The 69818-nt window shown below is 54.3% G+C and overlaps 6 protein-coding genes across 6 annotated transcripts; 3 read left to right on the top strand and 3 right to left on the bottom strand.

The window, feature by feature from the left end:
* The first annotated feature begins 10440 nt into the window (after nt 1-10440).
* LOC309452251 (uncharacterized protein) lies at nt 10441-16421 on the top strand. Its single transcript, XM_082076919.1, has 3 exons — nt 10441-10501; nt 11842-11981; nt 13302-16421. The coding sequence occupies exon 3, from the start codon at nt 13310-13312 to the stop codon at nt 14765-14767; it is 1458 nt and encodes a 485-aa protein (XP_081933045.1). The 5' UTR covers nt 10441-10501; nt 11842-11981; nt 13302-13309; the 3' UTR covers nt 14768-16421.
* A 412-nt stretch (nt 16422-16833) lies between these two features.
* Nucleotides 16834-28429, bottom strand: LOC309452254 (scavenger receptor cysteine-rich domain-containing protein DMBT1-like; the record flags this gene model as incomplete). The annotated part of the gene is made up of 9 exons (XM_082076922.1): nt 16834-16979; nt 17105-17221; nt 19025-19354; nt 21622-21978; nt 23624-23944; nt 25142-25474; nt 25552-25884; nt 27483-27812; nt 28399-28429. The coding sequence occupies 9 exons, from the start codon at nt 28427-28429 to the stop codon at nt 16834-16836; spliced, it is 2298 nt and encodes a 765-aa protein (XP_081933048.1).
* A 68-nt stretch (nt 28430-28497) lies between these two features.
* LOC309452253 (soluble scavenger receptor cysteine-rich domain-containing protein SSC5D-like) lies at nt 28498-31386 on the bottom strand (the record flags this gene model as incomplete). The annotated part of the gene is made up of 2 exons (XM_082076921.1): nt 28498-29536; nt 31026-31386. Coding segments are annotated over 2 exons (726 nt in total), but the record flags the coding sequence as incomplete, so codon positions are not given.
* On the top strand, nt 29914-31169 carry LOC309452249 (uncharacterized protein; the record flags this gene model as incomplete). Its single annotated transcript, XM_082076917.1, has 1 exon — nt 29914-31169. A coding segment is annotated over one exon (951 nt), but the record flags the coding sequence as incomplete, so codon positions are not given.
* Nucleotides 31387-33951: 2565 nt separating the features above from the next.
* LOC309452252 (scavenger receptor cysteine-rich domain-containing protein DMBT1-like) lies at nt 33952-57212 on the bottom strand. The gene is made up of 12 exons (XM_082076920.1): nt 57107-57212; nt 54546-54959; nt 53275-53580; nt 51515-51844; nt 50138-50467; nt 48277-48367; nt 43166-43398; nt 41738-42067; nt 39274-39603; nt 36864-37193; nt 35649-35972; nt 33952-34816 (listed from the first exon to the last, which is right to left on the bottom strand). The coding sequence occupies exons 1-12, from the start codon at nt 57156-57158 to the stop codon at nt 34476-34478; spliced, it is 3411 nt and encodes a 1136-aa protein (XP_081933046.1). The 5' UTR covers nt 57159-57212; the 3' UTR covers nt 33952-34475.
* A 2144-nt stretch (nt 57213-59356) lies between these two features.
* Nucleotides 59357-67320, top strand: LOC309452250 (uncharacterized protein). The gene is made up of 2 exons (XM_082076918.1): nt 59357-59479; nt 60506-67320. The coding sequence occupies exon 2, from the start codon at nt 60516-60518 to the stop codon at nt 66339-66341; it is 5826 nt and encodes a 1941-aa protein (XP_081933044.1). The 5' UTR covers nt 59357-59479; nt 60506-60515; the 3' UTR covers nt 66342-67320.
* The last annotated feature ends 2498 nt before the right edge of the window (nt 67321-69818 follow it).

Below are 69818 nucleotides of genomic sequence, written 5' to 3'. Positions count from 1 at the left end.
CCCGTGTGTTCAACCCTCAATGGTTGGAGACCCTTCAATGTCCCTTCAACCCAATTTGTCCCATAATTGTTGAATTATAGAAATGTTTTGCTTGGAAAAGACCTTTAAGATCATCAAGTCCAACCACAACCCAACTGTGTCACTAAATGTCCATGAGAACCTCGTCTGCTCAACCATCAATGAATGGAGACCCTTCAATGTCCCTTCAACCCAATTTGTCCCATAATCATTGAATTATAGAATCATTTGGGTTGGAGAAGACCCACAAGGTCATCAAGTCCAACCACAACCCAACTGTGTAACTAAATGTCCCCAAGAACCTCGTCTGTTCAACCCTCAATGGATGGAGACCCTTCAATGTCCCTTCAACCCATTGAATTATAGAGTCATTTTGGTTGGAAAAGACGTTGAAGATCATGGAGTCCAACCACAACCCAACTGTGTCACTAAATGTCCCCAAGAGCCTCATCTGTCCAACCCAAGCTCCTCATACACCACCCACGGGTCTCTCCCCATTGCCTTCGCTTCAGCTGCTGCTCCGCGCCAACGTCGGGACGCAGGAGTTCACCGCCCTGTATGGAGCCCAGAGGTACTTGAGGCACCTGAAGGACCCAGCGATGCTGCGGTTGGTGCTCGGGGGACTCATCACGCTGTCGGAGACGCCGGAGACGGTGAGTGAGGCGCAGAATGTCCCAGAATGTCAGGGGGTGGAAGGGACCTGGAAGCTCATCCAGTCCAGTCCCCACATGGAGCAGGAAAACCCAGGTGAGGTGACACAGGAACCAGGGTTGAATGTCATAGAGGAGACTCCACAACCCCCCTGGACATGACATTCCAGGTGTGGTGGCACCAGGGCAGAGCAGAGGGGCAGGAGAACCGCTCTGGACCCAGCTGGTCTCCCATCCAAGCACTAAACGGGCCCGACCCTGCTTAGCTTCCCAGATCAGGCGTTCTCAGGGTGCTATGGCTGTATATATTATATATATATATGTTCCCCAAGTATATCCTGACAGTATCTGAACTAAACCCTTTATTCAAGGGCAGAGCAGAGGGGCAGGAGAACCTCTCTGACCCACTGACCACCCCCTGTAACCCACCCCAGGTCCCATTGGCCTTCCTGTGGTCTCCCATCCAAGCACTGAACGGGCCCGACCCTGCTTAGCTTCCCAGATCAGATGGGGCATTCACAGGGTGCTATGGCTGGATATATACTATACATCTATATTGGCCTCCTGGCCACACGGGCCCAGTGCTGGCTCATGGTCACCCTGTTGTCCCCAGGACCCTTTTCGCTGCTCTCTAATGGGTCATTCCCCAACTTACACCGGAACCTGGGGTTGTTCCTACCCTGATACCAGACTCTACGCTTTCCCAGCACTGCACTGGATCCAGGTGTCCAACTGGACTCTGCTCCATTGCCCACGACTCTCTGGCTTCTCCCCTTCACCCAGTTCACAGTCACCTCACCACCCGCTCATCCAACCCGCACGCACATTGACATTAAGGGAACGGTGTGTTCTATACAGGCGCAAAAAATGCCCGTCCTGCTGCCGGACATCATGGGGATCCTGCAGGAAACCAACGGTGACATCAAGATGAAGGTCCTGACGCTCTTCCAGAACGTGATGCCTCACGTGGACACCCAGCAGGACGCTCCCGTGGTTCTGCAGCTGGCGGAGACGCTCCGGCCCCTATTTGATGATGTAAGGATGCCGTGGGAGCATCAGACCTATAGGCGAGCGCTCGGCGAGGCGCGTTCCCCTCGTGGTCCAATGGCGTGGGCTGTGGGGCTGGGGTGGGTTGCAGGGGGTGGTCAGTGGGTCAGAGAGGTTCTCCTGCCCCTCTGCTCTGCCCTTGAATAGAGGGTTTAGTTCAGATACTAGCAGGATATAATATGTATATATATAATATATACAGCCATAGCACCCTGAGAATGGCTGATCTGGGAAGCTAAGCAGGGTCGGGCCCGTTCAGTGCTTGGATGGGAGACCTTATATATACACAGCCATAGCACCCTGAGAACGCCTCATCTGGGAAGCTAAGCAGGGTCGAGCCCGGTCAGTACTTGGATGGGAGACCACTGGAAGGCCAATGGGACCTGGGGTGGGTTACAGGGGGTGGTCAGTGGGTCAGAGAGGTTCTCCTGCCCCTCTGCTCTGCCCTTGAATAAAGGGTTTAGTTCAGATACTGCCAGGATATACTTGGGGAACATATATATATGTATATATATAATATATACAGCCATAGCACCCTGAGAATGCCTGGTCTGGGAAGCTAAGCAGGGTCGGGCCCGTTCAGTGCTTGGATGGGAGACCTTATACATACAGCCATAGCACCTTGAGAACACCTGATCTGGGAAGCTAAGCAGGGTCGTGCCCGTTCAGGACTTGGATGGGAGACCTTATATATATCTACATACACACAGCCATAGCAGCATCAGAACGCCTGACCTGGGAAGCTAAGCAGGGTCGGGCCCGTTCAGTGCTTGGATGGGAGACCACAGGAAGGCCAATGGGACCTGGGGTGGGTTAGAAGGTTCCAGAAGGCCAGGGAACTGGTGGGAGAGTCCAGGGCTGCCGCCCTCGCTCAACATGCACCGGTTGCTCAAGCTCCACCATCCTCCTCCCCACCAGGAGTCCGGGCGGGTGCGGGAAGTCTCCATGAAGCTTTTTGAAGCCGTGACGAAGACCGCGGTGGGGAGGAGGAGGAAGAAGGAGAAGATGAAGGAGAAGTTGCGGAGGGTCCTGCTCCCGCTTTCCATCCATCTGCATGAGCGGAATAAGAGCGTGGCCAAGGTGACGTGTCCGTTGGGCTCATGTCCTAGGCCTGGTTTTCCTCTCCTAGGCCCGGTTCTCCTGTCCTAGGTCTGGGTCTCCTGTCCTAAACCTGGTTCTCCTGTCCTAAACCTGGATCTCCCGTCCTAAACCTGGGTCTCCCATCCTAAACCTGGGTCTTCTGTCCTAGGCCCGGTTCTCCTGTCCTAAACCTGGGTCTCCTGTCCTAAACCTGGGTCTTCTGTCCTAGGCCTGTTTTTCCTGTCCTAAACCTGGGTCTCCCATCCTAAACCTGAGTCTCCCATCCTAAACCTGGGTCTCCCGTCCTAAACCTGGCTCTCCCATCCTAAACCTGGATCTCCTGTCCTAAACCTGGTTCCTGTCCTAAACCTGGGTCTCCCATCCTAAACCTGGCTGTCCCGTCCTAAACCTGGATCTCCCGTCCTAAACCTGGGTCTCCCATCCTAAACCTGGGTCTCCCATCCTAAACCTGGGTCTCCCGTCCTAAACCTGGTTCTCTCGTCCTAAACCTGGGTCTCCCGTCCTAAACCTGGCTCTCCCATCCTAAACCTGGCTCTCCCATCCTAAACCTGAGTCTCCCATCCTAAACCTGGCTCTCCCATCCTAAACCTGGGTCTCCCATCCTAAACCTGGGTCTCCCATCCTAAACCTGAGTCTCCCATCCTAAACCTGGGTCTCCCATCCTAAACCCGTATCTCCCATCCTAAACCCGTGTCTCCCATCCTAAACCTGGCTCCCCTGTCCTAAACCTGGCTCTCTCGTCCTAAACCCGTGTCTCTCATCCTAAACCTGGCTCTCCTATCCTAAACCTGGCTCTCTCGTCCTAAACCCGTGTCTCTCATCCTAAACCTGGCTCTCCTATCCTAAACCTGGATCTCCCGTCCTAAACCTGGGTCTCCCATCCTAAACCTGGGTCTCCCATCCTAAACCTGGGTCTCCCGTCCTAAACCTGGTTCTCTCGTCCTAAACCTGGGTCTCCCGTCCTAAACCTGGCTCTCCCATCCTAAACCTGAGTCTCCCATCCTAAACCTGGCTCTCCCATCCTAAACCTGGGTCTCCCATCCTAAACCTGGGTCTCCCATCCTAAACCTGAGTCTCCCATCTTAAACCTGGGTCTCCCATCCTAAACCCGTATCTCCCATCCTAAACCCGTGTCTCCCATCCTAAACCTGGCTCCCCTGTCCTAAACCTGGCTCTCTCGTCCTAAACCCGTGTCTCTCATCCTAAACCTGGCTCTCCTATCCTAAACCTGGCTCTCTCGTCCTAAACCCGTGTCTCTCATCCTAAACCTGGCTCTCCTATCCTAAACCTGGCTCTCCTGTCCTAAACCTGGCTCTCCCATCCTAAACCTGGCTCTCCCGTCCTAAACCTGGCTCTCCCGTCCTAAACCCGATCTCCTGTCCTAAACCCGTGTCTCCCACCCCATCCCTAAACCCCTCGGGATTGTGGCGCCACGTCCCCTCTCCCGCTCCTCCGCAGGCCGCCGGGGACGCCCTCGTCACCTGCGCGGAGTCGCTGGGATGGAGGCGGCTCAGCCGACTGGTCAAGACGGGGCAGGTCTATCGGATCGGAGACTGTTTGGTGAGGACAATGCCCGGGGTTGAGACGGACAAGGGCTTCAGATGAGATGATGTTCATTATCAAGTATAATATAACTTCTCCCCTTCCCCTCTTGTCCTAAACCTGGGTCTCCTGTCCTAGGCCTGGGTCTCCTGTCCTAGGCCTGGCTCTCCTGTCCTAAACCTGGGTCTCCCGTCCTAAAACTGAGTCTCCTGTCCTAGGCCTAGTTCTCCTGTCCTAGGCCTGGTTCTCCTGTCCTAGGCCTGGCTCTCCTGTCCTAAACCTGGGTCTCCCATCCTAAACCTGAGTCTCCCATCCTAAACTTGGGTCTCCCGTCCTAAACCTGGTTCTAGCATCCTAAACCTGCTTCTAGCATCCTAAACCTGGCTCTCCCATCCTAAACCTGGGTCTCCTGTCCTAAACCCGTGTCTCCCGTCGTAAACCTGGTTTTAGCATCCTAAACCTGGTTCTAGCATCCTAAACCTGGGTCTCCTGTCCTAAACCTGGTTCTAGCATCCTAAACCTGCTTCTAGCATCCTAAACCTGGGTCTCCTGTCCTAAACCTGAGTCTCCCATCCTAAACCTGGTTCTAGCATCCTAAACCTGGGTCTCCCGTCCTAAACCTGGTTCTAGCATCCTAAACCTGGGTCTCCTGTACTAAACCTGGTTTTAGCATCCTAAACTTGGGTCTCCCGTCCTAAACCTGGTTCTAGCATCCTAAACCTGCTTCTAGCATCCTAAACCTGAGTCTCCCATCCTAAACCTGGTTTTAGCATCCTAAACCCGGTTCTAGCATCCTAAACCTGGGTCTCCAGTCCTAAACCTGGTTCTAGCATCCTAAACCTGAGTCTCCCATCCTAAACCTGGGTCTCCTGTCCTAAACCTGAGTCTCCCATCCTAAACCTGGGTCTCCCATCCTAAACTTGGGTCTCCCATCCTAAACTTGGGTCTCCCATCCTAAACCTGGTTCTAGCATCCTAAACCTGGGTCTCCCATCCTAAACCTGGTTCTAGCATCCTAAACCTGGGTCTCCTGTCCTAAACCTGGTTCTAGCATCCTAAAGCTGGTTCTCTCATCCAAAACGTGGTTCTCCCGTCCTAAAGCTGGGTCTCCTGTCCTAAACCCGGGTCTCCCATCCTAAACCTGGGAGGATCCGCATCAGCCCCGCGTCCTGGTGTTCCCTCCAGCTGCAGCAGGACCGGCGCAGGCTGGAGGACTATCTGAACCAGAGCCTGCCCTACCTCAAGGATGCTCAGCCCAGCTTGCGAGAGGCGGCCGTGAGGTTCCTCGGTGAGTCACGAGACCCCCGGGGTCCCTCTTTGGGTTCGGGGACCCCGTCCCCACCGCCGCAATGACGGGAAGGAGTCCAACCACAACCCAACTGTGTCACTAAATGTCCCCAAGAACCTCGTGTGTTCAACCCTCAATGGTTGGAGACCCTTCAATGTCCCTTCAACCCAATTTGTCCCATGATCATTGAATTATAGACTCATTGTGGTTGGAGAAGACCCTCAAGGTCATTGAGTCCAACCACAACCCAACTGTGTCACTAAATGTCCCCAAGAACCTCGTGTGTTCAACCCTCAATGGTTGGAGACCCTTCAATGTCCCTTCAGCCCAATTTGTCCCATAATCACTGAATTATAGACTCATTGTGGTTGGAGAAGACCCTCAAGGTCATTGAGTCCAACCACAACCCAACTGTGTCACTAAATGTCCCCAAGAACCTCATCAATTCAACCCTCAATGGATGGAGACCCTTCAATGTCCCTTCAACCCAATTTGTCCCATAATCATTGAATTATAGAGTTATTTTGGTTGGAAAAGACCTTTGAGATCATTTGAGATCATGGAGTCCAACCACAACCCAACTGTGTCACCAAATGTCCCCAAGAACCTCATCAACTCAACCCTCAATGGTTGGAGACCCTTCAATGTCCCTTCAACCCAATTTGTCCCATAATCATTGAATTATTGGATCCTTGTGGTTGGGAAAGACCTTTAGGATCATTGAGTCCAACCACAACCCAACTGTGTCACTAAATGTCCCCAAGAGCCTCGTCTGCTCGACCCCCGAACCCCAGGGGTTCAGGAGCGATGTTGGGGTGCAGAGACGTGACAAGCGCTCTGTGCACAGGGTTGGTCGTTCAACACCTGCGCAACCACAGCAACAGTCGGAAGAACCTGTGGGACATTTTCTGTGGTGAGTGGGGGGATCTGGGGGTGTCTATGGGTGTCTATGGGGAATCTGGGGGTGTCTATGGGGAATCTGGGGTGTCTGTGGGAATCTGGGGGTGTCTATGGGGAATCTGGGGTGTCTATGGGGAATCTGGGGGTGTCTGTGGGTGTCTATGGGGAATCTGGGGGGTCTGTGGGGAATCTGGGGTGTCCATGGGAATCTGGGGTGTCTATGGGAATCTGGGGTATCTATAGGGAATCTGGGGTGTCTGTGGGAATCTGGGGTGTCTATGGGGAATCTGGGGTGTCTGTTGGTGTCTATGGGAATCTGGGGGTGTCTATGGGGAACCTGGGGTGTCTATGGGGAATCTGGGGTGTCTATGGGGACCCTGGGGTGTCTATGGGTGTCTATGGGGAATCTGGGGGGGTCTATGGGGACCTGTGGGTGTCTATGGGAATCTGGGGGTGTCTATGGGGACCTGGGGGTGTCTGTTGGTGTCTATGGGGAATCTGGGGGTGTCTGTGGGGAATCTGGGGGTGTCTGTGGGGAATCTGGGGTGTCTATGGGGAATCTGGGGGTGTCTGTGGGTGTCTATGGGGTATCTGGGGTGTCTGTTGGTGTCTATGGGAACCTGTGGGTGTCTATGGGAATCTGGGGTGTCTATGGGGAACCTGGGGGGGTCTATGGGGAATCTGGGGTGTCTATGGGTGTCTATGGGGAACCTGGGGGGGGTCTATGGGGAATCTGGGGGTGTCTAGGGGTGTCTATGGGGAATCTGGGGTGTCTATGGGTGTCTATGGGGAATCTGGGGTGTCTATGGGGAATCTGGGGTGTCTGTGGGTGTCTATGGGGAACCTGGGGGTGTCTATGGGGAATCTGGGGGTGTCTGTGGGTGTCTATGGGGACCTGTGGGTGTCTATGGGGAACCTGGGGGTGTCTATGGGGAACCTGGGGGGGTCTATGGGGAATCTGGGGTGTCTATGGGGAATCTGGGGTGTCTGTGGGTGTCTATGGGGAACCTGGGGGTGTCTATGGGGAATCTGGGGGTGTCTGTGGGTGTCTATGGGGACCTGTGGGTGTCTATGGGGAACCTGGGGGTGTCTATGGGGAACCTGGGGGGGTCTATGGGGAATCTGGGGTGTCTATGGGGAATCTGGGGTGTCTGTGGGTGTCTATGGGGAACCTGGGGGTGTCTATGGGGAATCTGGGGGTGTCTGTGGGTGTCTATGGGGACCTGTGGGTGTCTATGGGAATCTGGGGTGTCTATGGGGAACCTGGGGGGGTCTATGGGGAATCTGGGGTGTCTATGGGTGTCTATGGGGAACCTGGGGGGGGTCTATGGGGAATCTGGGGGTGTCTAGGGGTGTCTATGGGGAATCTGGGGTGTCTATGGGGAATCTGGGGTGTCTGTGGGGAATCTGGGGTGTCTGTGGGTGTCTATGGGGAACCTGGGGGTGTCTATGGGGAACCTGGGGGTGTCTAGGAGTGTCTATGGGGAATCTGGGGTGTCTATGGGTGTCTATGGGGAATCTGGGGTGTCTATGGGGAACTTGGGGGTGTCTGTGGGAATCTGGGGTGTCTATGGGTGTCTATGGGGAACCTGGGGGGGTCTATGGGGAACCTGGGGGGTCTGTGGGTGTCTATGGGGAACCTGGGGTGTCTGTGGGTGTCTATGGGGAATCTGGGGTGTCTATGGGGAATCTGGGGGGGTCTATGGGTGTCTATGGGGAACCTGGGGGTGTCTATGGGGAATCTGGGGGGGTCTATGGGGAACCTGGGGGTGTCTATGGGGAATCTGGGGGGTCTGTGGGGAATCTGGGGTGTCTATGGGAATCTGGGGGTGTCTATGGGGAACCTGGGGGTGTCTATGGGGAATCTGGGGTGTCTATGGGGGATATGGGGGTGTCTGTGGGAATCTGGGGGGTCTATGTGGAATCTGGGGTGTCTGTGGGGAATCTGGGGGTGTCTATGGGAATCTGGGGGGTCTATGGGGAATCTGGGGTGTCTGTGGGAATCTGGGGTGTCTATGGGGAATCTGGGGTGTCTATGGGTGTCTATGGGAACCTGTGGGTGTCTATGGGGACCTGGGGGTGTCTGTGGGGAATCTGGGGTGTCTATGGGGAATCTGGGGGTGTCTGTGGGGAATCTGGGGTGTCTATGGGGAACCTGGGGGGGTCTATGGGGAATCTGGGGGTGTCTATGGGGAACCTGGGGTGTCTATGGGGAATCTGGGGGGGTCTATGGGTGTCTATGGGGAATCTGGGGTGTCTATGGGGAATCTGGGGTATCTATAGGGAATCTGGGGTGTCTATGGGGAATCTGGGGGGGTCTATGGGTGTCTATGGGGAACCTGGGGTGTCTATGGGGAATCTGGGGTGTCTATGGGGAATCTGGGGTGTCTATGGGGAACCTGGGGGGGTCTATGGGGAATCGGGGGTGTCTGTGGGTGTCTATGGGAACCTGTGGGTGTCTATGGGAATCTGGGGGTGTCTATGGGGAACCTGGGGTGTCTATGGGGAATCTGGGGTGTCTATGGGAACCTGTGGGTGTCTATGGGGAATCTGGGGGTGTCTAGGGGTGTCTATGGGGAATCTGGGGTGTCTATGGGTGTCTATGGGGAACCTGGGGTGTCTATGGGGAATCTGGGGGGTCTGTGGGTGTCTATGGGGAACCTGGGGGGGTCTATGGGGAATCTGGGGGTGTCTATGGGAATCTGGGGTGTCTATGGGTGTCTATGGGGAATCTGGGGTGTCTATGGGGAACCTGTGGGTGTCTATGGGGAATCTGGGGTGTCTATGGGTGTCTATGGGGAATCTGGGGGTGTCTGTGGGAAATCTGGGGGTGTCTATGGGGAATCTGGGGTGTCTATGGGGAATCTGGGGTGTCTGTTGGTGTCTATGGGGAATCTGTTGGTGTCTATGGGGAACCTGGGGGTGTCTATGGGGAACCTGGGGTGTCTATGGGGAACCTGGGGTGTCTGTGGGTGTCTATGGGAACCTGTGGGTGTCTATGGGAATCTGGGGGTGTCTATGGGAATCTGGGGGGGGTCTATGGGAACCTGTGGGTGTCTATGGGAATCTGGGGTGTCTATGGGGAATCTGGGGGGGTCTATGGGTAATCTGGGGGTGTCTATGGGAATCTGGGGGGGGTCTATGGGTAATCTGGGGGTGTCTGGAGCCTTTTGGGGTCCGTGTCCCCCCCAGCGCTGCAGCCCCTCAAGGAGGACCCGGAGCCGCCCATCGGCTGCTTGGCCACCCAGACCCTGTTCATCCTCATGCGGGAATATCCCCGGGCGGGGGGGGGCGCGGGGCGGCTGTGCCGCCCCCCCTGGGGTCATTAAACACCCCCCTTCGTTAATGAGCTGATGGATTGACGGTTAATTAGCGCCCCGAGAAGGGCTGGGATGGGATACGGGAGTGTGGAAATGTGGAGCTGGAATATGCGGGGATGGGAGTTGGATTCAATGTCCCCATTGCACACGTGTCCCCAACCCCACACTCGTGTCCCCAACCCCACTCGTGTCCCCAACCCCACTCGTGTCCCCATTGCACACGTGTCCCCAATGCACACGTGTCCCCATTGCACTCGTGTCCCCAACCCCACTCATGTCCCCAATGCACACGTGTCCCCATTGCACACGTGTCCCCAACCCCACACTCGTGTCCCCAACCCCACTCATGTCCCCAATGCACACGTGTCCCCAATGCACACGTGTCCCCAACCCCACACTCCTGTCCCCCATTACACGCGTGTCCCCACCTCCTGTCCCCCACACATCCCCGCCTTCCCGCGCCCGCGCTCATTTCCCGCCACGCCCCCTCTTTCCCGCCACGCCCCGCCGCGCCTGCGCCTCCGCCCCCCCCCCCCCCGCCCCGTCCCTCCCCGGAAGTGGCGTTAACGCGCGGCCGGAAGCGTCGCCCGGGGGAGACGTTGAGGCGGCGGCACCGGCGGGACTGGGGGGGACACGGTGGGTCTGGGGGACACGGGGGGGCTGGGGGGGACGGGGGGACACGGGGGGACACGGTGGGTCTGGGGGACACGGGGGGGCTGGGGGGGACACGGTGGGTCTGGGGGGAACGGGGGGACACGGTGGGTCTGGGGGAACGGGGGGACACGGGGGGGCTGGGGGGACGGGGGGGCTGGGGGGGGTGGGGAAAGGGGGTGAGGGGGGGGGAACTGGGAGGGACTGGGATATACTGGGGGGGTCTGGTTGGTACTGGGAGGGACTGGGATATACTGGGGGGGTCTGGTTGTAATGATATGAGGGGATGTGGTTGGTACTGGGAAGGACTGGGATGTACTGGGAGGGTCTGGTTGTAATGATATGAGGGGATCTGGTTGATACTGGGGGGGTCTGGGTGATACTGGGAGGGACTGGGATGTACTGGGGGGGTCTGGTTGTAATGATATGAGGGGGTCTGGTTGGTACTGGGAGGGACTGGGATATACTGGGGGGGGCTGGTTGGAATGGTCAGTGATATGAGGGGGTCTGAGTGATACTGGGAGGGACTGGGATATACTGGGAGGTTCTGGTTGGTACTGGGAGGGACTGGGATGTACTGGGGGGGTCTGGTTGGTACTGGGAGGGACTGGGATATAATGGGAGAGGCTGGTTGTATAATATGAGGGGGTCTGGTTGGTACTGGGAGGGACTGGGATATAATGGGGGGGTCTGGTTGGTACTGGGAGGGACTGGGATATAATGAGGGGGTCTGAGTGATACTGGGAGGGACTGGGATATACTGGGAGCGTCTGGCTGTAATGATATGAGGGGATGTGGTTGGTACTGGGAGGGACTGGGATATACTGGGGGGGGCTGTATATCAGGGTCAGTATATCCCAGTCCCTCCCAGTACCAACCAGACCCCCCCAGTATATCCCAGTCCCTCCCAGTACCAACCAGATCCCTTCATATCATTACAACCAGACCCTCCCAGTATCAACCAGTCCCTCCCAGTACCAACTAGACCCCCCCAGTATATCCCAGTCCCTCCCAGTACCAACCAGATCCCCTCATATTATACAACCAGCCTCTCCCATTATATCCCAGTCCCTCCCAGTACCAACTAGACCCCCCCATTATATCCCAGTCCCTCCCAGTACCAACCAGACCCCCTCATATCATTACACCCACCCCCTCCCAGTATATCCCAGTCCCTCCCAGTACTCCCCCAGTACATCCCAGTCCCTCCCCCCGCTATTTTTGCCTCGGAGCCCCCACCGCTCCCATTTCCCGCCTTTTTTCCCCCAAAACCCCCCTTACCGTTCCCATTCTAACCCCCCCATATCTTTCCCCCCCCATTTCAGGCCCCGCGGCGCCGATCCCGACGTTCCAAGATGGCCGCTCGCCGGCGCCGCCGCTGCGCCGGAACCCCCGTGGCCGCGCTCCGGCGCCACCGCGGCGCCCCCGACCCCTCCGGCGCCCGCCCCGCCGCCCTTTAGGAGCGGTAGGTTGGGGTTCGGGGCCCTTTTTGGGGCTGAACCATTTTTACCGTGTAAACCTACCCACTCCACTTCTCTTTTACTGTGTAAACCAACCAACTTCACTTTTACCGTCTAAACCAACCGACTCCACTTCTCTTTTACCATCTAAACCAACCAACTCCACTTCTCTTTTACCATTTAAACCAACCGACTCCACTTCTCTCCCATTTTTACCATGTAAACCAAACGGCTCCACTTCTGTTTTACCATCGAAACCAACCATCCCCACTTTTACCGTCTAAACCAACAGACTCCACTTCTCTTTTACCATCTAAACTGACCAACTCCACTTCTCTCCCGTTTTACCATCTAAACCAACCAACTCCACTTCTCTTTTACCATCGAAACCAACCATCCCCACTTTTACCGTCTAAACCAACCGATTCCACTTCTCTTTTGCCATCTAAACCGACCGACTCCACTTCTCTTTTATCATCTAAACCAACCGGCTCCACTTCTCTCCCATTTTAACCATGTAAACCAACCCACTCCACTTTTACCATCTAAACCAACCATTCCCACTTTTACCGTCTAAACCAACCGATTCCACTTCTCTTTTGCCATCTAAACCAACCAACTCCACTTCTCTTTTACCATCGAAACAAACCATCCCTACTTTTACCATGTAAACCAACCGACTCCACTTCTCTTTTGCCATCTAAACCAACCGACTCCACTTCTCTTTTATCATCTAAACCAACCGGCTCCACTTCTCTCCCATTTTAACCATGTAAACCAACCGACTCCACTTCTCTTTTACCATCTAAACCAACCATCCCTACTTTTACTGTCTAAACTGACCGACTCCACTTCTCTTTTACCATCTAAACCAACCATCCCCACTTTTACCATCTAAACCGACCGACTCCACTTCTCTTTTACCATCTAAACCGACCGACTCCACTTCTCTTTTACCATCTAAACCAACCAGCTCCACTTCTCTCCTGTTTTTACCGTGTATACCGACCAACTCCACTTCTCTTTTACCATCTAAACCAACCGGCTCCACTTCTCTCACATTTTTACCATGTAAACCAAACAGCTCCACTTCTCTTTTACCATTTAAACCAACCGACTGCACTTCTCTTTTACCATCTAAACCAACTGACTCCACTTCTCTCCCATTTTTACCATCTAAACCAACCGGCTCCACTTCTCTTTTACCATCTAAACCGACCAGCTCCACTTCTCTCCCATTTTAACCATGTAAACCAACTGACTCCACTTCTCTCCTCTTTTACCGTGTAAACCAACCGGCTCTTCTCCCGTTCTTGCTCCCGCAGGGGCCGCCATGGCCGTGCGCCCCGCTCCCCCTTTTTCCCCCCCGTCCTCTTCCCTTTGCGACGAAGAGCAGGAGGAGGAAGAGGAGGAGGCGCAACCCCGAGAAGAACCGGTTGACGCTTCCCCGCGCCGTCCGCGCCGGGTTTTACCCCCGCGTGGCGCCAACCGGACCAACCACAAGGATGATGAGGAGCGGCCATGCCGGAGGAAGCACTGGTTGTACCTAAAACCCGAACCGAACCGCGGGGAAAGCGCCGAGGAGCCGGGACCGTCGCGCGGGAAGCGGCTCCGGTTCCTCTGGGGCGAATTCGGGCAACAAGAGCCGGAAAACGCCGCGGAGGAGCCGGCGCGGAGCGGCGAGGAGGATGAGGAGCCAGCATCCCGCTCGCCCGACGCCGCCCGCGCTAAGCCGGGCTTTGTGCAGCTCATCGACGAGCGCGGCATCTACTCCACGGCCAAATTGGTGCTGGGGAGCGCGGCGGCGGAGCCGGATGAGGCCGGCGACGCCAAGCTGGAGATCCGCGAGGTGATCGTGGACGAGAAGCCGTTTCAGTGCGGGGTGTGCGAGAAGGCGTTCAAGCGAGCGTGGGAGCTCTTCAGCCACGAGGTGGTGCACAACGAGGAGCGGCCGTTCCGCTGCGACCTGTGTCAAGCGTCCTTCAAGCGTCACTCGGACTTCAAGAGCCACCGGTTGGTGCACACGGAGGAGCGGCCGTTCCGGTGCGAGCTGTGCGGGAAGCGTTTCAAGCGTTCGTCCAACCTCCAGGAGCACCGGCGCATCCACAGCGGCGAGCGGCCGTTCCGCTGCCCGCGTTGCGCCAAGAGCTTCAAGACGCCGTACGAGCTCCAGCGCCACGCGCTCACCCATTGCGCCGAGAAGCCCTTCAAGTGCGCCGACTGCGGGAAGGACTTCCCGACGTCCAACGCCTTGCTCTTGCACCAACGCCAACACTGCGACGACAAACCCCACGTGTGCGGGGTGTGCGGGAAGAAGTTCACCTACGGGCACAGCTTGAAGGTGCACGAGCGCGTCCACACGGGCGACCGCCCCTTCGTCTGCCCGTTGTGCGGGAAGGGGTTCAAGCAATCCAACGCGCTGTCGTCGCACGAGCGCGTGCACACGGGCGAGCGGCCCTTCGTGTGCAAGACGTGCGGGAAGGCGTTCAAACAGTCGTCCTACCTGGTGATCCACGAGCGGGCGCACACCGGGGAGCGGCCCTACAAGTGCGAGGCGTGCGGGAAGGCGTTCGCGCGGCCATCTTTGCTGCTCCAGCACCACCGCGTGCACAGCCAGGAGAGGCCCTATAAGTGCAGCTTCTGCCATAAGTTCTTCAAGGACGTCGCCTACCTGGCCGTGCACGAGAAGGTGCACACGGGGGAGACGCCCTACAAGTGCAGCGTGTGCGACAAAGGCTTCGCGCACCCGTCCAACCTCCTCCAGCACCAGCGCGTTCACCGCGATGGTTGAGACGGCGACGGGGGAGACCCCCGGGGGGGTTTGGGGGGGACGGGTGAGGAGCCACGGAAAGATGGGGCTTTTGGTACCACCATTTTGAGCCCTGAGGTGATTCTGGCGCCATTTTGAGCCCTGAGGTGATTCTGGCGCCATTTTGAGCCCTGAGGTGATTCTGGCTCTATTTAGATCCCTGAGGTGATTCAGGTACTACCATTTAGATCCCTGAGGTGATTTTGGCGCCATTTTGAGCCCTGAGGTGATTTTGGTGCCACCATTTAGATCCCTGAGGTGATTTTGGCCCCATTTAAATCCCTGAGGTGATTCAGGTATCACCATTTCGATCCCTGAGGTGATTTTGGCGCCATTTAAATCCCTGAAGTGATTCAGGTATCAACATTTAGATCCCTGAGGTGATTCTGGCGCCATTTTGAGCCCTGAGGTGATTCAGGTGCCATTTTGAGCCCTGAGGTGATTTTGGTGCCACCATTTAGATCCCTGAGGTGATTCTTGCACCATTTAGATCCCTGAGGTGATTTTGGCACCATTTTAAGCCCTGAGGTGATTCAGGTATCACCATTTAGATCCCTGAGGTGATTCTGGCGCCATTTTGAGCCCTGAGGTGATTCTGACGCCATTTTGAGTCCTGAGGTGATTCTTCCACCATTCAGATCCCTGAGGTGATTCAGGTATCACGATTTAGATCCCTGAGGTGATTCTGGCGCCATTTTGAGCCCTGAGGTGATTCTGGCGCCATTTTGTGCCCTGAGGTGATTCTGGTACCACCATTTAGATCCCTGAGGTGATATTGGCGCCATTTTGAGCCCTGAGGTGATTCTGGCGCCATTTTGAGCCCTGAGGCGATTTTGGCGCCATTTTGAGCCCTGAGGTGATTTTGGCGCCATTTTGAGCCCAGAAGTGAAGCTGGTACCACCATATAGATCCCTGAGGTGATTCAGGAACCACCATTTTGAGCCCTGAGGTGATTCTGGCGCCATTTTGCGCCCTGAGGTGATTCTGGCGCCATTTTGAGCCCTGAGGTGATTCTGGCGCCATTTTGAGCCTGAGGTGATTCAGGTACCACCATTTTGAGCCCTGAGGTGATTCTGGTGCCATTTTGCGCCCTGAGGTGATCCAGATGCCGCCATTTTGAGCCCTGAGGTGATTCTGGGGCCATTTTGAGCCCTGAGGTGATTTTGGCGCCATTTTGCGCCCTGAGGTGATCCAGATGCCGCCATTTTGAGCCGGCGGCCGAAGCCACAGGGATCATGGGAACCATTGACAAGCGGCCACCTCCCCGTCCCTTTTTGCGCTCCGTCCATACCTCATGCTGCTAATTAACGTGGTTAATCACCCCCTTTCTTCTCCGTCCGCGGGGAGGGGACACACAAACACCGTCCGCTTCGGGATCCTCGGCGAGCGACGCCATAAAGACACAACCACCCCCCTTCATCATCCTCCTCTTCCTCCAGAACTGGGATTTGTCCCCTGATGGGCACAACATGGACCTTTGCTCAATGAGGGCGATGGGAGCCTCGGCGGCGCCATCTTGTCCCTCAGTTTTATCCCACCTCGTCCCCCCATTTTTCGTACGGTCCCTGGGCATGGAGGGTGGGATGGGTGGGATGTGGGCGCTCCACACACTAATTACAAGATGGTTATTTAACGATGTTTCGCCTCGTTACCTCCTCTGCCTTATTTCTATGGGGTTTTGGTGCTTGGGGGGGGTCTCACCCTTCCCACCCGGCACCATGTGTGAGCAGATCTCGCTCATCCCCTCCATATTGGGCCAGAAAAAGCCCATTTTGGGGCTGGCTAATCACACCCATCTCCCCCCTTGTGCCATAATTTCCCAGTTTCCACCATTTTAACCCCAAAACCAGCAACTTGGGGGGCAGTTCCAATCCCAGACGCTTGGGATTTGGCTTCGGGGTTGCGCGGCGCTCAAGAAATCGGAGGGATTGGCTTTAAATTGGATTTAAGTCATTGATATCAGATGGTTTTAAAGTGTCCTGCTTGGGGAAAGCAGATTAAGGAGAAGTTGTGGACGTGAGATGTTGGGGGTGATGGTGGCGCCGCCATCATGGGGCAGCGTCTTCTTCCTTCACCAGCTGCGTCATCTCGGTGTCACCGTCCTCGGCGGCTTCGCCCTTAACGGGGACGTAAATGGCGCCCGGCGGCTGGAACGGCGGCGCCGAAGCGTTTCGGTCCCCCGAGCACCAAGGGGCTGTGACATGGAGGGGACGCCATGTTGTCACGTCCCCCTGGGTGCCGGGGGACGCCATGTTGTGACGTCCCCCTTGTTTCGGGGTGTCTGTGGTTTGGGAAAGGGGGGTTTGGTGGGGTTGTCACCTCCATCCCGAGCTCTGTCCACGCAGGTTCTGGACAGGACAAGCCACAGCAAGACCCCGCTCAGCATGGTCAGCAGGGCCAGTAACGCGATCAGCGCCGCGCACGATGGCGAAGAACCTGCCGGGGGGGACAGAGGGCACGGGAGCCCGTTTTTAGCCAAAAAAGGTGAAAATCGGGCAAGAAAATCGAGCCATTTGGAGCCTTGAGGTGACCTCGGTGCCCCTGGTGTCGCCATTTTGAGCCCTGAGGTGATTCAGGTGCCATTTTGACCCTGAGGTGATTCTGGCGCCATTTTGATTCCTGAAGTGATTCTGGCGCCATTTTGAGCCTTGAGGTGATTCTGGGGCCATTTTGATCCCTGAGGTGATTCTGGCGCCATTTTGACCCTGAGGTGATTCTGGCGCCATTTTGATTCCTGAAGTGATTCTGGCGCCATTTTGAGCCTTGAGGTGATTCTGGGGCCATTTTGAACCCTGAGGTGATTTTGGCGCCATTTTGACCCAGAGGTGATTCTGGCGCCATTTTGAGCCCTGAGGTGATTCTGGTGCCATTTTGACCCTGAGGTGATTCTGGCACCATTTTGACCCTGAAGTAATTCTGGTGCCATTTTGAACCCTGAGGTGATTTTGGCGCCATTTTGAGCCCTGAGGTGATTCTGGCACCATTTTGACCCTGAAGTAATTCTGGCGCCATTTTGAACCCTGAGGTGATTTTGGCGCTATTTTGACCCTGAGGTGGTTCTGGCACCATTTTAACCCTGAGGTGCTTCAGGCGCCATTTTGAACCCTGAGGTGATTTTGGCGCCATTTTGAGCCTTGAGGTGATTCTGGGGCCATTTTGAGCCCTGAGGTGTTTCTGGCGCCATTCTGACCCTGAGGTGATTCAGGCGCCATTTTGAACCCTCAGCCTTTCCTCACACAGGAGATGCTCCACTCCCTCCATCATCTTCATGTTTCTGCACTGGAATCTCTCAACAGTTCTGAACTAAACCCTTTCTCAAGGGCAGAGCAGAGGGGCAGGAGAATCCAACTTGAGTCCAACTGGAATTGAATGGAGTCCAACTGGACTCCAGCTGGAATCCAATGGAATCCAACTTGAGTCCAACTGGAATTGAATGGAGTCCAACTGAACTCCAACTGGACTCCAATGGAATCCAACTGGACTCCATCTGGAATCCAACTGGACTCCAATGGAATCCAACTGGACTCCATCTGGAATCCAACTGGACTCCAATGGAATCCAACTGGACTCCATCTGGAATCCAACTGGACTCCAATGGAATCCAACTGGACTTCAACTGGACTCCAACTGGAATCCAATGGAATCCAACTGGAATCCAACTGGACTCCAATGGAATCCAACTGGACTTCAACTGGACTCCAACTGGAATCCAATGGAATCCAACTGGAATCCAACTGGACTCCAATGGAATCCAACTGGACTTCAACTGGACTCCAACTGGAATCCAATGGAATCCAACTGGAATCCAACTGGAATCCAATGGAATCCAACTGGACTCCAACTTGGATTCAGCTGGAATCGAATGGAGTCCAACTGGAATCCAATGGAATCCAACTGGACTCCAACTGGAATCAAATGGAATCCAACTGGAATCCATCTGGAATCCAACTGGAGTCCAACTGGACTCCAACTGGAATCCAATGGAATCCAACTGGAGTCCAACTGGAATCCAACTGGAGTCCAACTGGAATCCATCTGGAGTCCAACTGGAATCAGGCGTTCTCAGGGTGCTATGGCTGTATATATTTTATATATATATATGTATATATATATGTTCCCCAAGTATATCCTGATAATCTCTGAACTAAACCCTCTTCTCAAACGCAGCGTAGATGGCAAGAAGAACCCCTTGGGGACCATCTCCCCTCCAACACCCATCACGCCGCATCCACGGCTCACCCTTGGGTTCGGCGCACACCACGGCGGCCGGCGCCCCGAGCCGGCACGGCCCCGGCGCCGTCTCCATCTGCTGACACTCCAGCAGCAGCGACTCGCTCCCCCGGCAGCTCAGCCCCTCCAGTAAGTCCCGGTGGTCTCCAGCGCCAAAATGGGCTCCGGAGGGCACGGATTGGGCCGGTCCGCAGCCCAGCTGCCTGCACAGCACCCCGGCTTCCAGCAAGCTCCAGCCGCTGCTGCACACCCCGCGCCAGGTCGCGTTGTACAGCACCTCCACGCGCCCCGCGCAGGGACCGGCGCCGCCCGTCACTCGCGCCGCCATCAGGTCGGGACCTGGGGGACGGAGCAGAGAGACCCTCAGCGTCATGGAGTCCAAAGGGAACCCTGAGAACCTCGTCTGTGTGTTTGTTACGCGGCATTTTGAGCCCTGAGGTGATTTTGGGGCCGCCATTTTGAGCCCTGAGGTGATTTTGGGGCCGCCATTTTGAGTCCTGTGGTGATTTTGGGGCTGCCATTTTGAGCTCTGAGGTGATATTGGTGTCGCCATTTTGACCCTGAGGTGATTCTGGCGCCATTTTGAGTACTGAGGTGATCCTGCTGCTGCCATTTTGAGCCTGGAGTTGATATTGGTGCCCTTGGTGACACCATTTTGCCCCTGAGGTGATTTTGGCGCCATTTTGACCCTGAGGTGATTCTGGCGCCATTTTGACCCTGAGGTGATTTTGGTGCCATTTTACCCTGAGGTGATTCTGGCGCCATTTTGACCCTGAGGTGATTTTGGCGCCATTTTGACCCTGAGGTGATTTTGGTGCCATTTTGACCCTGAGGTGATTTTGGCGCCATTTTGACCCTGAGGTGATTTTGGCGCCATTTTGACCCTGAGGTGATTCTGGCGCCATTTTGAGCCCTGAGGTGATTTTGGTGCCATTTTGACCCTGAGGTGATTTTGGCGCCATTTTGACCCTGAGGTGATTTTGGTGCCATTTTGACCCTGAGGTGATTCTGGCGCCATTTTGACCCTGAGGTGATTTTGGCGCCATTTTGACCCTGAGGTGATTTTGGTGCCATTTTGACCCTGAGGTGATTTTGGCGCCATTTTGACCCTGAGGTGATTTTGGTGCCATTTTGACCCTGAGGTGATTCTGGCGCCATTTTGACCCTGAGGTGATTCTGGTGCCATTTTGAACCCTGAGGTGATTCTGGCGCCATTTTACCCTGAGGTGATTCAGGCGCCATTTTGACCCTGAGGTGATTTTGGCGCCATTTTGACCCTGAGGTGATTTTGGCGCCATTTTGACCCTGAGTTGATTTTGGCGCCATTTTGAGCCCTGAGGTGATTTTGGCGCCATTTTGACCCTGAGGTGATTTTGGTGCCATTTTGACCCTGAGGTGATTCTGGCGCCATTTTGAGTACTGAGGTGATCCTGCTGCTGCCATTTTGAGCCTGGAGTTGATATTGGTGCCCTTGGTGACACCATTTTGAGCCCTGAGGTGATTTTGGGGCCGCCATTTTGACCCTGAGGTGATTCTGGCGCCATTTTGACCCTGAGGTGATTCTGGCGCCATTTTGAGCCCTGAGGTGATTTTGGTGCCATTTTGACCCTGAGGTGATTTTGGCGCCATTTTGACCCTGAGGTGATTCTGGCGCCATTTTGAGCCCTGAGGTGATTCTGGCGCCATTTTGAGTCCTGAGTAGATATTGGGGGAGTAATTTTGAACCATGAGGTGATTCTGGCACCATTTTGAGTCCTTAGGTGATTCTGGCGCCATTTTGACCCTGAGGTGATTCTGGCACCATTTTGAGTCCTGAGGTGATATTGGGGGAGTCATTTTTTAACCATGAGGTGATTCTGGCGCCATTTTGACCCTGAGGTGATTCTGGCGCCATTTTGCGCCCTGAGGTGATTCTGGCGCCATTTTGACCCTGAGGTGATTCTGGCACCATTTTGCGCCCTGAGGTGATTCTGGCGCCATTTTGAGTCCTGAGGTGATTCTGGCGCCATTTTGACCCTGAAGTGATTCTGGCGCCATTTTGAACCCTGAGGTGATTCTGGCGCCATTTTACCCTGAGGTGATTCTGGCGCCATTTTGAACCCTGAGGTGATTCTGGCGCCATTTTACCCTGAGGTGATTCAGGCGCCATTTTGAGCCCTGAGGTGATTTTGGCGCCATTTTGACCCTGAGGTGATTCTGGCGCCATTTTGAGTCCTGAGGTGATTTTGGCGCCATTTTGACCCTGAGGTGATTCTGGCGCCATTTTGCGCCCTGAGGTGATTTTGGCGCCATTTTGCGCCCTGAGGTGATTTTGGCGCCATTTTACCCTGAGGTGATTCTGGCGCCATTTTGACCCTGAGGTGATTCTGGCGCCATTTTACCCTGAGGTGATTCTGGCGCCATTTTGACCCTGAGGTGATTCTGGCGCCATTTTGAGCCTGAGGTGATTCTGGCGCCATTTTGCGCCCTGAGGTGATTCTGGCGCCACCATGAGCTGCTTTTCTTGCCGCCATTTTGAACCCTGAGCTGACGGCCCCCAAACCCACCCCCAAGATTCACAGTTGGGCCTCCTTTCCCTAACCCGGTATCTCCGACGCTTTCCCCACCTGAGCACACGACTCCCGCGTCTTCCTCATGGTTGCAGTTGTGTTGTCCCCAAGCGCCCAAGCGGCACCGGGAGAACTCGCTCTCCGTCCCGGCGCACTCCACCTCGTCCAACCAAATGGGGTCGGAGCCTTGGCCGAAATGAGCCCGTCCCGGCGCCGCCACGGCCGTGCCGCAGCCCAGCTGCCGGCAAACCACCTTGGCGTCGCTCAGGTCCCAGCTGTCGTCGCACACCGTGCCCCATCGCTCCTGGTGGAGCACCTCGAGCCTCCCGGCGCAGCGGTGCGGGCCGGCGGTCAAGCGGATGCGCGGCTCCGCCGTCACGTTGGCGTCTGCGGGGAGAGGCCGGTTGGAGGCCAGTTGGATTCCAGTTGGACTCGAGTTGGACTCGAGTTGGAGTCCAGTTGGATTCCAGTTGGACTCGAGTTGGACTCGAGTTGGATTCCATTGGATTCCAGTTGGATTCCAGTTGGACTCAAGTTGGATTCCAGTTGGACTCAAGTTGGATTCCAGTTGGAGTCCAGCTGGATTCCATTGGAGTCCAGTTGGAGTCCAGTTGGATTAGAGTTGGATTCCATTGGAGTCCAGTTGGACTCAAGTTGGATTCCATTCAATTCCAGTTGAATCTAAGTTGGAGTCCAGTTGGACGCAAGTTGGATTCCATTCGATTCCAGTTGGATTCCAGTTGGATTCCATTCGATTCCAGTTGAATCCAAGTTGGAGTCCAGTTGGATTCCAGTTGGAGTCCAGTTGGACTCAAGTTGGATTCCATTCAATTCCAGTTGGACTCCAGTTGGATTCCACTTGGACTCCACTTGGATTCCAGTTGGATTCCAGTTGGATTCCATTGGATTCCAGTTGGATTCCAGTTGGATTCCAGTTGGATTCCATTGGAGTCCAGTTGGATTCCAGTTGGATTCCAGTTGGATTCCATTCAATTCCAGTTGGACTCCAGTTGGATTCCACTTGGACTCCAGTTGGATTCCACTTGGACTCCAGTTGGATTCCAGTTGGATTCCAGTTGGATTCCATTGGATTCCAGTTGGATTCCAGTTGGATTCCATTGGAGTCCAGTTGGACTCAAGTTGGATTCCATTCGATTCCAGTTGGACTCCAGTTGGATTCCAGTTGGACTCAAGTTGGATTCCATTGGATTCCAGTTGGATTCCAGTTGGAGTCCAGTTGGGGTCAAGTTGGATTCCATTGCATTCCAGTTGGAGTCCAGTTGGATTCCAGTTGGATTCCAGTTGGATTCCATTGGATTCCAGTTGGATTCCAGTTGGAGTCCAGTTGGAGTCCAGTTGGTTTCCAGTTGGATTCCAGTTGGATTCCAGTTGGAGTCCAGTTGGAGTCCAGTTGGATTCCAGTTGGATTCCATTGGAGTCCAGTTGGACTCAAGTTGGATTCCATTCAATTCCAGTTGCATTCCATTGGTTTCCAGTTGGAGTCCCGTTGGATTCCATTGGATTCCAGTTGGAGTCCCGTGGACTCCAGTTGGACTCAAGTTGGATTCCATTTGATTCCAGTTGGATTCCAGTTGGACTCCAGTTGGTTTCCAGTTGGATTCCAGTTGGATTCCAGTTGGACTCCAGTTGGACTCCAGTTGGATTCCATTGGATTCCAGTTGGACTCAAGTTGGATTCCATTGGATTCCAGTTGGACTCCAGTTGGATTCCATTGGATTCCAGTTGGAGTCCAGTTGGACTCCAGTTGTATTCAAGTTGGACTCCAGTTGGATTCCATTGGAGTCCAGTTGCAGTCCAGTTGGACTCCAGTTGGACTCCAGTTGGATTCTTGGAGTCTCGTTGGACTCCAGTTGGAGTCCAATTGGACTCAAGTTGGATTCCATTGGATTCCAGTTGGACTCCAGTTGGATTCCATTGGAAAGGCGGAGTGTCAGGATGATGGAGCCACCTGTGTGAGGTGTAACCTCATCAGGGCGGTCCCGCTCCGCAATAGACGATTTCTCGAGCTCAATCCACCCCCCGACATCATTTGCCGTACCTGAGCACACCACTCCGGCGTCCTCCCCGTGGTTGCAGTTGCTGAGTCCCCAGGGCCGAGCGCGGCATTGAGCCAGGTCGTCCTCGTTCCCGGCGCACGCCACGTCGTCCAACCAGATCCTCCCCGATCCCGGCCCGAAACGAGCCCGTCCCGGCGCCGCCGCGGCCGCGCCGCAGCCCAGCTGCCGGCAAACCACGGCGGCGGCGCTCAGGTCCCAGTTGTCGTCGCACACCGTCCCCCATTCGCCGTCGTGGAGAACCTCGAGCCGCCCGGCGCAGCGGTTGGGGCCGCCGGACAGACGGACGTCGGAGCGAATCTGGTCTGTGGGGAGAGGAGGGGGACGTGGGACGTTGGGGACAATGGGTTCAAGGGGCTGGGAGATGTGATGTTGGGGACAATGGGTTCAAGGTGATGGGAGATGTGACATTGGGGACAACGTGTCCAAGGGGGTGGGAGATGTGACATTGGGGACAATGCGTCCAAGGGTCTCTGGTCTGTGGGAGATGTGACATTGGGGACAATGTGTCCAATGGGCTCTGGTCTGTGGGAGATGTGACTTTGGGGACAATGTGTCCAAGGGTCTCTGGTCTGTGGGAGATGTGACTTTGGGGACAATGTCCAAGGTGCTGGGAGATGTGACATTGGGGACAACGTGTCCAAGGGACTTTGGTCTGTGGGGGATGTGACATTGGGGACAACGCGTCCAAGGGGCTGGGAGAGGTGACATTGGGGACAATGGATCCAAGGGGCTGGGAGATGTGACATTGGGGACAACGTGTCCAAGGGGCTGGGAGAGGTGACATTGGGGACAATGTGTCCAAGGGGCTGGGAGATGTGACATTGGGGACAATGTGTCCAAGGGGCTGGGAGATGTGACATTGGGGACAATGTGTCCAAGGGGCTGGGAGATGTGACATTGGGGACAATGGATCCAAGGGGCTGGGAGATGTGACATTGGGGACAATGTGTCCAAGGTGATGGGAGATGTGACATTGGGGACAATGCGTCCAAGGGTCTCTGGTCTGTGGGAGATGTGACATTGGGGACAATGTGGCCAAGGGGCTGGGAGATGTGACATTGGGGACAACGCGTCCAAGGGGCTGGGAGATGTGACATGGGGGACATTGTGTCCAAGGGTCTCTGGTCTGTGGGAGATGTGACATTGGGGACAATGTGTCCAAGGGGCTGGGAGATGTGACATTGGGGACAATGGGTTCAAGGGGCTGGGAGATGTGACATTGGGGACAATGTGTCCAAGGTGATGGGAGATGTGACATTGGGGACAATGTGTCCAAGGGGCTGGGAGATGTGACATTGGGGACAATGGGTCCAAGGTGATGGGAGATGTGACATTGGGGACAACGTGTCCAAGGGTCTCTGGTCTGTGGGAGATGTGACATTGGGGACAACGCGTCCAAGGGACTCTGGTCTGTGGGAGAGGTGACATTGGGGACATTGGGGACAATGGTGACGGCATCTCCAAGCTGAGCTTTTGCTCCTGGAAGGAACAACCCTCACCTGCACAAACGGCTCCGGCGTCCTCCTCATGGCTACACCCATTGACCCCCCAGGGCCGGCTCCGACACTCGGCGATGGCGTTTTCCCCTCCGGCGCACGCCACCCTGTCCAACCAGATGGGATCGCGGCCCCTCCCGAACGCCGCTCCCGCCGGCGCCGCCACGGCCGCGCCGCACCCCAGCTCCCGGCAAACCACCGCGGCGTCCTTGAGGTCCCATCCGTCGTCGCACACCGTCCCCCAGCGCCGCTCGTGCAGGACCTCCACCCTCCCGGCGCAACGGTGCGGCCCATCCGCCAAACGGACGCTCGACGCGTTGTTGGCGGCTCCGGCGCCTGAAAGAACCGCGCGTCGGGAGCGGGAGACGCGGCCAAGGGACCTCCCCTCCGTCACCGCGGCCACCGCGACGTACCTGAGCACACCACTCCGGCGTCCTCACCGTGGTTGCAGTTGCTGTGTCCCCAGGGCCGAGCGCGGCATTGAGCCAGGTTGTCCTCGTTCCCGGCGCACGCCACGTCGTCCAACCAGATCCTCCCCGATCCCGGCCCGAAACGAGCCCGTCCCGGCGCCGCCGCGGCCGCGCCGCAGCCCAGCTGCCGGCAAACCACGGCGGCGTCGGTGAGGTCCCAACCGTCGTCGCAAACCGTCCCCCATGTGCCGTCGTGGAGAACCTCGAGCCGCCCGGCGCAGCGGTTGGGGCCTCCGGACAGACGGAGGGAGGCGGAGCTGGTGTTACCTGCTTTTGGGGTGAGGGAAAGGTGGGGGGACGTGGGTGGAGGTCACCCCGATGTCGTTGGGTCATCGTGGTGTCGCTGGATCACCCCGAAATCCATGGACCAACCCAACAGCCATGGACCAACCCAACATCTTGGAACACCCCAACATCCCTGATAACCCCAAAATCCTTGGACACCCCAACATCCATGGACACCCCAACATCCCTGGATCATCCCAACATCTCTGGACACCCCAACATCCATGGATCACCCTGACATCCATGGACACCCCAACATCCATGGATCACCCCAACATCCCTGGATCATCTCAACATCCCTGGATCACCCCAAAATCATGGACACCCCGACATCCCTGGATCACCCTGAAATCCATGGACACCCCAACATCCCTGGATCACCCCGAAATCCTTGGACACCCCAACATCCATGGACACCCCAACATCCCTGGATCATCCCAACATCTCTGGATCATCTCAACATCCCTGGATCACCCCGAAATCCTTGGACACCCCAACATCCATGGACACCCCAACATCCCTGGATCATCCCAACATCTCTGGATCATCTCAACATCCCTGGATCATCCCAACATCCTTGGAAGAACAAGAAGAGGAAGAAGGAGAAGAAGAAGAAGAAAGAAGAAGGAGAAGAAGAAGAGGAACAAGAAGAAGAAGAACAACAAGAAGAACAAGAACAAGAACAAGAAGAGGAAGAAGAAGAACAAGAAGAGGAGGAAGGAGGAGAAGAAGAAGAGGAAGGAGGAGAAGAAGAAGAGGAAGGAGGAGAAGAAGAAGAGGAAGAAGAAGAACAAGAAGAAGGAGAAGAACAAGAAGAGGAAGAAGAAGAAGAGGAAGAAGAAGAAGAGGAAGGAGGAGAAGAAGAAGAGCAACAACAAGAACAAGAAGAGGAAGAAGTAGAAGAACAAGAAGAAGAGGAAGAAGGAGAAGAAGAGAAAGAAGAAGGAGGAGAAGAACAACAAGAACAAGAAGAGGAAGAAGAAGTAGAAGAACAAGAAGAAGAACAAGAAGAAGAGGAAGAAGGAGAAGAAGAGGAAGAAGAAGAACAAGAAGAGGAAGAAGGAGAAGAAGAAGAGGCAGAAGGAGAAGAAGAACAAGAAGAGGAAGAAGAAGAGGAAGAAGAAGAAGAGGAAGAAGGAGAAGAACAAGAAGAGGAAGAAGAAGAAGAGGAAGAAGAAGAAGAGGAAGAAGGAGAAGAACAAGAAGAGGAAGAAGAAGAGGAAGAAGAAGAAGAGGAAGAAGGAGAAGAAGAACAACAACAACAAGAACAAGAAGAGGAAGAAGGAGAAGAAGAACAACAAGAACAAGAAGAGGAAGAAGGAGAAGAAGAACAACAAGAACAAGAAGAGGAAGAAGTAGAAGAACAAGAAGAAGAACAAGAAGAAGAGGAAGAAGGAGAAGAAGAACAAGAAGAGGAAGAAGGAGAAGAAGAACAAGAAGAGGAAGAAGGAGAAGAACAACAAGAACAAGAGGAAGAAGGAGCAGACATGGAGACGGGGATTTTGGGACGTGGTTTAGCGCCAGCATTAACGCTTGGACTTGATGATCTTGAGGGTCTTTTCCTACTAAACTACACCGCGGTTCCTCACCCGCGCACACCACGCCGGCGTCCTCGCCGTGGTGACAGTTGTGGATGCCCAACGTCTTGGCTCGGCATTCCAAGAAGTCGCTTTCCGTCCCGGTGCAGCTCACGTCGTCCAACCAGATGGGACCGGCCCCCCATCCGAACCGAGCGGAACCCGGCGCCGCCACGGCCGCGCCGCAGCCCAATTGCCGGCAAACCACGGCGGCGTCGCTCAGGTCCCAGCTGTCGTCGCACACCGTCCCCCACTCGTTGTTGTAAAACACCTCCACCCTCCCGGCGCATTCGCTCAAAGCGCCAACCAGGCGAAGGCGGGGGACGCTGGTGGTGCCGGAGCCTTAAAAACACCCCAAAATCAGAAAGAATAGGTTCGTTTGGGTCAAAATGGACCTTCCGAGCTCGTACAACGAGCAGGGACATCTTCACCCAGCTCAGGGTGCTCGGAGCCCCGTCCAACGGGATGATCTTAAAGGTCTTTCCCAACCACAATGAGTCTATAATTCAATGATTATGGGACAAATTGGGTTGAAGGGACATTGAAGGGTCTCCATCCATTGATGGTTGAACACATGAGGTTCTCAGGGACATTTTAGAGTTGGGTTGTGGTTGGACTCAATGACCTTGAGGGTCTTCTCCAACCACAATGAGTCTATAATTCAATGATTATGGGACAAATTGGGTTGAAGGGACATTGAAGGGTCTCCATCCATTGAGGGTTGAGCCGATGAGGTTCTCAAGGATGTTTTAGAGTTGGGTTCTGGTTGGACTCAATGACCTTGAGGGTCTTTCCCAACCAAAATGATTCTATAATTCAATGATTATGGGACAAATTGGGTTGAAGGGACATTGAAGGGTCATTGAGCCCAACCCCAACGAGCAGGGACATCTTCACCCAGCTCAGGGTGCTCAGAGCCCCGTCCAACGGGACGTTGGGTGGTTCCATGGGTGCTTCATCCACCACCTCTCTGGGCAACCTGGGCCGGGCTCTCCCCACCCTCAGCATCACAAATGGAGGTTGGAAATGGGGAATTTGGGGTTGTTTCTGCCCAAAAAGGGCCAGAACGGGCTGCCCAGGGCGGTGGTGGAGTTGCCATCACTGGGGGGTTGAGTTGATGAGGTTCTTGGGGACATTTAGTGACACAGTTGGGTTGTGGTTGGACCTGATGATCTTAAAGGTCTTTCCCAACCGCAACGATTCTATAATTCAATGATTATGGGACAAATTGGGTTGAAGGGACATTGAAGGGTCTCCATCCATTGAGGGCTGAACACACAAGGTTCTCAGGGACGTCTTAGAGTTGGGTTGTGGTTGGACTCAATGACCTTGAGGGTTTTTTCCAACCACAATGATTCCATAATTCAATGATTATGGGACAAATTGGGTTGAAGGGACATTGAAGGGTCTCCATCCATTGATGGTTGAACACATGAGGTTCTTGGGGACATTTAGTGACACAGTTGGGTTGTGGTTGGATTCGATGATCTTAAAGGTCTTTCCCAACCCAAATGATTCTATAATTCAATGATTATGGGACAAATTGGGTTGAAGGGACATTGAAGGGTCTCCAACCATTGAGGGTTCATCCACCACCTCTTGGGCAACCTCGGCCGGGCTCTCCCCACCCTCAGCATCCCAAATTTCTCCATGTCCAGCCTAGATCTCCCCTCTTTGAGTTTCAAACCATCGCGGTTTGTCTTACAAGCGACCGCGGGCGTGAGCGTTACCTGAACACACGACTCCGGCGTCTTCCACGTGGTTACACGCGTGGTGTCCCCACGGTTTGACCGGGCACTCGGTCAGGGTGGCTTCTGTCCCCACGCAACTCACCCCGTCCAACCAAATGGGGCCGGATCCTTGTCCGAAATGGGACAAAACCGGCGCCGACACCGGCGTCCCGCAGCCCAACTGCCGGCAAACCACGGCCGCGTCCTTCAGGTCCCAGGTGTCGTCGCAGATGGTTCCCCATTGTTGGTTGTGGAAGACCTCGACCCTCCCGGCGCAGCGGTGGGGACCGTTGACCAACCGTAGGGTTTCCGAGCTCCCCGGCTCCGGATCTGCAACTGGAATCGGTTGGTTGGGTTGGGACGGACCGTCAAGGTGATGGAGTCCAACCGTAACCCAACGGCGTGGCCTTGAGAACCGCGTGTGTTTGAGCCTCCAGGGATGGCGGCTCCGGCGCTGCCCTGGGCAGCCTGTTCGGTGCCCCACAGGCCTTTGGGGGAGAAATTGGCCCACATTTCCAACCTCAACCCCAAGGGAAGGGAAGAGAAGAGGAAGAGAAGGGAAGAGGAAGAAGAACAACGAGAACAAGAAGACGAAAAATAAGTAGAAGATGATGAAGAAGAAGAGGAAGAAGGAGAAGAAAAAGAGGAAGAAGGAGGAGGAGGAGAAGAAGAGGAAGAAGGAGAACAACAAGAACAAGAAGAGGAAGAAGTAGAAGAAGAACAAGAAGAGGAAGAAGAATAGAAGAAGAACAAGAAGAAGAAGAAAAAGAAGGAGAAGAAGAGGAAGAAGGAGAAGAAGAACAACAAGAACAAGAAAAAGAACAAGAAAAAGAACAAGAACAAGAAAAAGAACAAGAACAAGAAGAGGAAGAAGAATAGAAGAAGAACAAGAAGAAGAGGAAGAAGAAGAAGAAAAGAAGAAGAGGAAGAAGGAGAAGAAGAAGGGGAAGAAGGAGGAGAACAACAAGAACAAGAAGAGGAAGAAGAATAGAAGAAGAACAAGAAGAAGAAGAGGAAGAAGAAGGGAGAAGAACAAGAACAAGAAGAGGAACAAGAAGAACAAGAAAAAGAACAAGAAGAAGAGGAAGAAGAAGAAAAGAAGAAGAGGAAGAAGGAGAAGAAAAGAAGAAGAGGAAGAAGGAGAAGAAGAAGAAGAAGAAAAGAAGAAGAGGAAGAAGGAGAAGAAGCAGAAGAAAAGAAGAGGAAGAAGGAGAAGAAGAAAAGAAGAGGAAGAAGGAGAAGAAGAAGAAGAAAAGAGGAAGAAGGAGAAGAAGAAGAAGAAGAAAGAAGAGGAAGAAGAAGAACAAGAAGAACAAGAGGAAGAAGAAGAAGAAGAAGAAGAAGAAGAAGAAGAAGAAGAAGAAGAAGAAGAAGAAGAAAAGAGGAAGAAGGAGAAGAAGAAGAAGAAGAAAGAAGAGGAAGAAGAAGAACAAGAAGAACAAGAGGAAGAAGAAGAAGAAGAAGAAAAGAGGAAGAAGGAGAAGAAGAAGAAGAAGAAAGAAGAGGAAGAAGAAGAACAAGAAGAACAAGAGGAAGAAGAAGAAGAAGAAGAAGAAGAAGAAGAACAAGAACAAGAACAAGAACAAGAGGAAGAAGAAGAAGAAGAAGAAGAAGAAGAGGAACAAGAACAAGCCCGGTGCGCCCGGCCACTTTGTGTGCAATGAAAAGCCCACATCCCCCAGCCCTGGGGTTGCTGGCAATCGCCACCTCGGCTCTTCCAAACCCTTTGCCCATGGGAATCCAACCAACCAGAAAACACCTCGCGCTCCCTAAACCGCAGGAACAAGCGCTGGTTGAACCCGGAGGAGCCACCCCAAGCACTGACCCGCGTCGGCGGAGCACGAGACGCCCACGTGTCCCTCGGGCGCGCAGCTCCGGGCGCCCCACACCTTGACCTTGCACTCGAAGATGGCGCCTTCCGTCCCGGCGCACTCCACGTCGTCCACCCACGCGGGGCCGTCGCCGGGGCCGAAGAGCGCGGGTGGCGCCGAACGCGCCGGCCCGCAGCCCAGCTGCCGACACGCCACGTGCGCTTCCGCCAGGTCCCAGCCCGCGCCGCAGATCCCGCCCCAGCGGCCGGCGTGGAAAACCTGGAGCCGCCCGGAGCAGGAGTCGCTGCCGTTCAGGAGGCGGAGCCTTCCCAGGTCGGCCAAGTCGGATCCTGAAAGGGTGGATACAGAAGCACAGGGTCAGGGGTGGGTTGGGGTTGGAGGCCAATTGGAGTCCAGTTGGACTCAAGGTGGATTCCATTGGATTCCATTGGAGTCCAGTTGGAGTCCAGTTGGATTCCAGTTGGACTCAAGTTGGATTCCTTTGGATTCCAGTTGGGTTGCAGTTGGATGCAGTTGAAGTCCAGTTGGATTCCAGTTAGAAGTTGGATTCCAGTTGGAGTCCAGTTGGACTCAAGTTGGATTCCATTGGATTCCAGTTGGACTCCAGTTGGATTCCAGTTGGAGTCCAGTTGGATTCCATTGGAGTCCAGTTGGATTCCAGTTGGATTCCATTGGATTCCAGTTGGATTCAAGTTGGATTCCATTGGATTCCATTGGATTCCAGTTGGACTCCAGTTGGAGTCCAGTTGGACTCAAGTTGGATTCCAGTTGGAGTCCAGTTGGATTCCAGTTGGAGTCCAGTTGGATTCCATTGGATTCCAGTTGGACTCAAGTTGGATTCCATTGGAGTCCAGTTGGATTCCAGTTGGATTCCATTGGATTCCAGTTGGACTCAAGTTGGATTCCATTGGATTCCACTTGGATTCCAGTTGGACTCAAGTTGGATTCCACTTGGAGTCCAGTTGGAGTCCAATTGGATTCCAGTTTAAGTCCAGTTGGATTCCAGTTAGAAGTTGGAGTCCAGTTGGAGTCCAGTTGGACTCAAGTTGGATTCCATTGGATTCCAGTTGGACTCCAGTTGGATTCCAGTTGGAGTCCAGTTGGATTCCATTGGAGTCCAGTTGGATTCCAGTTGGATTCCATTGGATTCCAGTTGGATTCAAGCTGGATTCCATTGGATTCCATTGGATTCCAGTTGGACTCCAGTTGGAGTCCAGTTGGACTCAAGTTGGATTCCATTGGATTCCATTTGGAGTCCAGTTGGATTCCAGTTGGACTCAAGTTGGATTCCAGTTGGACTCCAGTTGGATTCCATTGGATTCCAGTTGGACTCAAGTTGGATTCCATTGGAGTCCAGTTGGATTCCAGTTGGATTCCATTGGATTCCAGTTGGATTGCAGTTGGATTCCATTGGATTCCACTTGGATTCCAGTTGGACTCAAGTTGGATTCCACTTGGAGTCCAGTTGGAGTCCAATTGGATTCCAGTTTAAGTCCAGTTGGATTCCAGTTGGAAGTTGGAGTCCAGTTGGAGTCCAGTTGGACTCAAGTTGGATTCCATTGGATTCCAGTTGGAGTCCAGTTGGATTCCAGTTGGAGTCCAGTTGGATTCCATTGGAGTCCAGTTGGATTCCATTGGATTCCAGTTGGATTCCAGTTGGACTCAAGTTGGATTCCAGTTGGATTCCATTGGAGTCCAGTTGGATTCCAGTTGGTTTCTAGTTGGATTCCAGTTGGATTCCATTGGATTCCAGTTGGATTCCAGTTGGAGCCCAGCTGGACTCATGTTGGATTCCAGCGATAGAACCGCTCACCCGAGCAAACCACGCCGGCGTCTTCCCCGTGTTTGCACCCGTGGAACCCCCATCCTTTGCTGTGGCATTCGGAGAGGCCGACTTCATTCCCGGAGCACCTCACGTCGTCCATCCAGATGGGTCCCTCTCCTGGCCCGAATCGCGCGCGGCGCGGGGCCGAGATGGCGGCGCCGCAGCCCAGCTGGCGGCACACGACGCGGGCGTCGGCGAAGTCCCAGCCGTCGTCGCACACCGTCCCCCATTTGCCGTCGTGGAACAGCTCCACCCGCCCGGCGCAGCGACCGGGACCGTCCGCCAACCGCACCGGGGCCAAGGTGGAAACGGCCGAGGCTGCGGAGGGGTAGGGGGTGGTCAGAGCGTCCCGGCGCCGCGCGGGGTGGAGGGGGAGGGGATGGGGGCGGTGCCGCGTGGGGGTGTTGTCTATGGAGCGAAGCGTCTTCTCGCCAAGTCGTGAATCATTGAGTTATTGAGTCAGCAAATCATTGAGTCATCAAGTCGCTGAATCATCAGATCATTGAACTATAGAATCATTGAGTCATCAAATCATTGAATCATCAAGTCATCGAATTATCGAATCATAGAATCATCAAATTATCGAATCATAGAGTCATCAAATTATCGAATCATCAAATTATCAAATCATCAAATTATTGAATCATCGAATAATTGAATCATCAAATTATCGAATCATCAAATCATCAAATTATCGAATCATTGAATCATTAAATTATCAAATCATAGAGTCATCAAATTATCGAATCATCAAATTATCGAATCATCAAATCATCAAATCATCGAATCATCGAATCATTGAATCATCAAGTCATCGAATTATCGAATCATAGAATCATCAAATTATCGAATCATCAAATCATCAAATTATCGAATCATTGAATCATTAAATTATCGAATCATAGAGTCATCAAATTATCGAATCATCAAATTATCGAATCATTGAATCATTGAATCATCAAGTCATCGAATTATCGAGTCATAGAATCATCAAATTATCGAATCATAGAGTCATCAAATTATCGAATCATCAAATCATCAAATTATCAAATCATTGAATCATTAAATTATCGAATCATAGAGTCATCAAATTATCGAATCATCAAATTATCGAATAATTGAATCATCAAGTCATCGAATTATCGAGTCATAGAATCATCAAATTATCGAATCATAGAGTCATCAAATTATCGAATCATCAAATCATCAAATTATCGAATCATTGAATCATTAAATTATCGAATCATAGAGTCATCAAATTATCGAATCATCAAATTATCGAATCATCAAATCATCAAATAATCGAATCATTGAATCATCAAATTATCAAATCATCAAATTATCGAATCATAGAATCATCAAATTATCGAATCATCAAATTATCAAATCATAGAATCATCAAATCATCGTGTCATCGAATCATCAAACCATTGAATCATCAAATAATCCAATCACCAAATCATTGAAACATCAAATCATTGAATCATCAAATCATTGAATCATCAAATCATTGAATCATCAAATCATCGAATCATCAAATCATTGAAACACCAAATCATTGAATCATCGTGTCATCGAATCATCAAATCATCGAATCATCAAATCATCGAGCCCCCAATCACCACCCACCCGAGCAGACCACGGTTGCGCGTTTCCCGTGGGCGCAGCCGCTCTCCCCCCACGGACTCGCCGCACATTCCGTAAGCTCCATCTCCGTCCCCTGGCAATCCACGTTGGCCAACCAGACGCGGGAGGCTCCGGCGCCGAAATCCTTCCCGTCGGACGCCGGTAGCGCCGTCCCGCAGCCCAATTGCCGGCAAACGACCTCGGCGTCCCTCTCGTCCCAACCGTGGGCGCAGATGCTTCCCCACTCGTCCTGGTGAAGAACCTCGACTCTACCGGCGCAGCGGTGAGAGCCGTTGGCCAACCGGAGGTGAGACGGCTCGGGGATGATCGAGTCTGCAAACACAGAATCGGGGATATGTTTGGGTTGGGAGACACGGTCAAGATCATGGAGTCCAACCACAACCCAACTGTGTCACTAAAATGTCCCCAAGAACCTCGTCTGCTCAACCCTCAATGGTTGGTGACCCTTCAATGTCCCTTCAACCCAATTTGTCCCATAAACATTGACTTATAGACTCATTGTGGTTGGAAAAGATGCTCAAGGTCATTGAGTCCAAACACAACCGTGTCACTAAATGTCCCTGAGAACCTCATCTGTTCAACCATCAATGGATGGAGACCCTTCAATGTCCCTTCAACCCAATTTGTCCCATAATCATTGAATTATAGAATCATTGTGGTTGGAAAAGACCTTGAAGATCATCAAATCCAACCACAACCCAACTGTGTCACTAAATGTCCCTGAGAAGCTTGTCTGTTCAACCCTCAATGGATGGAGACCCTTCAATGTCCCTTCAACCCAATTTGTCCCATAAACGTTGAATTATAGACTCATTTTGGTTGGAAAAGACCTTTAAGATCATCGAATCCAACCACAACCCAACTGTGTCACTCAATGTCCCCAAGAACCTCATCAATTCAACCCTCCATTGATGGCAACTCCACCACCCTTTTCCACCACCCAACAACCCTTTGGAGAAGAAATCCCCCATAATTCCCCATTTAATCTCCATTTGTTGGAGCCGGAGAGTTCCAGAAGGTCTATAAAACCTTCACGATCACGTCCCAATCATCACTTAGGGGTTGGAAGAGCAGTCGCCCCATGGGACCCCCATCTCCCAATGGCGAACGTCCCCAATCCCACCTCCCCAACCTGCGTTCTCACCGGAACAAACCACCCCGGCGTCCTCCCCGTGGTAACAATTATTGCTGCCCCACGGGCGGGCCCGGCACTCGGACAACGCCGCCTCCGTCCCGGTGCAATTGGTGTCGTCCATCCAGATGGCGCCGACGCCGCGGCCGAATTGAGCCCCGCCGGGCGCCGCCAGCGCTCGACCGCAATCCAGCTGCCGGCACACGACGTCGGCGTCCACCAGGTCCCAACCGTCGTCGCACACCGTCCCCCAGCGGCCGTCGTGGAGGATCTCGACCCTCCCGGCGCAGCGGTTGCCGGAGTCCATCAAGCGGATTTGTTTGCCGTCCGAATTACCTACAAGAGGGAGGAGAACTTAGAAGGGCGAGGAGAACTTCTGAGGTTGTGGAGTGTTGCGCCAAGTGTAGACGAGGTTCTTGGGGACATTTAGTGACACAGTTGGGTTGTGGTTGGACTCAATGATCTTGAGGGACTTTCCCAACCACAATGAGTCTATAATTCAATGATTATGGGACAAATTGGGTTGAAGGGACATTGAAGGGTCTCCATCCATTGATGGTCGAGCAGACGAGGTTCTTGGGGACATTTTAGTGACACAGTTGGGTTGTGGTTGGACTCAATGACCTTAAAGGTCTTTTCCAACCCAAATGAGTCTATAATTCAATGATTATGGGACAAATTGGGTTGAAGGGACATTGAAGGGTCTCCATCCATTGATGGCTGAACACACAAGGTTCTTGGGGACATTTAGTGACACAGTTGGGTTGTGGTTGGACTCAATGACCTTAAAGGTCTTTTCCAACCCAAATGATTCTATAATTCAATGATTATGGGACAAATTGGGTTGAAGGGACATTGAAGAGTCGCCATCCATTGAGGGTTGAGCAGATGAGGTTCTCATGGACATTTTAGAGTTGGGTTGTGGTTGGACTTGATGATCTTAAAGGTCTTCTCCAACCAAAATGATTCTATAATTCAATGACTATGGGACAAATGGAGTTGAAGGGACATTGAAGGGTCTCCATCCATTGATGGCTGAACTCACGAGGTTCTTGGGGACATTTTAGTGACACAGTTGGGTTGTGGTTGGACTCGATGAACTTGAGGCTCTCTCCCAATTAAAATTATTCTATAATTCAATGATTATGGGACAAATTGGGTTGAAGGGACATTGAAGGGTCATTGAGCCCGACCCCAATGATCAGGGACATCCCCACCCGGCCTCACCCGAGCACACCACGCCGACCTCCATCCCGCGGCCACACGCGTGTCCTCCCCGCGGCTCCACCGCGCACGCCGACAGCGCCGCCTCGGTGCCCACGCACCTCACGCCGTTCGGCCACGTCCCGCCGCTCCCCGGCCCGAATCGCCGCCCGGCGCGCGCCGAGGCCACCGTCCCGCAGCCCAGCTGCCGGCAAACCACCCGCGCCTCGGCGAGGCCCCAACCGTCATCGCAAAGGGGGGACCAGGAGCCGCGGTGCGTCACCTCCACGCGGCCGGCGCAGCGCGTGGAGCCGTTGGCCAAGCGCAGCTCCAGGGACGCGGACATTCCCGAAGCTGCCGGGGAGAAGAAACACAACGGTGAGACGCGGCCGCTTGTGACGGTTACGGAGAGAGAGGTTCTCCTGCCCTTGAAATACGGGTTTAATTCAGATACTATGAGGATATACTTGGGGAACATATATATGTATATATATATCATGACTGATCTCGTCTGATCTGGGAAGCTAAGCAGGGTCGGGCCCGTTCAGTGCTTGGATGGGAGACCATATATACATACACAGCCATAGCACCATGAGAATGGCTGATCTGGGAAGCTAAGCAGGGTCGGGCCCGGTCAGTGCTTGGATGGGAGACCTTAAATATATATATATATATATATATATATATATACACACACAGCCATAGCACCCTGAGAATGCCTGATCTGGGAAGCTAAGCAGGGTCGGGCCCGGTCAGTGCTTGGATGGGAGACCTTATATATATATATATATATATATATATATATATATATATATATATTTACACAGCCATAGCACCATGAGAACACCTGATCTGGGAAGCTAAGCAGGGTCGGGCCCGTTCAGTACTTGGATGGGAGACCTTATATATATATACACACAGCCATAGCACCCTGTGAATGCCTGACCTGGGAAGCTAAGCAGGGTCGGGCCCGGTCAGTGCTTGGATGGGAGACCACAGGAAGGCCAATGGGACCTGGGGTGGGTTACAGGGGGTGGTCAGTGGGTCAGAGAGGTTCTCCTGCCCCTCTGCTCTGCCCTTGAATAAAGGGTTTAGTTCAGATACTGTCAGGATATACTTGGGGAACACAGATATATATATATATATATATATATGTATAATATACAGTCATAGCACCCTGAGAACGCCCCATCTCATCTGATCTGGGAAGCTAAGCAGGGTCGGGCCCGTTCAGTGCTTGGATGGGAGACCAGCTGGGCCAGCGTTTTGTGTTTTGAGGTGATCTCAGTGCCCCTAGTGCTGCCATTTTGACCCTGAGGTGATTCTGGCGCCATTTTGAGCCCTGAGGTGATTCTGGCGCCATTTTGAGCCCTGAGGTGATTTTGGGGCCATTTTGACCCCTGAGGTGATTTTGGGGCCATTTTGACCCTGAGGTGATTCAGGCGCCATTTTGTCCCTGAGGTGATTCTGGCGCCATTTTGACCCTGAGGTGATTCAGGCGCCATTTTGACCCTGAAGTGATTCAGGCGCCATTTTGAACTTGAGGTGATTTTGGGGCCATTTTGACCCTGAGGTGATTTGGCGCCATTTTGACCCTGAGGGGCTTTTGGCGCCATTTTGAGCCTGAGGTGATTCTGGCACCATTTCGACCCTGAGGTGATTCAGGCGCCATTTTGAACTTGAGGTGATTTTGGGGCCATTTTGTCCCTGAGGTGATTTTGGCGCCATTTTGACCCTGAGGTGATTCTGGTGCCATTTTGACCCTGAGGTGATTTGGCGCCATTTTGACCCTGAGGTGATTCAGGTGCCATTTCGACCCTGAGGTGATTCAGGTGCCATTTTGAACTTGAGGTGATTTTGGCGCCATTTTGACCCGAGGTGATTTTGGGGCCATTTTGACCCTGAGGTGATTTGGCACCATTTTGACCCTGAGGGGCTTTTGGCGCCATTTTGACCCTGAGGTGATTCTGGCGCCATTTTGAACCTGAGGTGATTCTGGCGCCATTTTGGCCCTGAGGTGATTTTGGCGCCATTTTGACCCTGAGGTGATTCAGGTGCCATTTTGACCCTGAGGTGATTTGGCGCCATTTTGACCCTGAGGGACTTTTGGCGCCATTTTCTGAGGTGATTCAGGCGCCATTTTGAGCCCTGAGGTGATTTTGGGGCCATTTTGTCCCTGAGGTGATTTTGGCGCCATTTTGACCCTGAGGTGATTCTGGTGCCATTTTGACCCTGAGGTGATTTTGGCGCCATTTTGACCCTGAGGTGATTCAGGCGCCATTTTGACCCTGAGGTGATTTGGCGCCATTTTGACCCTGAGGGGCTTTTGGCGCCATTTTCTGAGGTGATTCAGGCGCCATTTTGAGCCCTGAGGTGATTCAGGCGCCATTTTGAACCCAACTCTCCCCCCACTTTCCACCCCTGGGCCACTCACCCGAACAAATCACCCCGGCGTCCTCCCCGTGGTAGCAGTTGTTGTTCCCCCACGCGCGGCTCCGGCAATCGAACAACGTCTCCTCGGTGCCGGTGCAGTTCACCTCGTCCAACCAAATGGGGTCGTGTCCCCTCCCGAAACGAGCCCCTCCGGTGGCCGCCACGGCCGTCCCGCAGCCCAGCTGCCGGCAAACCACGGCGGCGTCCGCCATGTCCCAGCCGTCGTCGCACACCGTCCCCCACATGTGGTTATGGAGAACCTCCACCCTCCCGGCGCAGCGGTTGGGGCCGTTGAGCAGCTGGAGGGTCCCCAGGGCGCTGATGTTGGAGTCTGGGGGGGGGTGACCCCAAAATATGGGGGGGGACGGTGGGGGGAGGGACACGCAGGGGGTGAGAAGAACAAAGATCTGTTAGAACCTTGCGGGTGTGATGGAGCGAGACTGGGACTAATGTTGTAGGACTAGGCCTAGTGTAACAAGACTGGGCCTAATGTAGCAAGACTGGGCCTAATGTAGCAAGAGTAGGCCTAGTGTAGGAGGAATAGGCCTCAAGTTGCAGGGCTGGCCTCGTGTAGCAAGACTGGGCCTAATGTAGCAAGAGTAGGCCTAGTGTAGGAGGAATAGGCCTCATGTTGCAGGACTAGGCCTCGTGTAGCAAGACTGGGCCTAATGTAGCAAGACTAGGCCTAGTGTAGGAGGAATAGGCCTCATGTTGCAGGGCTAGGCCTCGTGTAGCAAGATTAGGCCTCAGGTAGGAAGACTAGGACTCATGTAGCAAGATTAGGTCTAGTGTAGCAAGACTAGGCCTCATGTAGCAAGATTAGGTCTAGTGTAGCAAGACTAGGTCTAATGTAGCAAGACTAGGCCTCATGTAACAAGACTGTGCCTGATGTAGAAAGACTAGGCCTAATATAGCAAGACAAGGCCTAATGTAACAAGATTAGGCCTCATGTAGCAGGACTAGGCATCATATAGCAAGACTAGGCCTAGTGTAGCAAGACTAGGCCTCGTGTAGCAAGACTAGGCCTCATGTAGCAAGACTAGGCCTAATGTAACAAAACTGAGCCTAATGTAGCAAGACCAGGCCTCACGTAGCAAGACTGGGCCTAATGTAGCAAGACTGCGCCTAATGTAGCAAGAATAGGCCTAATGTAGAAAGATCAGGCCTAATGTAACAAGACTGAGGCTCATGTAGCAAGACTAGGCCTAAAGTAGCAAGACTGGGCCCAGTGTAGGAAGAATAGGCCTAGTGTAGCAAGACTAGGGCTAAATTAGTAACACTAGGCCTAATGTAGCAAGAATAGGCCTAATGTAGCAAGATCAGGCCTAATGTAACAAGACTGAGCCTAATGTAGCAAGAAGAGGCCTAATGTAGCAAGACTAGGCCTAGTGTAGCAAGACTGAGCCTCATGTAGCAAGACTAGGCCTAGAGTAGCAAGAAGAGGCCTCATGTAGCAAGATCAGGCCTAATGTAGCAAAACCAGCCCTATACCTTCCCTGGAGGGCTTTAAAGCCATTTAGACGAGGTTTAGCGCCGCAGTTTAGCGCTGAAATCGGCTTCTGGCTGGACCCCCTACCCCAAGCGCCTCTTCTTGCTACGTTAGGCCTTATCTTGCTACACTAGGCCTAGTCTTGCTATATGACGCCTAGTCCTGCTACATGAGGCCTAATCTTGTTACATTAGGCCTTGTCTTGCTATATTAGGCCTAGTCTTTCTACATCAGCCACAGTCTTGTTACATGAGGCCTGGTCTTGCTACACTAGACCTAGTCTTGCTACATGAGGCCTAGTCTTGCTACAATAGACCTAGTCTTGTTACATGAGGCCTAGTCTTGCTACACTAGACCTAGTCTTGCTACATGAGGCCTAGTCTTGCTACACTAGACCTAGTCTTGCTACATGAGGCCTAGTCTTGCTACTTTAGGCCTTGTCTTGCTATATGAGGCCTGGTCTCATGGCATTTAGACGAGGTTTAGCGCCGCAGTTTAGCGCTGAAATCGGCTTCTGGCTGGACCCCCTACCCCAAGCGCCTCTTCTTGCTACGTTAGGCCTTATCTTGCTACACTAGGCCTAGTCTTGCTATATGACGCCTAGTCCTGCTACATGAGGCCTAATCTTGTTACATTAGGCCTTGTCTTGCTATATTAGGCCTAGTCTTTCTACATCAGCCACAGTCTTGTTACATGAGGCCTAGTCTTGCTACACTAGACCTAGTCTTGCTACATGAGGCCTAGTCTTGCTACAATAGACCTAGTCTTGTTACATGAGGCCTAGTCTTGCTACACTAGACCTAGTCTTGCTACATGAGGCCTAGTCTTGCTACACTAGACCTAGTCTTGCTACATGAGGCCTAGTCTTGCTACAGTAGACCTAGTCTTGCTACATGAGGCCCAAACAACTCCACCATCCTCCGCTTAACCCTTTTAAAACCGTGCCTAAGAGCCATTTCCCGCCCCCCCGGCCTACCCGAGCACTCGACGGCGGCGTCCTCCACGTGCTGACAGTTGTGCTCCCCCCACGGCCGCGCGGGACATTCCCACAGGTCCCTCTCGTCCCCGGTGCAGTTAAGCTCGTCTAACCAGATGGGGCCCGTCCCTTGGCCGTAGCGCGTTCCCGGCGCCACCGACAGCAGCGTCCCGCAGCCCAGCCGCCGGCAAACCACACGGCCCTCGGGGGGGCCCCAACCGTCGTCGCACACCGTCCCCCACGTCCCGTTGCGCAGCAGCTCCACGCGCCCGGCGCAGCGCCCGGGGCCGCCGGATAGGCGGAGATCGGCCGGGACGGAGGACGAGGCGCCTGCGGGGGGAGAGAAACGGGAGATGGGTGAGTTGGAGAAGCACGGAGTCATAGGCGGAGTCGCGGGATTAGAATTAAGCCGAGTCTTGAGAGAGTTCGAGTTTTGATAGAGTTCTAGGCTTAGGCCTAGTCTTGCTATGTTAGGTCTGCTCTTGCTACGAGGCCTAGTCTTGCTACTTTAGGCCTAGTCTTGCTATGTTAGGCCTAGTCTTGCTACGTCAGGCCTAGTCTTGCTACGTTAGACCTAGTCTTGCTACGAGGCCTACTCTTGCTACATTAGGCTTAGTCTTGCTACGTTAGGCCTAGTCTTACTACGTTAGGCCTAGTCTTGCTACGTTAGACCTAGTCTTGCTACGTTAGACCTAGTCTTGCTACGTTAGACCTAGTCTTGCTACATGAGGCCTAGTCTTGCTACTTTAGGCCTAGTCTTGCTATGTTAGGCCTTGTCTTGCTACATGAGGCCTAGTCTTCCTACTTTATGCCCAGTCTTGCTACATTAGGCCCAGTCTTCCTACTTTAGGCCTGGCCTTGCTACATGAGGCCTATTCTTGCTACATGAGGCCTAGTCTTGCTACGTCAGGCCTTGTCTTGCTACATGAGGCCTAGTCTTGCTACTTTAGGTCTAGTCTTGCTACATGAGGCCCAGTCTGGCTACATGAGGCCTAGTCTTCCTTCTTTAGGCCCAGTCTTGCTGCAGAAGGCCTAGTCTTGCTACCATAGGCCCAACCACAACCCAACCGTGTCACTAAAATGTCCCCAAGAACCTCGTCTGTTCAACCCTCAATGGTTGGAGACCCTTCAATGTCCCTTCAACACAATTTGTCCCATAATCATTGAATTATAGACTCATTGTGGTTGGGAAAGACCTTGAAGATCATCGAGTCCAACCACAACCCAACCGTGTCACTAAATGTCCCCGAGAACCTCATCAACTCAACCCTCCATTGATGGCAACTCCACCACCGCCCTCTGCACCCCATTCCAACACCCAACACCCCTTTTTGTGACCAAATCACCCCAAATTTCCCACTTCAACCCCACCCCGGCGCAACCATCGGCCTCGTTTCACCCCCCCATTCAGGAGAAGAACCCACTCACCCCAAAAACACACCACGAGGAGAACGGTCCCCACGCTCACGGCCCCGACGCGCGCGGGTTGACATCTGGACGACTGACGGACACCCCCCGACGTCCCCATGTCCTTGGGGGTCCCACCGGTCGATTCGCCGCGTCCCGCTGTGGTTTCTTGTGCCGAACCCTCCTCTTCCTCCACCCCCATGGGGGTGTCACCTCCTCTGAAGCTCCACCAGGTTGTGACCCGCTCGGTGTTGCTCAACGGTTGTTCCCGGAAAACACAGAGCAAACAACAGCCCCGTCACGCTCGGGTCGTCGCCCCCGCGGCCGCCGCCGTGTGCCGGTACGAGACGATCGATTGTAATGAGATCAATCAATCCTTTGAGCAATTAGCGCGACGTTGGCTTCGTTATCAGCCGTCGCTTCAAGGATGCGTCGCGGTGTGAATTTCGGGTGTTGCGGCGACGCGATTGGACTCGATTTGCGTGGAGGGGGTTGGTGTCTTCTCCCAAGCAACAAGATGAGGGGAAACGAGGCCTCGGAGGAGGTTGAGGTTGGAAATTTGGGGGGATTTCTTCACAAAATGGCCAATTGTCGGGTGTTGCAACACCCCAGGGTGGTGGTGGAGACGCCATCCTTGTAGGGTTGACCAAATGAGGTTGTCAAGGGGTATTTTAGTGACAGAGTTGGGTTGTGGTTGGACTCGATGATCTTAAAGGTCTTTTCCAACCCAAATGATTCTATAATTCAATGATTATGGGACAAATTGGGTTGAAGGGACATTGAAGGGTCACCAACCATTGAGGGTTGAGCAGACGAGGTTCTTGGGGACATTTAGTGACACAGTTGGGTTGTGGTTGGACTCGATGACCTTGAGGGTCTTTTCCAACCCAAATGATTCTATAATTCAATTATTATGGGACAAATTGGGTTGAAGGGACATTGAAGGGTCACCAACCATTGAGGGTTGAGCAGACGAGGTTCTTGGGGACATTTAGTGACACAGTTGGGTTGTGGTTGGACTCGGTGATCTTAAAGGTCTTTTCCAACCCAAATGATTCTATAATTCAATTATTATGGGACAAATTGGGTTGAAGGGACATTGAAGGGTCACCAACCATTGATGGTCGAGCAGACGAGGTTCTTGGGGACATTTTAGTGACAGAGTTGGGTTGTGGTTGGACTCGATGATCTTAAAGGTCTTTTCCAACCACAATGATTCTATAATTCAATGATTATGGGACAAATTGGGTTGAAGGGACATTGAAGGGTCACCAACCATTGATGGTCGAGCAGACGAGGTTCTTGGGGACATTTAGTGACATGGTTGAGTTGTGGTTGGACTCAATGATCTTCAAGGTCTTTTCCAACCCAAATGATTCTATAATTCAATGATTATGGGACAAATTGGGTTGAAGGGACATTGAAGGGTCTCCAACCATTGAGGGTCGAGCAGACGAGGTTCTTGGGGACATTTTAGTGACACAGTTGGGTTGTGGTTGGACTCGGTGATCTTAAAGGTCTTTTCCAACCCAAATGATTCTATAATTCAATGATTATGGGACAAATTGGGTTGAAGGGACATTGAAGGGTCACCAACCATTGATGGTCGAGCAGACGAGGTTCTTTGGGACATTTTAGTGACACAGTTGAGTTGTGGTTGGACTCAATGATCTTAAAGGTCTTTTCCAACGCAAATGATTCGATGGTTCAATGGGCTGAACACAAAAAGGTATAAAAAGGGAGCGTAAGAAACAAAGACACAAGAAATAAGGTGAAAATTGGGCTGGAAACGAGTCAAAACTCATCAAAAGCCGAGCGGCGGGGAAAGGCGACTGGTGAGATCAGTGAGTCCGAGGACTTTGTTCCTTCTCTTTGCAAACAAACCACCTGGGAGCAAAGAGATGACGGCAAATGCCACGAAATGTCGTGGCCCGGTGGGGAAATCGTGGCCCTACAGCCATTCTGATGGTCGGGAGTTTGGGGGTTTGATCCCCCGGGGAAGCGTGAAGTCAAACCTTGGGGAGATGTGGCCTGCGGAATGTAGAATTGTCGGAATATTGAAAGATCGAATCATTGAAATGTTGAATTATTGAATCGTTGAATCGTCGAAATAGCGAATCATCGAAATATCGAATCATCGAAACGTTGAATCATCGAAATATCGAATCATTGAAATATTGAATCATTGAAATATCGAATCATTGAATCATCAAAATATCGAATCATCGAAATATCGAATCATCGAAATGTTGAATCATCAAATCATCGAATCATCGAAATATCAAATCATCGAAATATCGAATCATCGAATCATCAAAATATTGAATCATCGAAATATCGAATCATCAAAACGTTGAATCATCGAATCATTGAATCATCTAAATATCCAATCATCGAAATATCGAATCATCGAAATGTTGAATCATCAAATCATTGAATCATCAAAATATCGAATCATCGAAATATCGAATCATTAAATCATCGAATCATCGAAATATCGAATCATCAAATCATCAAAATATCGAATCATCGAAATATCGAATCATCGAATCATTGAATCATCGAAATATTGAATCATCGAAATATCGAATCATCGAATCATTGAATCATCGAAATATTGAATCATCGAAATATCGAATCATCAAATCATTGAATCATCAAAATATCGAATCATTGAAATGTTGAATCATCGAATCATTGAATCATCGAAATATCGAATCATCGAAATGTTGAATCATCGAATCATCGAAATATCGAATCATCGAATCATCAAAATATCGAATTATCGAATCATTGAAAGATTGAATCATCAAATCATTGAAAGATTGAATCATCGAAACATCGAATCATTGAAATATCGAATCATCGAATAATTGAATCATCGAATCATCAAATCATCAAATCATTGAATCATCAAAAGATCAAATCATCGAATCATTGAAAGATCAAATCATCGATTCATCAAAAGATCAAATCATCGAATCATTGAATCATCGAAAGATCGAATCATCAAATCATTGAATCATTGGAAGATCAAATCATCGAAATATCGAATAATTGAAAGATCAAATCATCATATCATTGAAACACCAAATCATCAAATCATCGAAATATCGAATCATTGAAAGACCGAATCATCAAAATATCGAATCATCGAAAGATCGAATCGTGGAATCATCGAAATCTTGCTCCTCTTAGGAGCAAGACCCAAACTGGTCCCAACTCAAACTGGTCCCAACTCAAACTGGGCCCAACTCAAACTAGGCCCAACTTTGGGCTGCTGTCCCGGTCAGGAAGGCGGGAGGTGAAGAGCGTTGGGATCCAGGATGTGATTAATTGCATTTCTCCTCATTATGTTTCAGTCTGGGCCTCATCCTGGCCTTGGGCACCACTGGTCCACCCTCTGCCACCCACGCCGAGATATCGATCCCATGATCACATCCCTCTCAGCTTCTCTTCTCCAGCTCAACACCCCTCAACCTTTCTCCATCCAAAAGATGCTCCAGACACAGTTGTGACACCGTTGAGTTGGACTCGATGATCTTAAAGGTCTTTTCCAACCACAATGATTCTATAATTCAACGATTATGGGACAAATTGGGTTGAAGGGACATTGAAGGGTCATTGAGCCCAACACCAACGAGCAGGGACATCTTCACCCAGCTCAGGGTGCTCAGAGCCCCGTCCAACGGGACGTTGGGTGGTTCATCCACCACCTCTCTGGGCAACCTGTTCCAGTATAGGAAAAGAGGATTATACTGGTTATACTGGGAATAAGAGGAGGTGGCGGAGGTCGGGATGTTGAGAAGACCAGAGGTGGGTTATTCTGAGAAGATCTTGGAGATTGAGGGACTTTGTGGTGGAGATTGATGGAGTTTGTGGTGGAGATTGAGGGAGTTTGTGGTGGAGATCAATGGACTTTGCGGTGGAGATTGAAGGACTTTGTGGTGGAGATTGAGGGACTTTGTGGTGGAGATTGAGGGACTTTGTGGTGGAGACTGAGGGACTCTGAGGTGGAGATTGATGGACTTTGTGGTGGAGATCAATGGACTTTGTGGTGGAGATTGAGGGACTTTGTGGTGGAGATCAATGGACTTTGTGGTGGAGATTGAGGGACTTTGAGGTAGAGATTGATGGACTTTGTGGTGGAGATTGAGGGACTTTGTGGTGGAGATTGAAGGACTTTGTGGTGGAGATTGAGGGACTTTGTGGTGGAGATCGAGGGACTTTGAGGTGGAGATTGAGGGACTTTGTGGTGGAGATGGAGGGACTTTGAGGTGGAGATTGAGGGACTTTGTGGTGGAGATCGAGGGACTTTGTGGTGGAGATTGAGGGACTTTGTGGTGGAGATTGAGGGACTTTGCGGTGGAGATTGAGGGACTTTGCGGTGGAGATCAATGTAGTATGTGGTGGAGATTGAGGGACTTTGTGGTGGAGATTGAGGGACTTTGTGGGGGAGATTGAGGGACTTTGTGGGTGAGATTGAGGGACTTTGTGGGTGAGATTGAGGGACTTTGAGGTGGAGATTGAGGGACTTTGTGGTGGAGATTGAGGGACTTTGTGGTAGAGATTGAGGGACTTTGTGGTGGAGATCAATGGACTTTGTGGTGGAGATTGAAGGACTCTGAGGTGGAGATTGAAGGACTTTGCGGTGGAGATCAATGGACTTTGAGGTGGAGATTGAGGGACTTTGTGGTGGAGATTGAGGGACTTTGAGGTGGAGATTGAGGGACTTTGTGGTGGAGATTGAGGGACTTTGCGGTGGAGATCGAGGGACTTTGTGGTGGAGATTGAGGGACTTTGCGGTGGAGATCAAGGGACTTTGTGGTGCCGTGTGGAGGAACCGGGACCCTGTGCAATGAGTTGGGGGCTCCGGGGTACACGGGGTCCCCTCTCCTGACCATTTCAGCGGCCGCTCCGCTCTTCTGGCTCCACCAAACGTGGTCTCGTGGGGTCCTTCACCACTTAAGCCTCAGGTGAAGTCCCGGCGTCCTCCATCTTCTTTCCGAGCGCTTTGTCTGCAAGACGAAGCAACGAGGCGATGGATGGATTGGGGAACCCCCCACCCCGAGTTTGGGGGACCCATCCACGTCCCCCTCGTACCTCGGGAGCGTCCGGCGCGTCTTCCGCACCTCGTCCACACGTAGAGGATCAAGAGGGTCCCGCAGAGCGCGGCGGCCGCGCCGACGAGACCCTCGAGCACCGAGCAGGACGCCACGAGCTCTGCGGGAAGAGGGGAGAACGTTGGCGTTGGTTGGATGCTCAATATCTCCGCGCTTCTCATCCTTCAGCTCCGATGGAATCGGAGAATATTTGGGGTCGCAAGTGGAGTTTAAGGGTCATTTAGTCCGAGCTCAACAAGCAGCGACATCTTCACCCAGCTCAGGGTGCTCAGAGCCCCGTCCAACGGGACGTTGGGTGTTTCCATGGGTGCTTCATCCACCACCTCTCTGGGCAACCTGGGCCGGGCTCTCAGCAGCCTCAGGAGCAACAATCTCGCCATGTCCAGCCTAAATCTCCCCTCTTTTAGTTTAAAACCATCACCCCTTGTCCTATCGCCACAGGCCTTACCAATATGTCTGGCACCATCTTTCTTATCGGCCCTGTAAGGCCGCAGTAAGGTCTGGCCTTTCTTCTAGGCCCAGTTTAAGTATGAAAAGGCCATAATAAGGTCTTTCCTTTCTTCTAGGACCAGTTTAAGTATGAAAAGGCCATAATAAGGTCTTTCCTTTCTTCTAGGCCCAGTTTAAGTATGAAAAGGCCATAATAAGGTCTTTCCTTTCTTCTAGGCCCATTTTAAGTACGGAAAGGCCACAGTAAGGTCTGGCCTTTCTTCTAGGCCCAGTTTAAGTATGAAAAGGCCATAATAAGGTCTTTCCTTTCTTCTAGGCCCAGTTTAAGTATGAAAAGACCATAATAAGGTCTTTCCTTTCTTCTAGGCCCATTTTAAGTACGGAAAGGCCACAGTAAGGTCTGGCCTTTCTTCTAGGCCCAGTTTAAGTATGAAAAGGCCATAATAAGGTCTTTCCTTTCTTCTAGGCCCAGTTTAAGTATGAAAAGGCCATAATAAGGTCTTTCCTTTCTTCTAGGCCCATTTTAAGTACGGAAAGGCCACAGTAAGGTCTGGCCTTTCTTCTAGGCCCAGTTTAAGTACAGAAAGGTTGCAGTAAGGTCTGGCCTTTCTTCTAGGCCCAGTTTAAGTATGAAAAGGCCATAATAAGGTCTTTCCTTTCTTCTAGGCCCAGTTTAAGTATGAAAAGGCCATAATAAGGTCTTTCCTTTCTTCTAGGCCCATTTTAAGTACGGAAAGGCCACAGTAAGGTCTGTCCTTTCTTCTAGGCCCAGTTTAAGTACAGAAAGGTTGCAGTAAGGTCTGGCCTTTCTTCTAGGCCCAGTTTAAGTATGAAAAGGCCATAATAAGGTCTGTCCTTTCTTCTAGGCCCAGTTTAAGTATGAAAAGGCCATAATAAGGTATGTCCTTTCTTCTAGGCCCAGTTTAAGTATGAAAAGGCCATAAGGTCTCTCCTTTCTTCTAGGCCCAGTTTAAGTATGAAAAGGCCACAATAAGATGTTTCCTTTCTCATAGACCCATTTAGTGTTTGAAAAGGCCATAAGGTCTTTCCTTTCTTCTAGGCCCAGTTTAAGTATGAAAAGACCATAATAAGGTCTTTCCTTTCTTCTAGGCCCAGTTTAAGTATGAAAAGACCATAATAAGGTCTTTCCTTTCTTCTAGGCCCAGTTTAAGTAAGCAAGGACCACAATAAGGTGTTTCCTTTCTTCTAGACCCATTTTAAGTACAGAAAGGCCGCAGTAAGGTCTGTCCTTTCTTCTAGGCCCAGTTTAAGTACAGAAAGGCTGCAGTAAGGTCTGGCCTTTCTTCTAGGCCCAGTTTAAGTATGAAAAGGCCATAATAAGGTCTGTCCTTTCTTCTAGGCCCAGTTTAAGTATGAAAAGGCCACAAGTTGCGGCCCCGGCGAGGATCCCAGCGCTCACCTCTCTGCTCGGCGCACACCACGGCGGCCGGCGCGCCGAGCCGGCACGGCCCCGGCGCCATCTCCATCTGCTGACACTCCAGCAGCAGCGACTCGCTCCCCCGGCAGTTCAGCCCCTCCAGTAAGTCCCGGTGGTCTCCAGCGCCAAACTGGGCTCCGGAGGGCACGGATTGGGCCGGTCCGCAGCCCAGCTGCCTGCACAGCACCCCGGCTTCCAGCAAGCTCCAGCCGCTGCTGCACACCCCGCGCCAGGTCGCGTTGTACAGCACCTCCACGCGCCCCGCGCAGGGACCGGGGCCGCCTGTCACACGCACCGAGAAGGGGTTGGGACCTGGGGGACGGAGCAGAGAGACCCTCAGCATCATGGAGTCCAAACAGAACCCAACCACGTCCATAAGAACCTCGTTGTTCAAAGACGTAGAGATGAGGATGTGGTTTAGTGCTAGATTTAGGTTGTGGTTGGAGGAGAACGTCAAGATCAAGATGGTTCTGTGGTTCTACGAACCTCAAGATCATCGAGTCCAACCAAAACCCATCACCATCACCAACCCACGTCAATAAGAACCTCATTGTTCAAAGACGTAGAGATGAGGATGTGGTTTAGCGCTAGATTTAGGTTATGGTTGGACTCGATCTTGAGGTTCTCCTCCAATCAAGATGATTCTGTGATTCTATGACCCTCAAGATCATAGAGTCCAACCATAACCCACCACCATCACCAACCCACGTCCATAAGAACCTCATTGTTCAAAGACGTATAGACGAGGATGTGGTTTAGTGCTAGATTTAGGTTATGGTTGGACTCGATCTTGACGTTCTCCAACCAAGATGATTCTGTGCTTCTATGACCCTCAAGATCATGGAGTCCAACCAAAACCCAACACCATCACCAACCCACGTCCATAAGAACCTCATTGTTCAAAGACATATAGATGAGGATGTGGTTTAGTGCTAGATTTAGGTTATGGTTGGAGGAGAACGTCAAGATCAAGATGGTTCTGTGGTTCTATGAACCTCAAGATCATAGAGTCCAACCATAACCCACCACCATCACCAACCCACGTCCATAAGAACCTCATCGTTCAAAGACGTATAGATAAGGATGTGGTTTAGTGCTAGATTTAGGTTATGGTTGGACTCAATCTTGACGTTATCCTCTAATCAAGATGATTCTGTGGTTCTATGAACCTCAAGATCATGGAGTGCAACTACAACCCAACACCATCACCAACCCACGTCCATAAGAACCTCATCGTTCAAAGACGTATAGACGAGGCTCTTGGGGATGTGGTTTCTTTGCGTGAATCAGAACCTCCAGAACCCATCAAAACCCACCTTAGATGGACACCAACCGCCCCGGCGCGCCCACCGCCGTTACCTGAGCACACTACTCCGGCGTCCTCGCTGTGGCCGCAGTTGTGTTCCCCCCAGGCGCTCAGCCGGCACGCGGCGAGGGTGGATTCGCTCCCCACGCAATCCACGTCGTCCAACCAGATGGGATCCGATCCCGGCCCGAAACGCGCCGAGTCCGACGCCAACAGCGCCGTCCCGCAGCCCAGCTCCCGGCAAACCACGGCGGCGTCTTGGAGGTCCCAACCGTCGTCGCACACCGTGCCCCACTTGTAGTCGTGGAAGACCTCGACTCTGCCCATGCAGCTGTTGGAGCCGTTGACCAGTCGTAGCGAGCGCTGGCTCGAGGTGTCGGCGGCTGCGAATGGTCCAAGGGGAGTGGTCGTGGGTGAGCGTCCACCACGGGGCCGGTTGGGGGCGGTTCTGGGGTCAACGGGGACTATGAGGTGGTCCTGGGGTCAACGGTGATGATGGGAGAGTCTTGGGGTCAACAATGACTATTGGAGGGATCTTGGGGTCAACAGTGTCTATGGGAGAGGTCTTGGGGTCACCAGTGACCATAGGAAGAACTTGGGGTCACCAGTGACCATGGGAGGGGTCCTGAGGTCAACACTGATGATGGGAGAGTCTTGGGGTCAACAATGACTATTGGAAAGATCTTGGGGTCAACAATGACTATTGGAGGGATCTTGGGGTCAACAATGACTATTGGAAGGATCTTGGGGTCAACAATGACTATTGGAGGGATCTTGGGATCAACAATGACTATTAGATGGATCTTGGGGTCACCAGTGACCACGGTGGGGTGGTCCTGAGGTCACCAGTGACCATGGGAGGGGTCCTGAGGTCAGCGGTGATGATGGGAGACTCTTGGGGTCAACAATGACTATTGGAGGGATCTTGGGGTCAACAATGACTATTGGAAGGATCTTGGGGTCACCAATGACCATGGTGGGGTGGTCCTGGGGTCACCAGTGACCATGGGAGGGGTCCTCTGGTCACCAGCGACCATGGGAGGGGTCCTGGGGTCAGCGGTGATGATGGGAGACTCTTGGGGTCAACAGTGACTATTGGAAGGATCTTGGGGTCAACAATGACTATTGGAGGGATCTTGGGATCAACAATGACTATTGGAGGGATCTTGGGGTCAACAGTGTCTATGGGAGGGGTCTTGGGGTCAACAGTGATGATGGGAAGAACTTGGGGTCACCAGTGACCATGGGAGGGGTCCTCTGGTCACCAGCGACCATGGGAGGGGTCCTGGGGTCAGCGGTGGGTGATGATGGGAGACTCTTGGGGTCAACAGTGACTATTGGAGGCATCTTGGGGTCAACAATGACTATTGGATGGATCTTGAGATCAACAATGACTATTGGAGGGATCTTGGGGTCAACAATGACTATTGGAAGGATCTTGGGGTCAACAATGACTATTGGAGGGATCTTGGGGTCAACAATGACTATTGGAAGGATCTTGGGGTCAACAATGACTATTGGAGGGATCTTGGGGTCAACAATGACTATTGGAGGGATCTTGGGGTCAACAATGACTATTGGAAAGATCTTGGGGTCAACAATGACTATTGGAGGGATCTTGGGGTCAACAATGACTATTGGAGGGATCTTGGGGTCAACAATGACTATTGGAAGGATCTTGGGGTCACCAATGACCACGGCGGGGTGGTCCTGGGGTCACCAGTGACCATAGAGTCCCTGCCTCCCTGCGACACGATCGAGCTGATCCCGCCCCCCACCCCACACGCACCCGGACCCCCAGAGCGCGGCTGACCCGAGCAGACCACGCCGGCGTCCTGCCGGTGGTCGCAACCGTTGGATCCCCACGGCCTGGCCTGGCACCGGTCGAGAGCGGCTTCCGTCCCCGTGCAGTTGACGTTCTCCAACCAGATGCGACCGGAGCCTTGGCCGAAGCGAGCGGCTCGCGGCGCCGAGACGGCCGAACCGCAGCCCAGCTGCCGGCAAACCACGGTGGCCTCGGCGAGGCCCCAACCGCGGTCGCACACCGTCCCCCATTGGTGGTGCCGGAGCATCTCCACGCGCCCGGCGCAGCGGCTGGGGCCGTTCTGCAGGCGTACATCTGCTCACGACACAGAAAACAAGGGACCCTTCAATGTCCCTTCAACCCGATTTGTTCCGTAATGGTTGAATCACACAATCTTTTTGGTTGGGAAAGACCTTTAAGGTCATTGAGTCCAACCACAACCCAACTGTGTCACTAAAATGTCCCCAAGAACCTCGTCTGTTCAACCCTCAATGGATGGAGACCCTTCAATGTCCCTTCAACCCAATTTGTCCCATAATCATTGAATTGCAGAATCATTTTGGTTGGAAAATACCTTCAAGATCATCGAGTCCAACCACAACCCAACTCTAAAATGTCCCTGAGAACCTCATCTGCTCAACCCTTAATGGTTGGTGACCCTTCAATGTCCCTTCAACCCAATTTGTCCCATAATCATTGAATTATAGAATCATTGTGGTTGGAAAAGATGCTCAAGGTCATTGAGTCCAACCACAACACAACTCTGTCACTAAAATATCCCTTGAGAAGCAACACCCAACAACCCTTGGTGGGAAGAAATTGTTCCCAAGATCCAGCCTAAATCTACAAATACTTATTTGCCGGGCGTTGGAACAGGCTGGAGGGTTGAACAGACGAGGTTCTTGGGGACATTTAGTGACGCAGTTGGGTTGTGGTTGGACTCGATGATCTTCAAGGTCTTTTCCAAGCAAAACGTTTCTATAATTCAATGATTATGGGACAAATTGGGTTGAAGGGACATTGAAGGGTCTCCAACCATTGAGGGTTGAACAGACGAGGTTCTCATGGACATTTAGTGACACAGTTGGGTCGTGGTTGGACTCGATGACCTTAAAGGTCTTTCCCAACCAAAACGACTCGTCGATCTCATGATTCTCCTCTCCCAAAGGCCACCAACTCCCATCCTCTTATCGCTCCTCCTCCTTCCCTTCACCACCAAAACCCACCAGCGCGTCACCAACGGCGACAAGATCACCCGCCCAACATTCTACCGCCCGAACCTTGATGCAGAACCATGGAAGCACCAGGAAACTCCAGATCGGAAGATCCTTCACCCAACTTCTCGTCGCCGTCCCCCGCGCACGTCACGCTGGCGTCCTCGCCGTGGTCGCAATTGTTGACGCCCCAAGGCCTGGCCCGACATTGGGTCAAGGCGTCTTCATTCCCCCTGCACTGGACGTTGTCCAACCAAATGGGGCCTGATCCTTGGCCAAAATGAGCGCCGCCGTACGCCGAGAGCGCCGCGCCGCAACGGAGTTGCCGGCAAACCACGGCGGCGTTGGGGAAGCTCCATTCGTCGTCGCAGATGGTTCCCCATTGGCGATCATGGAGGATCTCGACTCGTCCGGAGCAGCGGTTGGGGCCGTTGGCCAAGCGAAGCTCGGCCGGCGCGGTCAACGGGTGGTTGATTGAGTCTAAGGGGGACACAAGAGGTGAAAAGGTGTCGCTTGTCTTTACCACGGATGGGGTGAGGGGGGAAATTTGGGGTGATTTATTCACGAAAAGGGTTGTTGGGTGTCGGAACAGGGTGCACAGGGCGGTGGTGGAGTCGTCGTCAATGGAGGGGTGAGTTGATGAGGTTCTAAGGGTTGGTGGCAGTTAATGGTTGGATTCATCTCAGGGTCAAAATGGCGCCTGAATCACCTCAGGGTCAAAATGGCGCCAAAATCACCTCAGGCTCAAAATGGCGCCAGAATCACCTCAGGGGCAAAATGGCACCTGAATCACCTCAGGGTTCAAAATGGCGCCAGAATCACCTCAGGGATCAAAATGGCACCTGAATCACCTCAGGGTCAAAATGGCACCAGAATCACCTCAGGATCAAAATGGCGCAGATTCACCTAAGGATCAAAATGGCGCCAAAATCACCTCAGGATCAAAATGGCCCCAAAATCACCTCAGGGTCAAAATGACGCCTGAATCACATCAGGGTTCAAAATGGCGCCAGAATCACCTCAGGGTCAAAATGGCGCCAAAATCACCTCAGGATCAAAATGGCGCCAGAATCACCTCACGGTCAAAATGGCGCCAGAATCGCCTCAGGGTCAAAATGGCACCAGAATCACCTCAGGGATCAAAATGGCGCCAGAATCACCTCAGGGCTGAAAATGGCGCCAAAATCACCTCAGGGCTCAGAATGGCACCAGAATCACCTCAGGGCTCAAAATGGAGCCTGAATCACCTCAGGGTCAAAATGGCACCAAAAACACCTCAGGGTCAAAATGGCGCCAGAATCACCTCAGGGTCAAAATGGCGCCAAAATCACCTCATGACTAAAATAGAGGAGATGTGATTTATAGATCAAAGCCTCCCATGATGACTTAATAAGGAGATTAATCAGCAGAAGGGGAAGGAAACCTCGTTAGCGGGTTAATTATCCCACTGAGGTTGAGAAATGGTTTATTTGCTTTAGCCGGTGGTTTCAAAATGGCACAAAGTCCCTTTAGCCCCCAGCAAACAAGAACATTTCGTTTGTTCTGGGCCCAAAATCTTTCCAGGAGGCGAAAAATTGTGTGTAAAGTGGTTTTTAGGATTTTGTTGATAAAATTGACTTAAAATTCAGCGTAAAAATTGGGTTATTTTTTGGCCATTTCAGGTGATTTTGGCGCCATTTTGATCCTGAGGTGATTCTGGCGCCATCTTGATCCTGAGGTGATTTTGGCGCCATTTTGATCCTGAGGTGATTTTGGCGCCATTTTGATCCTGAGGTGATTTTGGTGCCATTTTGAGCCCTGAGGTGATTCTGGCGCCATTTTGACCCTGAGGTGATTCTGGCGCCATTTTGATCCCTGAGGTGATTCTGGCGCCATTTTGACCCTGAGGTGATTCTGGCGCCATTTTGACCCTGAGGTGAATCTGGCGCCATTTTGATCCTGAGGTGATTCTGGCGCCATTTTGACCCTGAGGTGATTTTGGCGCCATTTTGACCGTGAGGTGATTCTGGCGCCATTTTGATCCTGAGTTGATTTTGGCGCCATTTTGAACCCGGATGTGATTCTGGCGCCATTTTGAACCCTGATGTGATTCAAGCGTCATTTTGACCCTGAGGTGATTTTGGGGCCATTTTGATCCTGAGGTGATTTTGGGGCCATTTTGATCCTTAGGTGAATCTGGCGCCATTTTGATCCTGAGGTGATTTTGGCGCCATTTTGACCCTGAGGTGATTCTGGTGCCATTTTGTACCCTGAGGTGATTCAGGTGCCATTTTGTCCCTGAGGTGATTCTGGCGCCATTTTGACCCTGAGGTGATTCTGGCGCCATTTTGACCCTGAGGTGATTCAGGTGCCATTTTGTCCCTGAGGTGATTCTGGCGCCATTTTGACCCTGAGGTGATTCTGGCGCCATTTTGAGCCCTGAGGTGATTCTGGTGCCATTTTGAACCCTGAGTTGAATCCAACCATTAATCGACACCAACCTCATCAATTCAACCCCCCCCAGTGATGGCGACTGCACCACTGCCCTTTGCACCCTGTTCCAACACCCAAAACCCCTTTTTGTGAAGAAATCACCCCAAATTTCCACCCTCCCACACACAAACTGGTGCCATTTGGTCTCCACTCACCACAAACTGTCACCATGAGGACAAGGAGGTGACAACGTCCCCAGAGCCCCATGGCCGTGGGGTTTCGTCCGTGTGTCCTGTGCTTTGTCCCCAGCTTGTCCGTCCGTCCGTCCGTCCCCTCCCCCTGCTGTGATTTGGTTATTTGGCACCACCCAGGTTGGGGGTGGAGGAGGAAACGGGCTCAGGTTGAACCGGGGTGGGGGGTCAAGGTTGGAAATTTGGGGTGATTTCTTCACAAAAAGGGTTGGAAATGGTGCACAGGGGGGTGGTGGAGGCGCCATCATGGGGGGGGGGGCGAACAGACGAGGTTCTTGGGGATAAAAGGGGGTAAATAGGGGGGATAAAGTGGGAATAAATGGGGGGGATAAAGGGGGGAATAAAGGGGAGAATACAGGGGAATAAAGGGGGGGATATAGGGGGAATAAATAGGGGAATAAAGGGGGGGATAGGGGGGAACAAATAAGGGGGGGAATAATAAGGGGGAATAAAGGGGGGAGTAAATGGGGGAATAAATGGGGGGGATAAAGGGGGGAATAGATGGGGGAATAAAGGGGGAGAACAAATATGGAGGGATAAAGGGGGGGAATAAAGGGGAATAAAGGGGGGATAATAAGGGGGAATAAAGGGGAGGATAAAGGGGAGGATAATAAGGGGGAATAAAGGGGGGATAATAAGGGGGAATAAAGGGGAGATATAGGGGAATAAAGGGGGGGATAATAAGGGGGGAATAAAGAGGGGGATAAAGGGGATTAAAGGGGGGAATAAAGGGGGGATGATAAGGGGGAATAAAGGGGAATAAAGAGGGGGATAAAGGGGAATAAAGGGGGGTTAAAGGGGAATAAAGAGGGGATATAAGGGAATAAAGGGGGGATAATAAGGGGGGATAAAGGGGAATAAATAGGGAGATAAAGGGGAATAAAGGGGGGATAATAAGGGGGAATAAAGGGGGGATAAAGGGGACTAAAGGGGGGATATAGGGGAATAAAGGGGGGGATATGGGGGGGGAATAAAGGGGAATAAAGGGGGGATATAGGGGAATAAAGGGGGGATAATAAGGGAGAATAAAGGGGGGATAATAAGGGGGAATAAAGGGGGGATATAAGGGAATAAAGGGGGGAAAAAGAGGAATAAAGGGGGGATAATAAGGGGGAATAAAGGGGAGATATAGGGGAATAAAGAGGGGATATAAGGGAATAAAGGGGGGGATAATAAGGGGGAATAAAGGGGGGATAATAAGGGGGAATAAAGGGGAGATATAGGGGAATAAAGGGGGGAATAAAGAGGGGGATAAAGGGGATTAAAGGGGGGAATAAAGGGGGGATGATAAGGGGGAATAAAGGGGAATAAAGAGGGGGATAAAGGGGAATAAAGGGGGGATATAGGGGAATAAAGGGGGGTTAAAGGGGAATAAAGAGGGGGATAAGGGAATAAAGGGGGGGATAACAAGGGGGAATAAAGGGGAGGATAATAAGGGGGAATAAGGGGGGATATAAGGGAATAAAGGGGGAATAATAAGGGGGAATAAAGGGGAATAAAGAGGGGGATAAAGGGGAATAAAGGGGGATATAGGGGAATAAAGGGGGGAATAAAGGGGGGATAATAAGGGGAATAAAGGGGAATAAAGGGGGGATATAAGGGAATAAAGGGGGGATAATAAGGGGGAATCAAGGGGGAATAATTGGTGGATAAAAGGGGGAATAAAAGGGGAATAAATGGGGGAAATAAAGGGGGAGAACAAATATGGAGGGATAAAGGGGGGGAATAAAGGGGAATAAAGGGGGGAATAAATGGGGGAATAATAAGGAGGAATAAAGGGGGGGAATAGAGGGGGAGTAAATGGGGGAATAAATAGGGGAATAAAGGGGGGAATAAATAGGGGGGAATAAAGGGGGGGCAACAATTGGGGGCTTCTCCCCACCCCCCCCAATCTCATCAACCCCCCAACCCCCCTGCTGCCCCCCCCACACCCCAAAACCTCCACCCCCCCCCCCCCCCAGACCCCCCTATTCCCCCTGGGGTGACACCGACCCCATTTTTGGGGGTGACAAAGGGGATTCCCCCCCGCCCTCAACTTTGCCCGGCTCCAAGATGGCGGCGGCGCGGACTTCATTTCCCAGCAGCCCCCGCGCGGGAGGGCGGTGGCTGCGTGCGGGGCGGCGGGGGGGCGTGGCGCGGCGGGGGGCGTGGCGCGGCGCGGCCCAGTCGTTGCGCGGCGGGGGGCGTGGCTCGGCGGGGGGCGTGGCTCGGCGGGGGGCGTGGCGCGGCGCGGCCCAGTCGTTGCGCGGCGGCGGCGGCAGCGGGACCGGCCCCGTTTCCTCCCGCCCGGGCCCGTCCCGTCCCGTCCCGTCTCCTCCCCGCGTCCTTTCCCGGCAGGTGAGCGGGCACCGGGGGGCGGTGGCGGCGGGGCCGGGTCGGGCCGGGCCGGTGGTGGCGGCGCCTGCGCGGGGCGGGGCCTGGAGGGGGCTTGAGGGGACGAGGGGCGGGGCCTGGGCGGGAGGGCGAGCGCGGGCCGGTGGGGGCGTGGCCTAAAGGGGGCTGGAGGGCGGGGCCTGCAGGGGAGAGCGCGCCCATCATGGGCGGGGCTTGAGGGCGGTGGGGGCGCGGCCTGAAGGGGAACGTCACCCAGGCCACGCCCCCTCAGCGCTGCCAAGGCGCCAACTGTCCAAGAGCCGGCGAGGCCACGCCCCCGTCACCCAGGCCACGCCCCCTCAGTGCTACCAAGGCTCTAGAGTTGTCCAATAGCTGTCGAGGACACGCCCCTCCCAGCCAGGCCACGCCCCCTCAGCGCTACCAAAGCCGGCGAGGCCACGCCCCTCCAGCCAGGCCACGCCCCCTCAGCGCTACCAAGGTGCTAATACCACTAGCCGGCGAGGCCACGCCCCTGGCACCCAGGCCACGCCCCCTCAGCGCTACCAAGGCGCTAATTCTCCACTAGCCGGCGAGGCCACTCCCACGCCGTCCAGGCCACGCCCCCTCAGCGCCTCCAAGGTCCCAATTCTCCACTAGCCGGCGAGGCCACGCCCCCGGCAACCAGGCCACGCCCCCTCAGCGCTACCAAGGCGCTAATTCCACTAGCCGGCGAGGCCACGCCCCTGGCAACCAGGCCACGCCCCCTCAGCGCCACCAAGGTGCTAACTCTCCAATAACCGGTGAGGCCACGCCCCCGGCAGCCAGGCCACGCCCCCTCAGCGCTACCAAAGCTGGCGAGGCCACGCCCCTCCAGCCAGGCCACGCCCCCTCAGCGCTGCCAAGGCGCCAACTGTCCACTAGCTGATGAGGCCACGCCCCCTCTAAGCCACGCCCCCACCTCCTGAGCTGCTCCACGTGGCCGGGCCGGTCCCTGCTGGCGTGTCCGGGGGGTGTCGCACTCAACCCACCCCCCAATTGTGTCCCCCCCAGGACCGCGCCCATGGCGGGCGCCGCGGCGGCGGCTCCGGTTGCGCCGCGCGGCGCCGGCGCCGAGCAGCCCTACGCCTGCCGGGAGTGCGGCAAAGCCTTCCGCTGGTCGTCCCGCCTGGCCCACCACCAGCGCAGCCACACGGGCGAGCGCCCCTACAAGTGCCCCGAGTGCCCCAAAGCCTTCAAAGGCTCCTCCGCCCTCCTCTACCACCAGCGCGGCCACACCGGCGAGCGCCCCTACGCCTGCCCGCAGTGCGGCAAAGCCTTCAAGCGCTCCTCGCTCCTCCAGACCCACCAGCGCGTCCACACCGGGCTCCGCGCCTTCCAGTGCGCCCAGTGCGGCCTCACCTTCAAGTGGGCGTCGCATTACCAATACCACCTCCGGCAACACACCGGCGAGCGGCCGTACCGCTGCTCCGCCTGCCCCAAAGCCTTCAAGAACTCCTCCAGCCTCCGGCGCCACCGCCACACGCACACGGGCGAGCGGCCCCACGCCTGCGGCGTCTGCGGCAAAGCCTTCGCTCAAGCCACCAACCTCCGGCAGCACCAGCGCGTCCACACCGGTGAGCGCCCCTACGCCTGCCCGCAGTGCGGCAAGAGCTTCACGCACTCCTCCAACCTCCTCCTCCACCGCCGCACGCACGCCGCGCCGCGCCCGCACCAATGCCCCGCTTGCGCCAAAGCCTTCGCCTCCCCTTCCTGCCTGCAGCGCCACCTCCAGAGCCACCGCGCCGCGCCTCCGCCGCCGCCGCAACCGCTTTGGCGCTGCCCGGCTTGCCCGCTCAGCTTCGCCAGCCAAGACGAGCTGCTCGGCCACCAAACCGCCCACGCGGCGCCGGCGCCGCTCCGCTGCCCCACGTGCGACAAGACCTTCAAGAGCGGCTCGGCGCTCGCGCGGCACCGCCACGGCCACGCGACCGAGCGCCCTTTCCCTTGCGCCGTGGCAACGCCGCATCCCCCCGCCGCGTCGCCGGCGGCGCCGGAGCGGCCGTATCAATGCACCGAGTGCGGCAAAGCCTTCAAGGGGTCCTCGGGGTTGCGCTACCACATGCGGGACCACACCGGCGAGCGCCCCTACGCCTGCCCGCAGTGCGGTAAAGCCTTCAAGCGCTCCTCGCTGCTCCAGATCCACCAGCGCGTCCACACCGGGCTCCGCGCCTTCCAGTGCGCCCAGTGCGGCCTCACCTTCAAGTGGGCGTCGCATTATCAATACCACTTGCGGCAACACACCGGCGAGCGGCCGTACCGCTGCCCCGACTGCCCCAAAGCCTTCAAGAACACGTCGTGCCTCCGCCGGCACCGGCAGCTCCACACGGGCGAGCGGCCCCACGCCTGCGGCGTCTGCGGCAAAGCCTTCGCTCAGCCGTCCAACCTCCGGCAGCACCAGCGCGTCCACACCGGCGAGCGGCCCTACGCCTGCCCGCAGTGCGGCAAGAGCTTCACGCACTCGTCCAACCTGCGGCTGCACCGCCGCACGCACTCGGCCGCCCGCCCCTTCCGCTGCGCCCTCTGCCCCAAGGCGTTCGTCATGGCCGCCTACCTGCAGCGCCACCTCCGCACCCACGGCCCCCGCGCCGCCACGCGCCGCCCCGCGCCGCCCCCGGCGCCACAAACCTTCCTGCTGCACCTCGTGGCCCCCCTGGCCCCGCGGCGCCTCCTGCTGTTGCCCGCGCCCCCGGCCGAGCCGCCCGGCGTCACCGCCGAGCGGCCAATGGGAGCGGGAGCCAGCGTCCTGGTCACCGGGGGCGGCGGCGTCATCGTGGTGCGGGGGACGCGGGCGCCCGAGGTGACGTTGCAGACGGGAGAGGTGGCGAATGTTCAGCTCCAGGCTCTGCCGCACGGGCTGGATGTCACCAACGTGCAGCTCAGAGCGGTGGCACAACCCTCGGATGTCACCAACGTGCAGATACAAGCGGTGGTGTCACAACCCTCGGATGTCACCAACGTGCAGCTGAGAGCGGTGGCACAACCCTCGGATGTCACCAACATCCAACTGAGAGCTGTGTCACAACCCTCGGATGTCACCAACGTGCAGCTGAGAGCGGTGGCACAACCATCGGATGTCACCAGCATCCAGTTGCAAGCACTGTCACAACCCTCAGATGTCACCAACGTGCAGCTGAGAGCGGTGGCACAACCCTCGGATGTCACCAACGTGCAGATACAAGCGGTGGTGTCACAACCCTCGGATGTCACCAACGTGCAGCTGAGAGCGGTGTCACAACCCTCGGATGTCACCAACGTGCAGCTGAGAGCGGTGGCACAACCCTCGGATGTCACCAACGTGCAGATACAAGCGGTGGCACAACCATCGGATGTCACCAGCATCCAGTTGCAAGCACTGTCACAACCCTCGGATGTCACCAACGTGCAGCTGAGAGCGGTGGCACAACCATCGGATGTCACCAACGTGCAGATACAAGCGGTGGTGTCACAACCCTCGGATGTCGCCAACATCCAACTGAGAGCTGTGTCACAACCCTCGGATGTCACCAACGTGCAGCTGAGAGCGGTGGCACAACCATCGGATGTCACCAGCATCCAGTTGCAAGCACTGTCACAAGCCTCGGATGTCACCAACGTGCAGATACAAGCGGTGTCACAACCCTCAGATGTCACCAACGTGCAGCTGAGAGCGGTGGCACAACCCTCGGACGTCACCAACATGCAGATACAAGCGGTGGTGTCACAACCCTCGGATGTCACCAACGTGCAGCTGAGAGCGGTGGCACAACCCTCGGATGTCACCAACATCCAACTGAGAGCTGTGTCACAACCCTCAGATGTCACCAACATGCAGATACAAGCGGTGTCACAACCCTCAGATGTCACCAACATCCAGTTGCAAGCGGTGTCACAACCCTCAGATGTCACCAACATGCAGATACAAGCGGTGTCACAACCCTCGGATGTCACCAACGTGCAGCTGAGAGCAGTGGCACAACCCTCAGATGTCACCAACATCCAGTTGCAAGCGGTGTCACAACCCTCAGATGTCACCAACATCCAATTGCGAGCGGTGTCACAACCCTCGGATGTCACCAACGTGCAGCTCCAAGCCGGTGAGGTGACAAACGTTCAACTTCAAGCCCTGACACAACCTTTGGATGTCACCAACATCCAGTTGAGAGCGGTGTCACAACCCTCAGATGTCACCAACGTGCAGATACGAGCGGTGTCACAACCCTCAGATGTCACCAACGTGCAGCTCCAAGCCGGTGAGGTGACAAATGTCCATCTCCAGGCCATGGAGGTCCCCGATGTCCATCTGGAGACCACAGAGGTGACAAATATCCATCTCCAAGCCACCGAGGTCCCCAGTGTCCATCTGGAGGCCACCGAGGTGACCGACGTCTGTCACCAAAGCATAGAGGTGCCCGATGTCCATCTCCAGGACACAGAGGTGGCCACTGTCCATGTCCATGCCACCGAGGTGCCCGGTGTCCATCTCCAGGTCACGGACACGACCGGTGTCCATTTCCAGACCACGGACATGACCGGCGTCCATCTCCAGGCCACTGAGGTACCCAGCGCTTGTCACCAGATGATGGAGGTGCCCAACATGCAGCTCAAGACCATGGAGGTGCCCAGCGTCCAACTAAAGACTGTGGAGGTGCCCAGTGTCCAACTGAAGACTGTGGAGGTGCCCAATGTCCAACTGAAGACCACAGAGGTGCCCAGTATCCAATTGAAGACCATAGAGGTGCCCAATGTCCAATTGAAGACCCCAGAGGTCCCCAGTGTCCAACTAAAGGCCATGGAGGTCCCCAATGTCCAACTCAAGACCATGGAGGTGCCTAGTGTCCAACTCAAGGCCATGGAGGTACCCAACACCCAACTCAAGACTGTGGAGGTGCCCAATGTCCAACTGAAGACCGTGGAGGTGCCCAATGTCCAACTCAAAACCATGGAGGTGCCCAATGTCCAACTCAAGACCATGGAGGTTCCCAACATCCAACTGAAGACCATGGAGGTGCCCAACATCCAACTCAAGACCATCCAACTCAAGACTTTGGAACTTCCCAGTGTCCAATTGAATACAATAGAGGTGCCCAATGTCCAACTGAAGACCATGGAGCTGCCCAATGTCCAACTGAAGACCATGGACATGCCCAATGTCCAACCGAAGACCATGGAGGTGCCCAACACTCAACTCAAGACCATAGAGATGCCCAATGTCCAACTGAAGACCATGGAGGTGCCCAACACCCAACTCAAGACCATGGAGGTGCCCAAGACCCAACTCAAGATCATGGAGGTGCCCAACACCCAACTCAAGACCTTGGAGGTGCCCAACATCCAACTGAAGACCATGGGGGTGCCCAACGTCCAATTGAAGACCCCAGAGGTGCCCAACATCCAACTCAAGACCGTAGAGGTGCCCAGTGTCCAACTGAAGACCATGGATGTTGCCAACATCAAACTCAAGACCGTGGAGGTGCCCAGTGTCCAACTGAAGACCATAGAGGTGCCCAACGTCCAACTGAAGACCAAGGAGGTGCCCAACATCCAACTGAAGACCGTGGAACTTCCCAGTGTCCAACTGAAGGTCACAGAGGTGCCCAATGTCCGATTTAAGACACCAGAGGTCCCCAGTGTCCAGCTGAATACCATAGAGGTGCCCAACGTCCAACTCAAGACCATAGAGGCTCCCAGTGTCCAACTGAAGACCATGGAGGTGCCCAGTATCCAACTGAAGACCATAGAGGTGCCCAGTGTCCAACTCAAGACCATGGAGGTGCCCAACACCCAACTCAAGACCATAGAGATGGCCAATGTCAAACTGAAGACCATGGAGGTGCCCAACATCCAACTCAAGACCATGGAGGTGCCCAACATCCAACTCAAGACCATCCAACTCAAGACTTTGGAACTTCCCAGTGTCCAATTGAATACCATAGAGGTGCCCAATGTCCAACTGAAGACCATGGACATGCCCAATGTCCAACCAAAGACCATGGAGGTGCCCAACACCCAACTCAAGACCATGGAGGTGCCCAACACCCAACTGAAGACCATGGAGGTGCCCAACGTCCAATTGAAGACCATAGAGGTGCCCAACGTCCAACTCAAGACCTTGGAGGTGCCCAACGTCCAATTGAAGACCATGGAGGTGCCCAATGTCCAACTAAAGACCATGGAGGTGCCCAACGTCCAATTGAAGACCATAGAGGTGCCCAATGTCCAACTAAAGACCATGGAGGTGCCCAACACCCAACTCAAGACCATCCAACTCAAGACTTTGGAACTTCCCAGTGTCCAACCGAAGACCATGGAGGTGCCCAACACCCAACTGAAGACCATGGAGGTGCCCAACACCCAACTGAAGACCATGGAGGTGCCCAATGTCCAACTCAAAACCATGGAGGTGCCCAATGTCCAACTGAAGACCATGGAGGTGCCCAACGTCCAATTGAAGACCATAGAGGTGCCCAACGTCCAACTCAAGACCTTGGAGGTGCCCAACGTCCAATTGAAGACCATGGAGGTGCCCAATGTCCACCTGGAGCCCCCGGATGTTCCCCCCACCGAGGTCGTGGTGGCCGGGGGGGACGTCCCCGTGTCCGTGTCCCCGTCCCTGGCGCTGCTGCCCCATGTGCTGCTGCTACGGGGGGGGATGGGACCCGGGGGGGTCCTACAGACGCTGCCCCCCCCTCCAACTCCCCCCCGTGTCCTCGTGCTGCAGCCCCAGCCCCTCCCGGGGGGCACCGGGGGGGGGACATTGTCCCCAAACCCTTCCCAGGGGGACACCGGGGGTGACAGCGCTGGGGGGGACACAGGGACTGGACCCCCCACCACAGAGGTGCCCAGTGTCCCCATGGTTCACACATTCTGAGGGGGGGGACCGTATAGGGACCCCCACCCCGGGTCAGCCAAGAGCCCCCAGGGCTCCTTTGGGACACCCATGGGACCCCATGGACCCCCTGGGACCCCCCCGGGTCCCCCAGGACCCCCTGGGACCCCCCAGGGCTCCCTTGTGACCCGCATGGGACCCCCCTGGGACACCCCAGGACCCCCATGGGACCCCCCCCGGGTCCCCCAGGACCCCCTGGGACACCCCAGGGCTCCCTTGTGACCCCCATGGGACCCCCCTGGGACACCCCAGGACCCCCATGGGACCCCCCCGGGTCCCCCAGGACCCCCTGGGACCCCCCAGGGCTCCCTTGTGACCCCCATGGGACACCCCAGGACCCGCATGGGACCCCCCCCCGGGTCCCCCAGGACCCCCAGGGACACCCCAGAGCTCCCTTGGGACCCCCCTGGGACCCCCCTGGGACACCCCAAGGCTCCCATGGACCCCTTAGGACCCCCCTCTGGGTCCCCCAGGACCCCCCAGGGCTCCCTTGGGACCCCCATGGGACCCCCCTGGGACACCCCAGGACCCCCATGGGACCCCCCCCGGGTCCCCCAGGACCCTCCGTGACACCCCAGGACCCCCCGGGACACCCCAGGGCTCCCTTGGGACCCCCACGGGACCCCCCTGGGACACCCCAGGACCCCCATGGGACCCCCCCCGGGTCCCCCAGGACCCCCTGAGACCCCCCAGGGCTCCCTTGTGACCCCCATGGGACCCCCCTGGGACACCCTGGGACCCCTCCAGGGCCCCCCCGTGGAGCTGGAGGGGGGGGAGGGGCTCACAGCCCCGGGGGGGGATGGGGGTTCGGGCCCCCGGACGCCTGGGTCCGCTGTGGGCGTGGTCAATAAACACTGCCACCCTCCCCCCCCCAGTCCCCCCCTATCCTGTGCGGCTTTTGATCCCCAGCGGGGGGGGGGCACCGGGGGGGCGGGGCTGGTTGCTAGGGGCGGGGCCGATCATTAGGGGCTGTGTTGGTTGCCAGGGGCGGGGCCTGTCGCTAGGGGCGGAGCCGTCGCTATGGGCTCGACTATCACTATTGGCAAGACCGGTTGCCAGGGGCGGGGCCTGTCGCTAGGGGCAGTGCTGGTTGCTAGGGGCGGGGCCTGTCGCTATGGGCTCGACTATCACTATTGGCGAAGCCGGTTGCTAGGGGCGGGGCCGTCGCTATGGGCTCGACTATCACTACTGACGAGGCCGGTTGCCAGGGGCGGGACCGGTCGCTAAGGGGCGGAGCCTGTCGCTAAGCGGCGGGGTCGTTGCTAAGGGGTGGGGCCTGTCGCTAAGTGGCGGGGACGTTGCTAAGCGGCGGAGCCGTTGCTAAGGGGCGGGGCCATCGCCAGGCGGTTCCGGGCGCGGTGGCCACGACGAGGGGGCGTGGCCACGGCGAGGGGGCGTGGCCACGGCGAGGGGGCGTGGCCACGGGGCAGCGCCTGCGCGGTGACGCAGCGGGGCCGTGGGCGGGACCATGAGCGGGGCGGGGGGGGCGGGAGGGTCCATATGGAGCAATGCCGGGGGGGCGGCCATAGGGATCCCCCAAAATCCGGCTCCCCCGAGCCTCTGGCACCCCCCCCAGTACAGACCAGTATGCCCCCAGTTTCCCTCCAGTATGGCCCCTTCTCCCCCCCAGTATCCCCCCAGTATATCCCAGTATCCCCCAGTATATCCCAGTTTCACCACGATATGCCCCCAGTGTCCCCCCAGTATGATCCTGGTATCCCCCAGTATCCCCAGTTTCCCCCCCATTATGATCCCAGTACCCCCCAGTACCCCCCAGTACATCCCAGTATCCCCAGTATCCCCAGTTTCCCCCCCATTATGATCCCAGTATGTCCCCCGTACCCCCCCAGTATCCCCCCGGTACCCCCAGTATATCCCAGTATCCCCAGTATCCCCAGTTTCCCCCCCATTATGATCCCAGTATGTCCCAAGTATCCCCCAGTACCCCCCAGTATATCCCAGTATATCCCAGTATCCCCAGTTTCCCCCCCATTATGATCCCAGTATGTCCCCCGTACCCCCCCAGTACCCCCCCAGTATCCCCCAGTACCCCCCCAGTACCCCCAGTATATCCCAGTATCCCCAGTTTCCCCCCCATTATGATCCCAGTACCCCCCAGTATCCCCCCAGTACCCCCCCAGTACCCCCAGTACATCCCAGTATCCCCAGTATCCCCAGTTTCCCCCCCATTATGATCCCAGTACCCCCCAGTATCCCCCCAGTACCCCCCCAGTACCCCCAGTACATCCCAGTATCCCCAGTATTCCCAGTTTCCCCCCCATTATGATCCCAGTACCCCCCAGTACCCCCCCAGTACCTCCAGTATATCCCAGTATCCCCAGTATCCCCAGTTTCCCCCCCATTATGATCCCAGTATGTCCCCCGTACCCCCCCAGTACCCCCAGTATATCCCAGTATCCCCAGTTTCCCCCCCATTATGATCCCAGTATCCCCCCATACCCCCCCAGTATCCCCCCAGTACCCCCAGTATATCCCAGTATCCCCAGTATCCCCAGTTTCCCCCCCATTATGATCCCAGTATGTCCCCCATACCCCCCCAGTATCCCCCAGTACCCCCCCAGTACCCCCAGTATATCCCAGTATCCCCAGTTTCCCCCCCATTATGATCCCAGTATGTCCCCCGTACCCCCCCAGTATCCCCCAGTACCGCCCCAGTACCCCCAGTATATCCCAGTATCCTCCAGTACCCCCGCAGTACCCCCAGTATATCCCAGTATCCCCAGTTTCCCCCCCATTATGATCCCAGTATGTCCCCCGTACCCCCCCAGTACCCCCCCAGTACCCCCAGTATATCCCAGTATCCCCAGTTTCCCCCCCATTATGATCCCAGTATCCCCCCATACCCCCCCAGTATCCCCCCAGTACCCCCAGTACATCCCAGTATCCCCAGTTTCCCCCCATTATGATCCCAGTATCCCACCAGTACCCCCCCAGTACCCCCAGTATATCCCAGTATCCCCAGTTTCCCCCCCATTATGATCCCAGTATGTCCCCCGTACCCCCCCGTACCCCCCCAGTATCCCCCAGTACCCCCAGTATATCCCAGTATCCCCAGTTTCCCCCCCATTATGATCCCAGTATCCCCCCAGTACCCCCAGTATATCCCAGTATCCCCAGTATCCCCAGTTTCCCCCCCATTATGATCCCAGTACCCCCCAGTATCCCCCCAGTACCCCCCCAGTACCCCCAGTATATCCCAGTATATCCCAGTATCCCCAGTTTCCCCCCCATTATGATCCCAGTATCCCCCCAGTACCCCCCCAGTATCCCCAGTATATCCCAGTATCCCCAGTATCCCCAGTTTCCCCCCCATTATGATCCCAGTATGTCCCCCGTACCCCCCCAGTATCCCCCCAGTATCCCCAGTATATCCCAGTATCCCCAGTTTCCCCCCCATTATGATCCCAGTATGTCCCCCGTAACCCCCCCGTACCCCCC

Source organism: Streptopelia decaocto, assembly GCF_964273445.1.
Source record: "Streptopelia decaocto genome assembly, contig: HAP1_SCAFFOLD_376, whole genome shotgun sequence".
Lineage (NCBI taxonomy): Eukaryota > Metazoa > Chordata > Aves > Columbiformes > Columbidae > Streptopelia > Streptopelia decaocto.
The sequence above is the reverse complement of the archived record's forward strand: the minus strand, read 5'-3'. Positions and strand labels throughout refer to the sequence as shown.

What these genes read in the sequence shown, in the direction of transcription:
- LOC309452251 (XM_082076919.1), top strand. Translation starts at nt 13,310, where the DNA reads ATGGCCGTGCGCCCCGCTCCCCCTTTTTCCCCCCCGTCCTCTTCCCTT.
- LOC309452252 (XM_082076920.1), bottom strand. Translation starts at nt 57,158, where the DNA reads ATGGGGCTCTGGGGACGTTGTCACCTCCTTGTCCTCATGGTGACAGTT. An exon ending in CGCCGGCGTGGTCTGCTCGG is followed by an intron (nt 51,845 to 53,274) that starts GTCAGCCGCGCT and finishes GACCATTCGCAG; the next exon opens with CCGCCGACACCTCGAGCCAG. An exon ending in CGCCGGGGTGATTTGTTCGG is followed by an intron (nt 37,194 to 39,273) that starts GTGAGTGGCCCA and finishes TCTCCCCGGCAG; the next exon opens with CTTCGGGAATGTCCGCGTCC.
- LOC309452250 (XM_082076918.1), top strand. Translation starts at nt 60,516, where the DNA reads ATGGCGGGCGCCGCGGCGGCGGCTCCGGTTGCGCCGCGCGGCGCCGGC.